Source organism: Ovis canadensis, chromosome 22, assembly GCF_042477335.2.
Source record: "Ovis canadensis isolate MfBH-ARS-UI-01 breed Bighorn chromosome 22, ARS-UI_OviCan_v2, whole genome shotgun sequence".
In the NCBI taxonomy this organism is placed as follows: Eukaryota; Metazoa; Chordata; class Mammalia; order Artiodactyla; family Bovidae; genus Ovis; species Ovis canadensis.
The window spans coordinates 31544809-31609908 of NC_091266.1; the positions used below are offsets into that span (position 1 = coordinate 31544809).

At 40.4% G+C, this 65100-nt stretch overlaps 1 protein-coding gene across 2 annotated transcripts; it reads left to right on the top strand.

The window, feature by feature from the left end:
• Positions 1-4805: 4805 nt before the first annotated feature.
• On the top strand, positions 4806-28221 carry LOC138427953 (cytochrome P450 2C42-like). Of its 2 annotated transcripts, none has more exons than XM_069568078.1 (6): positions 4806-7151; positions 14577-14617; positions 19534-19675; positions 23892-24079; positions 26581-26722; positions 27910-28221. In XM_069568078.1, the coding sequence occupies exons 3-6, from the start codon at positions 19615-19617 to the stop codon at positions 27987-27989; spliced, it is 471 nt and encodes a 156-aa protein (XP_069424179.1). In that variant the 5' UTR covers positions 4806-7151; positions 14577-14617; positions 19534-19614; the 3' UTR covers positions 27990-28221. The 2 variants fall into 2 exon arrangements, with proteins under 2 accessions (XP_069424179.1, XP_069424178.1); XM_069568077.1 differs by having other exon boundaries at positions 5030-7151; positions 27700-28221.
• Positions 28222-65100: the final 36879 nt, after the last annotated feature.

Sequence of the window (65100 nt, forward strand, 5' to 3'; positions counted from 1 at the left end):
CAGAGTAATATTTTAGGGGTTTCGTTTTGTTTTTCTGAAATTATTCTTGAGGCACTGTGGTATATATGAGAGAGCATCACAGTGGGCATCAGAAGATCTCAGTTTGAATCCTAGTCTTATTAATTATGAGCTATATGACATTGGACATTTCTGTTCACCCAGAATCTTCCTTTCTCTCATTTGAAAGATACAAAATTACAGTCTCTACCTTCCAATGTTTATTTTGGTTGGCTAGACATGGGATTTCAAGGTAAAAGTCATATACATTTAATTATATACTTATATCTTTGGTTATTCAAGATGTTTGAATTAGGTTAGTGTTAACCAAGAATTCCAAGAATGTAGATTTGGTTGAAATCAAGAGGTGTTTGTTTGGGGTTTGTTAGGACTGTTGCCAGGAGACAGAGATCCAAGAAGCACTTAAATTGTGTTGCTTCAGACTACAAAATGGGGAAATTTATAAAGGCAAAAAACCACAGGGATAGATAAATGTTTTGCTAGGAATAAGAACTGTAGATGACAAGATGTAAGAGTGCTTGTAAGCAAGAATTGGATGGGTTCAAAACAGTTACATTGTTGTGAAGGGGGTGGAAAACTTTGAAAATACAAAATTGCAGCAAGCACCTGCTAGCAGATATTGTTTTGAAATGGTTGATGGAGTCCTTGGTTTGCCACAGTTGGGAATTCAAGTTCTCAGTAATGCAAGAACATGTCTGAACACACCCGTGATGACTGTGCGGCTTCATTTTGGAGGCCTTGTTATAGCCACGTGTTCCGGGAAACAAACTCACTCAGAAGGACAATGCAGATAGTGGAGTGCAGTTTATTACACTGGTGGGCCCAAGGCAGAGTCTCCTCTTAGCCAAGGACCCTGACCAGCATTTGTGAAAATCTTTTATACCCCATGTGTATGCACCTGAACCCACCACCCCAATTTCCTTGAAATTTACATAAAACAAAGGAAGGGTAAATACAATCACAGTAACCCCATCATTCATGTGTTAGGTGTTCAAACAGTTAATAATCAATAAGCCTGCGGTTACATCCTGATAGATAGGGGAAGAATTTATGACCTGTCCGGAGGCAGGGGTGATTAGAGTATGTTTTCTCTTAGGTGATGAGTAACCTGGATGTGATCTTCAAAATTCCCCTGTCCAGAGGGGGCATTATCCTTCTATTGCAGTTTCCATAGGCACTAAGCACAGAGTTCAGAGTCCATTGGAGAGGTGGCCGAGCATAATCAGCATGAACAGGCCTAAGATGGGGTCCAGCTCTGTCTGTTTCCTCCTTGAGCCTGAACCATAGTTACTGTATTTTGATTTTTAAATGATCTTAAATATATCACCATTAAGTATTTTATACATAGGCAAAAGTAATATGAGTGTAGTACATTGAAATATTTTAAAATCTTTCATTTTCAAGGACAGAGTATCCTAGTGTTGGGTATAGTATTACAAGATAAGCATTCAAAAGCCAAAAAGGCATATTGGTTGTCCTCAGAGTCAAATATTCCCAACTGGTCACTGATTTGAATTCAGAGTTATGAGCCCTTTTTGGCATAAAATTATTTCTTCCCATAGTTCTCAATCCCAGCTGCACAGTGGGACTTCTCCCACTCACTAGACCCAATCCCAGCACAGGTAAACCAGCCTACCTGCAATTTCCAGAGTGATCATTGGACAGAGAGAAAACAAAGCTAAAGCACAGTTTATTTCTATCATTGGAGCAGTCTGCTCAGAATAGAGAGCAAAGTGAATATAAGTGCATGGTCTGTTTATATCAGAGAGGCACAGGTTGAATTAGCAGGGACTGTTATAAAAGCTTTAGGTTTCAGGCTCACAGTCATCTGAGTGAGAAGAGAAGGCGCCAGTGGATCTGGCTGTGGTCCTGGTGCTCTGCCTCTCCTGCCTGCTTCTCCTCTCACTCTGGAAACAGAGCTCTGGGAAAGGGAAGCTCCTGCCGGGCCCCACTCCTCTCCTGATTCTTGGAAACATCCTACAATTAGACGTTAAAAACATCAGCAAATCGTTAAACAGTGTAAGTAGGTTTTCTGCTTCTCCAGTGTCTTGCACACAGTAAATTAAGCCTGATTATAAAACTAATGGGGCCTCCCTGGCGGCTCAGTGAGAGCCACCCTCTCCTCCCTGGTGCCTGCCAAGTAGGAGATCCAGGTTTGATCCTGGGTTGGGAAGATCCCCTGGAGAAAGAAACAACAGCCCATTCCAATATTCTTGCTGGGAAATCCTACATTTCACTAGAGGCACACTGTCAAAATAGGTCAGTGTGAAGCAAATTACTTCCTGTGAATTTGACACTTTTCTTGCCTTTCAGCTATGTCATTATTGTAAGTAGAGGAAAACAATAATATGTTTTGTGTGTGTTTAGCTCTTTGTATGGTAGAATCAAAGTAATAAAGTATTAAAAATTGAGAATATTGCTCCCTTCTTTGTTACACAGTCATTTGCTGTGATTTGAGGCTTATTAAAAGTTGAGAATGTTGCTTCCCTTCTTTGTTACACAGACATTTGCTGCTATTTGGGGCTGAAGATAAAAAATGAAATGTTTTGTGATTTGAGATTTTCTTCCAGAAGTCATATTCTATATAAGCCAGGTGTTTTGTTCAGATGATCAGGAAAACAGAACTTTTCTGAAAAAGGCCATTGTGCCTGATATAAGGAGTTGACTTGGGATTAGGACGAGCATGAGTGATTGAAGGAAAGAAGTCATCAGTCAGGATTTTGCAGCCAGATGCCATCTATACCCTGTGAATGCTGCAAGATGAAAGCTGTTGTTCTTCCATGAGATGCTATATGGCCAGGCACTGCCTCTATGATGTTGTCTGTCTGTATTAGTAATACCAGTGGATCTCAAACTAGGCTGGAAATTATCTGAATTTATATTTTAAAATTACAGATTTCTAGTATTCATCACAGGGCTACAGAATCAGAATTCTAATGACTGCTGTCATTAGCTGATTCTGAAGCAGTCAGTTGGGTTTTGGTCCAAAGGTGGGCCTTAATTATTGCTATGTTTCTCATCAAGGATCAGAATGTGAATAAGAAGAGTTTCAGATTTGAATCCTGTGTATATAGTAGCCCTGGGACACTGGACGTGAAATAAAATTCCCTGACCTCAGTTTCCTTGTTTATAAGTGGGGCAAATAAACCTGTTGAAAGTGCTGATATGAGGATTAATCATAATCTGTGTACCAGTTACTTGAGCTGTGGCCCAGCATCTCCATCCATCAGTGGGAAGTGTAACAATCTCTATCATATGTGTGTATTAAATTCAGAAATATTTTAGGCTATATGGCAGAATAAAAACATAATAGTCAGATAATAATACATTCTACATCGGGCACAATGTATTATCAAATATTGAGTTCTTCGCTATTACATGCATTTCCATTCCCAGCTCTCAGAGGCCTACAGCCCTGTGTTCACTGTGTACTTTGGCATGAAGCCCATGGTGGTCTTACATGGATATGAAGCGGTGAAAGAAGCTCTGATTGATGTGGGAGAGGAATTTTCTGGAAGAGGCAGTTTCCGAGTGCTTGAAAGAACTACTAAAATTGATGGTAGGTGTGTATTTGCACATGGTCAGCATTGGTAATGGGTAGGGGAGGTCCAGCTGTGAGCCTCCCAAGTGTCGGCTCACTCCTCCTTCCCTAGAACTTCCCTCCTAGTTTCTGCTTTCCTTCCTGGTAGGAATCATTTTCAGCATTGGAAGGAGATAGAAGGAGACCCAGCGCCTCACCCTCACAACCCTGCAGAATTTCGGGATGGGGAAGAGGAGCACTGAGGACCATGTTCAAGAGGAAGCCCACTGCCTGGTGGAGGAGTTGAGAAGACCCAACGGTGGTGTTATGCTCCAAGCCCGTATCTCCAAACCGACCGAGAGAGCAAGTCCACCACAGTATTGCAAACGCAAGAAGGGAGTTTGTTTATTCCTAGCGTGCTAGGGCCCAAGTCTCATCCCACACAAGGGAATCTGACAAGAGCCGCGAACAAAGGAGTATGGCGGCTTATATACAGGCAGTTCTTTGTCTCAGTTACAGGAGTAGCTGGCGTTACATGATTGGCCAGGCAGGATGAGCGCATATCCTGTCTCTTTCTGGTAAACATGACTCAGGTCCTAGAGACCGTCGTTTGGTCCCTAACATTCCCCCCTGTCCTTAGATCATATAAAGGAATCTTCCTCTCGGTCCTGAGACACAGTTTGATATTGTTGTCGAAGCACAAACAGCTGTACGGTATTTATGCGTTCCTTTACAAAGGCTACAAGTCTATTGATAATGCATGGGCCAAAGGTAAGCATTAGTAAAAGTACTAACAGGGGTCCTAGCAAGGTGGAGATTAAGGTAATCAGCCAAGGGGATTGTTGAAACCAAGATTCAAACCATCCCTGTTGAGCCTCACGTTCTCGTTTATGTTGGGCTAGTCCTTCTCTCACTTTGGCCATAGATTCTCTAACTATTCCTGTATGATCCGCATAGAAACAGCACTCTTCTCCTAGGGCAGCACAGAGTCCCCCTTGTTGCAGAAAGAGCAGATCTAATCCCCTCCTGTTTTGCAGAACTACTTCAGATAGAGAAATTAGAGATGAGTTTAAATGACTAATAGATTGCTCTATACGGGTAATGTCTTCATCTATGGCCGCTCTCAGGGAGTTAAATCCTTGGCCTTGCAGGGACAGAGCTGTTATTCCGGTTCCAGCCCCGGCTATTCCAAGACCGAACATAGTTGCTATGGTTATGGCGGTAAGAGGTTCCCTCTTAACTTTATAAGTTCTTTTTGGAGGATTTAGAGTTAATTTTTGGGCCCAATAATCATATATTGCTTTCTCTGGTCGGTACAGAATCTTTGGCATGACAGCCACCATAACACAGAATTCTTCTTTGGGGTCAAAGATTGAGCTATGCAGGCGTGGAGTTAGCCCCGTGTGTGAACAGACCCACCATCCCCTCATTTGAGGTATTAACCATTTAGCTACAGGCAAATCATCAGGCTCGACGACATGCACACAAAGTGGAGACTTTGCTGGTAACACCGTGCCCATGCATAAGCCCTTTCCCCATACCTCTTTCATCGTAAGACCCACCTTTCAGTCCCCCCAATGACACTGAGGAGGATCGGTGCTGTTGGCCAAGTCATAAGAGGCATTGAGGCCTACTGCTTCGTAATAAGGGGGAATTAAGTTGTAACATAACCAACAAGATTTAGTTGCCTCAGGATGGGTCTGATTCAGGGTGGCATAAGCTGCCCTAATCAGCTTCCATAGGGGATCTACTTCAGCGAGTGCTTCTGCTTCGGGACTCACTGCCAAAGATGTTGGCATGGAAGTCGTTAGGCGGGGGGTTACAGCCAGCTTTTCTACTTTGTTGGGCCTGATACTGTGTACAAGAATTGGCTCTAAGACCTGGCTCACTACTATAATCCCTTTCCCATCAACCCCAAACCCTCCTGATTCCCTCGTCTGTAGCCCCCAAGATAGGCCAGAGATCCAGGTCCCCTCTTTTTTGCTTTTTTCTGGATTGAACCTTATTCTGACTTGTGCATAATTGCAACTTTCACAGCTAAAAGTTGGATCTCCAAGGACCCTAGGGAGGGGCTTAGTGAATGAAAAATTAAGTAAATCTCGATTTCTTACTTCCCAGCGCTGAGGTCCATCATTAGAAGTAACACAATCCCAAGTTTTACAATAAGAGTCTTGTGCCCCCCCCCACACACAGGTCTTCCAGTCATGCCTGGGTGCGCCTGGGCATGCCCAGAACCCTTGTTCTCTGAGATAACCCCTAGCCCAAGGCACATTTACCATCTGCTTAAGGTCAAAGTACAAGTCTGGCCACCATGTGTTTGGTGGATGTATTGTGGTAGTGGAGTTTAGCACCTCTGGTGTTAGTCCATTTTGCAGCTTCCAGGTGATTTTGACGGGTTGATGCGGGTTCACGCTGGCAACTCCGGAGCAGAGTAACTGGGTCATCCACAAGAGGGCCCAGCCGAGTTGTCCTGGTCCTGTTGGCGCCTTCGAAGCTTTAGCCTCAAGGGGTTGGACGGGTGCAGAGATGCTTCCCATTCTTTCTTAGCGTCTTCTTGCTCTGCTGAAGCAGCTGGGCGTACGTGGTTGCAATGCACCCAAGGCCCGATACCGTCAACCTTTAGGGCAGTTGGGGTGGTAAGAAGAACAACATAAGGACCCTTCCATTTGGGTTCTAGTGCCTTGGTTTGGTGCCTTTTGACCCATACCCAGTATCCTGGGCCAATGTCATGTGAGGGACTAGTTCCCTTATTTTGACCCACATGTATTTCCCGGAGCAGTTTCCAGACACGAGAGTGCACCTTGCTTAAGGCCATCAAGGCCTCTTGGAGTTGCCCCAACGTGGGAGGCGGTAGTTTCTTCCCTTCAAATATTGGACATACAGGGGGAGGTCTCCCATACAGAATCTCAAATGGGGTCAGATTAAGTTGATAAGGAGTATTACGCGCACGGAAGAGGGCGAAGGGAAGGAGGGTCACCCAGTCCCCGCCAGTCTCTATAGCCAGTTTAGTTAAAGTTTCTTTTAGAGTCCGATTCATTCTTTCTACTTGCCCTGAGCTCTGTGGACTGTATTCACAATGTAACTTCCATTTAGTCCCCAGGGCTAGGGCAAGGCTCTGAACTATTTGACTCACAAAGGCAGGTCCATTATCAGAGCTGATGGTCACTGGCAGGCCAAACCTGGGAACTATTTTTTCTAAAATCTTTTTTGCCACTATCATCGCGGTTTCTCCCTTTGTAGGAAAAGCTTCTACCCACCCTGAGAAGGTATCCACCAACACTAACAAGTACCGGTAACCATACTTGCCTGGCCCTACCTCGGTGAAATCTATTTCCCAGTGTTGCCCTGGTCCTTCTCCCCGATACCTCAGTCCTGCATGTTGCCCTTTCCCTGGCCTCATCTGTTGACATGCCTTACAAGCATGCACTATGTTCTTTACAGTTGTCTGGTGCTGGGGAAATCGCAGGCGTGCAGTTTGAAAGAGCATCAGAGTCTTCTTTTCTCCCAGATGAGTAGACAAGTGCAAATGCTCACATAGTTGCCGTCCCAACTGAGCAGGGAGTATCAAGTAGCCGTCTGAGTCTCGGTACCATCCATCTTTATCTTTTTGAAGGTTGGTGTGTTCTTGGATCCAAGCAAGGTCTGTGGATGAATACTCAGGGGTTGGGGGCAAAGTTTCCATACCTGGAGGTGGAAGTCTGATCGCCAACCTAGGGGTGATGAAATCTTTATCAGCTACTTTTCGAGCTGCCAGGTCTGCGGCACGATTCCCTTGTGCCATGGGGCTGTCACCCTTCTGATGTCCAGGTACGTGTACTATTGACACAGCCCGAGGCATCTGTACAGCCTCTAAAAGTCTACGGATTTCAGGCAAGTTTTTAATTTCTTTTCCTTCAGCTGTCAAAAACCCCCATTCCCAATATATCAGGCCCTGGATGTGTACTGTGCCAAAAGCATAGCGACTGTCAGTGAAAATAGTTATTCTTTTTCCTTTGGCTCTCTCTAATGCTTGAATCAGGGCAATTAACTCTGCCTTTTGTGCTGAGGTATCCGGGGGAAGGGCCTCTGCCCATATCGTCCGTCCAGAGTCATCTACTACTGCGGCTCCTGCCCGTCTCTGTCCATCTTTTACATAACTGCTGCCGTCTGTGAACCATCTTAGCTCACTGTTATCCAGTGGAGTATCGGTTAAGTCCTTTTGCATTGCTGTTACCCCGGCCAGTATCTCATCACAATCATGGAGGGGGCTATTTTCCCCTGGATTGGGCAAAAGAGTGGCCGGATTTAGAGTGCAGGGTGTTTGGAAATGAATCCGTGGGGTGTCAAGTAGCAAGGCCTGGTAGTGCGTCAAGCGGGCATTAGAAATCCATTTACCTGGGGGTTGCTTTAAAACTCTCTCTATGGCATGAGGAGTGTAGACCAAGAGTCTCTATCCATAAGTCAGTTTATCAGCATCGTGGACTAAGAGCACGGTGGCCACGATGATACAGAGGCAAGGTGGCCATCTGGCTGCCACTGGGTCCAGTCTCTTGGAAAGGTAAGCTACAGGTCGCTTCCATGGTCCCCATCTCTGTGTTAGTACCCCTTTTCTTATCCCCCGCTTTTCATCTACAAATAATTGGAAAGGCTTAGATGGATCAGGGAGGGCAAGGGCAGGAGCCTCTAGCAAGGCTCGCCTGAGCTCTTGGAAGGCCTCTTTCATTGGCTCAGTCCATTTCCAGTCCTTGTTTTCTTTGGTCCCCTCATATAGGGGCCTGGCCTTTTCTGCAAACCCCAAGATCCATAACCGGCAATATCCCACCGTTCCCAGAAATTCTCTCACTTGTCTAGGGTTAGCCAGCTCAGGGATCTGGAGGATGGTTTCTTTCATAGCCTGTGTTAGCCACCTCTGGCCCTGTTTTATCTTATAACCGAGGCATGTAACCTCTTGCTTGGCAATCTGGGCCTTTCTGGCACTAGCCCAGTAACCTTAAGTCCCCAAGGTTTGGAGAAGGTCACCTGTTGCCTCTTGGCACTGTTTTTCTGTAGCCGCCGCCAGCATAAGGTCATCAACATATTGTAATAAAACAATGGTAGGGTGTTCAACCTGATACTCACGGAGGTCTTCGTCCAGGGCCTCATTAAATAACTTGGGCGAGTTTTTGAAACCCTGTGGTAAGCGAGTCCATGTCAGCTGCACAGGGGTCTGACCACCTTCTTCCTGCCATTCGAAGGCAAAGATCTCTTGGCTTGTGGGGGCAAGAGGCAAACTAAAAAAGGCATCTTTTAAATCTAAAACAGTGTACCAAAAGTAGTTTGGAGGCAAGTTGCTTAGCAATGTATAAGGGTTAGGAACCATAGGATGAATATCATTCACCCGTTTGTTGACTTCTCGTAGATCTTGAACCTGTCTAAAATCAGTTCCCCCAGGCTTTTTCACAGGCAACAGGAGAGTGTTCCATGGGGACCGGCACCTTTTCAGGACCCCAGCGTCTATGAGGCATTGTATATGAGGAGTAATTCCTTGTCGAGCCTCCTGACTCATGGAATACTGTCGTACCCTCACCGGGGAAGCACTGGCTTTCAGTTCCACAATGATAGGGGGCCTCTGTTTGGCTAGTCCCATTCCTGCAGTTTCAGCCCAGGCCTGAGGGTATCTTTGAACCCATGGTTGCACTTTGGGGCTTATTGTCACTGGGGCCTCTGGCAAGTAGAGTCTGTATTCATCTTTTAATGCCAGAGACAAGACCTGAAGAGGATGCCCGGTCCCATCTAAAACCGACACTTGTCCGTGGTCGAAATGAATTTGGGCATTTACTTTAGACAATAAATCCCTTCCCAACAAGGGCGCTGGACACTCAGGTATCACCAGAAAAGAATGGGTCACCTGGTGGGCCCCCAAGTTCACATGCTGTTTTGTAGTCCATCCATATCATTTAGTCCCGGTTGCTCCCTGCACCCAGCTACTTTTCTTAGACATGGGTCCATCTTTTTGGTTTAAGACTGAGTATTGGGCTCCCGTGTCCACCATGAAGCCAACTGGTTTCCCCTCCACATTTATAGTTACCCAGGACTTGGGGAGGGGCTTCGAGCCCTGACCCCCCTAGTCGCTATCTTCACCCGCGTAGAGGATGTGACTGTCTGGAGAGGGAGTCTCGTTTTTGGGGTTCTTGGGCTCCTCTTTTAGATTTTTCTTGGGGCATTTATCTTTCCAATGTCCAAACTCTTTACAAAACGCACATTGTTTTTTCTCAAGCTTACACCTTGCCGTTTTTTCTTCAGTTTTTGAGTCCAATTTTTTCCCTTTCTGGAACCTATTTTTGTTTTCAACCCCAGCAAAAAATATCTGGGCCAGCTCTTTTTGATTTTTACGGTTTTCTTCAGCTCTAAATTCTCTTTCTTCTCTTCTAATGCAGTCCTCTCTCTCTTCTGGGGTCTCTCTATGATTAAAAACCCTCTCGGCTGCCCTCACTAGATCTTGCAAGGATTGTTCATTTAACCTCTCTATCTTTTGTAACTTTTTTCTAATATCAGGGGCTGCTTGATTTACAAATGCTAACATAACTGCTGCTCGTGACTCATCTGCCTGTGGGTCCATAGGGGTATACTGTCTAAAAGCTTCCATTATCCTTTCAAGGAAGGCTGCTGGACTCTCATTTGGTTCCTGCCTCACTGAATTTATTTTGGCCAAATTAGTTGGCTTTCTGGCGGCCGCTCTAAGGCCGGCCATAAGAGTCTGACGGTATACCCAGAGACACTCCCTACCTTCAGCGCATTCGAAGTCCCAGTTGGGTCGCACCAAGGGGAACCCCTCCTCAATGAGGTTAGGCTGTATTGTGGGCCTCCCATCCACCCCTGGCACATTCTTTCGAGCTTCCGACAGGATCCACTCTTGCTCTTCTGTAGTAAAAACACCTGTAACAGTTGCTGACAATCATCCCAAGTGGGATTATGAGTAAAAAGGATAGACTCTAACAGATCAATAAGACCCTGTGGTTTTTCAGAGAAGGAGGGAGTCTGGGTTTTCCAATTGTACAAATCACTAGTGGAAAAGGGCCAATACTGATATGTCCGCTCTCCACCCTCTCTGGCTGGTCCCCCCCGGACCGGAAATGCGTGAACAGTGGAGGAGGGGACTTCTGGGTCTTCTTCCGCTACATTGGCCATTTCTCTTGTTTTTCCCCCAAGTTCCCTGGGCGGGGCCCCCTTCTCTGGGATGAGCTGAAGGCTCGGTTCTCCTCCTGGCTTCTCCCGATGAAACCTGTGAAAGCAAGGGTGGATGTGGATCCGCATACGGGGGTGGGAACAATTCGGTCTCCAGATCTATCAGATTAGGATACAGAGAAGATTCCTGGAATACTGGCTTTGGTCGATTTTCGTCCTTTTTTTCTTCTTTTTCTTCAGAAGCCTTCATTACTAATACCTGTGGGCTTGGTGAGGTTGGAGTTGGGGAAGAGGGACGGGGAGGTTTAGGAGGAGCGAGAACAAAGGGTTTAAGCCATTCCGGCGGGTTCCTCACTAGATCCTGCCAGACCAGAATGTAGGGAGTCTGATATGGGTGCCTGGCAGGACTAGGAGTAAACACCCTCTCTTTAACTGCCTGGATAATTTGGGAATTGAAGGTTCCCTCTTGTGGCCATCCGACGTCAAAGGTGGGTCACTCGACAGAACAGAATGTCACCAGTTTGCTCTTCTTTACCAGTAATGAAAGATTCTGAGCTCTAGACTTGAAATCAGAGAAGTGGTTAATCATAAGAGATAAAGGAGTAGAAGCTGTTTGTCCCATGATCACAGAAAAGTACACTGGGAGCCAACAGAGCACACGAAGAGCAGCGCAGACACCACAAATAGACAAACAGATAACAAACACAAGGCGGCCACCGACAATGCACTCAATCTTACCTGCATGTTCACAGATCCAGCTGCCTACCCAGCACTAAACCAGGCCCAAGCCTTATGCCGACGTAATCCAGTATCAGAGCCAGCTGCCTCCCCAGCACGAAACTAGGCCCCGGCCTTACGCTGACTTGCCTCTGCACTTTACAGCCAGATGCCTCCCCAGTAAGATACTAGGCCCCGGACTTAATCTGGGTTTCTGCAACGTTAGCACCGGTGCTCAGAGCTCTTATCTCCTAATGAGGTTACTCCCTTCTACCAGGAGAGTTGTCCTCCCCGGCGGGACAGAGATCCTGGACGAGCCCCCAGATGTTATGCTCCGAGCCCGTATCTCCGAACCGACCGAGAGAGCAAGTCCACCACAGTATTGCAAACGCAAGAAGGGAGTTTGTTTATTCCTAGCACGCTAGGGCCCAAGTCTCATCCCACACAAGGGAATCTGACAAGAGCCGCGAACAAAGGAGTATGGCGGCTTATATACAGGCAGTTCTTTGTCTCAGTTACAGGAGTAGCTGGCGTTACATGATTGGCCAGGCAGGATGAGCGCATATCCTGTCTCTTTCTGGTAAACATGACTCAGGTCCTAGAGACCGTTGTTTGGTCCCTAACAGGTGGGTGATTCTGTGTTCTGTTAACTCTGACCTTAGCAGTCTTCTCTCTCTCCAGTGATGCCCTTGGCAACATTTCGGGGCAGCCACATCTTTCCTATGGGTGGTGGTTGTCAGTCTTCAGATGAAGAGGGGGGAGATGGTGTGAAGCACAGACAGCCAGGGGGGCTTATGTGTATCTGTGATTGTCATGTGTGTCATATGATTGTCCCATGATGGTACACACAGTGTGGGTATAAATGTGCTTTAATAATGCTCTATCCTGAGGTTTGTGTTCAATTCAGAAATCACAAAGGATAATTTTGAGTCATTTCCTAAAAGAGTTAGAGAACAATATCTTTTCTATAGCAACTGGACATGATGGGAATGATCCTTATGGGTCATGAAACAGTGATATTTGTTATCATTTAATTGGACAGTTTTTATATGTACAGCCTCAAAGACATGTCTGAGAGTCACTTCAGGGCCCAGGCCTATCATTCTGGCAAATAGTAATGACATCTAGGGGTCTATTTTTGGGGGCTCCAAAATCACTGCAGATGGTGACTGCAGCCATGAAATTAAAAGACGCTTACTCCTTGGAAGAAAAGTGATGACCAACCTAGATAGCATATTCAAAAACAGAGATATTACTTTGCCGACTAAGGTCCATCTAGTCAAGGCTATGGTTTTTCTTGTGGTCGTGTATGGATGTGAGAGTTGGACTGTGAAGAAGGCTGAGGGCCGAAGAATTGATGCTTTTGAGCTGTGGTGTTGGAGAAGACTCTTGAGAGTCCCTTGGACTGCAAGAAGATCTAACCAGTCCATTCTGAAGGAGATCAGCCCTGGGATTTCTTTGGAAGGAATGATGCTAAAGCTGAAACTCCAGTACTTTGGCCACCTCATGCGAAGAGTTGACTCATTGGAAAAGACTCTGATGCTGGGAGGGATTGGGGGCAGGAGGAGAAGAGGACGACAGAGGATGGGATGGCTGGGTGGCATCACTGACTCGATGGACGTGAGTCTGAGTGAACTCTGGGAGCTGGTGATGGACAGGGAGTCCTGGCGTGCTGTGATTCATGGAGTCGCAAAGAGTCGGACACGACTGAGTGACTGAACTAACTAACTAACTAACTAGGGGTTTTAATCGTTTACGTATATCTTATTGCAGTTCTCAATTATGGCTTCTCTGTAAATTCAGCACTTTAAAAAATAACTTTACTGTATGTTTGCCTTTGGCAGTGAGCTTTTTCCATTGTAATTTTCCTGTTTCTAGTTGTGGCCTTTCCCTTTTCCTTAGAAAAATCTCTGCTATTTCTTGTAAAGCTGGTTTGGTGGTGCTGAAATTGTATAGCCTTTGCTTATCTGTGAAATTTTTGAGTCTTTATAAGTCTGGTAGAGTATTTTTGGATGTGGGTTCTTTCTTTTCATCACGTTAAAAAAATTTGAGTGTATCATGCTGCTTTCTTCTAGCTTGAAGAATTTCTGTTGAAAAGTCAGCTGATAGTGTAATGAGATTGGTGTAAGGTACAAGTACTAATACCAATCTTTGGAGAAGACAGAATTGATGATTTTACAAAGAGATTATGGGATTTGTCTCAGTAATCACAAATTTGATACAAGAGTTAGTACTTCAAGTCCACTTTTTTTTTTTTTTTTAACCAAAGGACATGCTGAGAGAATACTTTTCTTTTGTAACATTGGACTCTAAGGTAGTCATTAATCAAACTGGTTTCTCCTCTTATTTCTAAGTATATGAGAAACAATGTACTAGAAATCAAAATGGAATGGCCCATCTCACACATCCACTATATTTGGAAATAACCATTATATTGTCATACATCTATTCCCAGTAGATGCATGACCCTTCCAGTGTAGAAACATAAATATTGGGCTTTGTTGTTCAATTGCTAAGACATGCCTGACTCTGCAATCCCATGGACTATAGCATGCCAAGCTCCTGTGTCTTCCACTGTCTTCCAATTTTCTTGAATTCGTGTCCATTAAGTTGGTGTTGCTATCTAACCATCTCATTCTCTGCCACCCATTCTCTTTTGCCTTCAGTCTTTTCCATCATCAGGGTCTTTTCCAATGAGAATATTGGGAGGCTGATTCTGTTACATGTTTTTATGAATTAGATTAGTGATTAGTTTTATCCAAGGCTGGAGCTACTGAACTAACTGGAGAGAATGGTCTAAGACAGGAGTTGGTAAACTTTTTCTGTATTATTCCAGAGTGTAAGTATTTCAGAATTTGAAGCCTTGAAGTGTCTGATGCTTTTTGTATGTTTTCGTACACTTCTGCTATTATAGCTTGGAAGCAGTCAAGGACATATTAAACAAACAAAAAGGGCTATATTACAAGTCTTGATGGAAGAAGAAACTTAGATTGCATAGAATTCCCATGTGTCAAAAAATATTATTCTTCCTTGATTACTTTCCATTTAAAATGCTTTGTCATTGTCTGTACAAAGGCTATATTTGTACATGGGTTGATATTTGTTAGTATGTAAGACTGTCTAAAAGAATGTTTTGCAATGCTGTGAGATTGATTTGTTAAATTTTTTTTCTTTTTAGTTTATATAAAGAACATTTTCCAGCACAGAGATTCTTCTGAGGTATGTAAGGAGACGTCAGAATGATTCTTCTTATTGTTCTTTAATAAGTAAGATGCTCTTTTCCTCTTTTTTTCAGAATTTTAAATTTATTTATTTATTTTGGTAATTTGAAAATATATGTCTAGGTGCAGGAGCTTTTTGATTATGTTTTGCTTTTTTGATATATATTTTGTTAATGTTCCTTAAATTTTCTTAATTGGTGGTTTAGTATGTAATATTAATTTGAGGGAAATTCTCAGTCATTATTGTTTCAAATATTTCTTCTGTTCCTTTATCTCTTTTTTCTCTATTGCCAATCACGAATATGTTACACATTTTGAACTTGTCTCATAGTCCTTGGATATGCTTTTTTTTTTCTCTTTTTTAAAGGTCTTTGGTCTCTTTGCATTGGTGGTTTTTGTTGAAATTTCCTCAAGATTCTTTCTTCAGCTATGTCCAGTTTACCGAGAAGCCCATCAAAGGCTTTCTTTATTTCTGTTACAGTGTATTGATCTCTAGCATTTCTCTTTGATTCATTCTTAGGATTTCTATCTCTTTCCTTACATTCCCCATCTGTTCTTGCATGGTTTCTACTTTATCCATTAAATCCATGAGCAGAAGAATATAATCTTATGTTCTAATCTGATAATTCCACATCCCTGTCATGTCTGGTTTTGATGCTTGCTCTCTCAAATTCTGGTTTTTGCCTTTTGGTATGCCTTGTAATTTCTCGTGGAATGGTGAACATGATGTGCTTGGTGAAAGGAACTGTTACAAATAGTCATTTAGTAAGGTGATGGTGACATGGGAGGAGGGGAAACATTCTATTGTCCTATGAATCGGTCTCATACATTAAATGAAATTTTGCCTCTGGACTGTGAGCTTTACATGTGTTTTTCTCCTTCCTTAGGTGGGAGACAATAGGTTTAGTAGACTAGAGTTGAATATTTTTCTTCCCTCACATGGAATGCTAGAGCTGACTGGATTGAGTATTTCCTTTTCCTTCAGTCAGTTAGGCTCTGATAATACCCCAGCAGGTGAGGCTATTGATTTAGCTAGTTTCTGTTGAGGGCAAGGTTTGTTAAGAATAGAGTGCTCTGATATATTTTAAAAACACTCCTTTTGCCCTTCCCCTGCTGGAAGCATAAAGGATTTTTTTCTCCAGTTATACTTTGAGAACTTGCTAAAACTCCTAGAGATAAATCTCAAAAAAATTTGATGGCCCCTGGAAGATGGGGTCACCCTGTCTCTCAAAGTTGTTCATGCTAACCCTTGAGTGATTTATCTATCACAATTCAGATTTTTCCTTCCCTGATACTTGTTCTCATGGTTCTTTTCACTCACTGAAGCTCCTTTTGGTAAGTCTGACTCCCTGTATTCCCCTGTCAACCTCTCCAATCTAGGGGGCATTGGTGTTCCCTTTGTGCTCAACACTCTTAAGAGTCTTTGAAAAATTTATTTTTCAGTCTGCTCAGCTTTTTAATTGTTTTTAGGAATGGAGTTGAAGCTTCCAAGGTCTTTACATGTAGAACTATCAGATTCATTTTTCTACATTTATAAATTTGTGAATTTTTAATTTTTCATTCTGCTATTGATGTTTAGGGGATTCTCAGGTGGCTCAAACCATAGAGTCTGCCTGCAATGCAGGAGACCCAGGTTCAATCCCTGGGTCAGGAAGATTCCCCTGGAGAAAGAAATGCAACCCACTCCATTATTCTTGCCTGGAGAATCCCATGGACAGAGGAATTTGGCGGGCCATGGGGTTGCAAAGAGTCAGACATGACTTCATTTTCTTTCTTTCCTCTATTAATGTTTAGCCTCATTTTACTGTGGTCAGAGAAGATAAGTTGTATCATTTTTTTAATCTTTTTGAGTTTGTTGAGAATTTTTTATGATCTAACATGTGGAGAATGTGGTATGTACACTGGAGAAGCATGTATATTCTGCTGTTGTTGACTGAAGTTTTCCTTCTATGTCTGTGAGTATAGTTGATTCTAGTGTTCAAGTTTTTATGTTTGCTCACCAATCTTTTGTCTAGTAGTACTATACATTATTGAAAGTTGGATATTGAAGTCTTGCATGATTACTGTAGAACTCTGCATTTATCTTATTGGGTCTTTCAATGTTTGCTTCATATATTTGGGGGGCTCTGTTGCTTGATGAATACATATTTATAATCATATAACTTCTTGATGAATTCACCTTTTTAGTCAGTATAAAGGATCCCATTCTTATTTTTTCTCTTTAAACTATTTTTGGTAATTTTTTTCTAATATCAATATAGCCAGTCTAGCTTTATTTGGCTACTCATAGCTTACAAAATCTCTTTCCTTCTTTCTCATTCAATATATTTGTATTTTAGCATCTCAAGTGAGTTTCTTGTACAACATACAGGGTTTTTTTGTTGAGAATAGTTGACCTGTTACATGTACAGTCATATAACAATTAGTTATAGCTGTACCATATAATGATTCCATATTATACAAAATGATTACTACAATATGTATAATTAACATTTATTACCACACATAGTTTTAGATTTTTTGCTTATAAATCTTAGGATTTTCTCTCAGCAATTCAAATAGGCAGTATGTTATTAACTACAGTCATCATGCTGTGTATTACATCACCAGGACTTATTTATTTTATAACTGGACATTTGTATCTTTGATTCCCTTCATTCATTTTGACCTCTTCTCCCTTCGCTGGTAGCTACCAATGTGTTCTCTCTGAGATCAAGTTTTTAGAATATTTCACGTATAAATTTGATCACATGGTATTTGTCTTTCTGTATCTAATTTATTTTACTTAGCATAATAAATACAAGGCCCATCCATCTTGTCACAGATTGCAGGATTTCCTTCTTTTATATATGTAGTGAAATATTTCTATACACAGTTTAAAATTTTATTCCTTCAATATCTGTCTTAAATTGTGAGTTTCAATCAAAGAGATCAGTAATACTAAGGATTTATTTCTGCCCTATAATTTTTTCCTCTAATGTATTTTTAAATTTTGCTTCTCAATTCCTTCAGTATAGCCTTATTTTTGTTTGATCAACTTTTTTCTAGTGTACCTTTTTAATTTCCATTCAAATTTTTTGTGTATTTTAAAATTAACGTTTCAGTACTTATAAAAGAGATTATTGTTGCCATTCTAAATTCATAACAATTCAGTGTGAACTGATTCCTCAGTAGCTTCAAATCACATACAGTAACTCTGCTCCAATTCAACTTCACCCCCTTATTTCATTGGTGTACAAAATTATATCTCTATATTTTGTACCTAGAATCATCTATTTATAATGATTTTGAAAATAAACTTTTACATAATTTAGAAAATGAAATGAGGCTTTTCTGCTAGAATACAATAGAAGCAGTGACAGATTTCTTCTTCTTGGTATCTAAAATCACTGGATGGTGACTGCAGCCATGAAAGCTATGACCAACCTAGATAGCATATTAAAAAGCCGAGCCATTACTTTGCCATGTAGTCAAGGCTATGGTTTTTCCAGTAGTCATGTATGGACATGACAGATGGACAATAAAGAAGGCAGAGTGCTGGAGAATTGATGCTTTCTAACTGTGGTGCTGGAGAAGGCTCTTGAGAGTTTTTTGGATAGCAAGGAGATCAAGCCAGTCAATCTTAAAGGAAATCAACTCTGAATATTTATTGGAAGGACTGATGGTGAACCCAAAGCTCCAGTACTTCGGCCACCTCATTGGAAAAGACCCTGATGCTGGGAAATAGTGACAGCAGAAGGAAAGAAGGGTCACAGAGGATAAGATGATTGGAGGATGAATCATCTCAGAGGATAAATGGTATCACTGATTTAGTACACACGAACTTGTGCAAATTCCAGGAGATGGTGAAAGAGAGGGAAGCCTGGCATACTGCAGTCCTTGGAGTCCCAAAGAGTCGGAAACGACTTGGTGACTGAACAACAACGATAGTGGTTTTTGCTTTTCTATTTGCCTACATGCTTATTTTTAACAAGGAACTTTATCAATCTGGCTTTGAATTATCATCTTCTATCTTTGGTTTTGTTAACCAGGAACACTTTAGCCTTTATTTTAGGGTGTCCTATATCTCCTATTTTATGGAGGGATAGTTTTGCCACATACAAAAGTCTTGGTGGACATAATTACCTTCAAGATTTTAAATATATCTTTCCACTGATTTTTGGCCTCTACAGTTTCTGTGGAAAAAATGAAATGTTATCATATTGATGATCCTTTGTATATGACAAGTTACTATTCTCTTGATGCTTTGAACATTCTCTCCTTTGCTTTGGCTTTTGACAGTTTTATTAAAATATGCCTTACTGTGAGTCTGTTTGGTTTTATCTTTCTTGGAGTTTGTGTAGCTTTTTGAATTTATAGATTCATGTACTTTGCAAAATTTTGGAAGTTTTCAGTCATTCTTATTTCAAATACTTATTCCTTCCCGATCTCTCTTCTGGGACTTTATAAAGTGGATGTTAGTACAATTGATTGAGTTCCATGGGTCCTTTAGGATCTATTAATTTTTCTTTATTATTTTTTCTTTCTGATAACCACACTGCAAATTTTTATTCTTTCTTCAGGCTTGCTGTTTCTTTCTTGAGTTTCCCATTGTCTACTATTCAAACTTTGGTAAATTTAAAAATTTTCAGGTGCTGAGTTTTTTTGCTCCAAAATTCTGTTTGGTTTATTTTTTATAGAAACTTCCTCATTATTCTGTACTTGTTCACATACTTTTCAAATTTTTTTTAGTTCCTGATGATTTTCATCAATTTTAAAGCATATTTAAAGCGTATATCTAAAAGTTTCTATTTAGTAAGTCCATGTCTGGACTTCTCAGGAATGATTTGTGTCAGCTTGGTTTTTTAGCTGTTAGTGGTCCATGCTTCTTCCTTTTTTGTATACTTTGTAACTTTTTAATTAAATTATTTCTAGGAAAAGCACAATCAAGAACTGGCATATACTGTTGAAAACTTGGCAAACACTATATTGGATTTGTTTATAGCTGGGACAGAGATGACAAGCACCACACTGAGATATGGGCTCCTCATCCTGCTGAAACACCCTGAGGTCACAGGTATGATAACATGGTGGGCAGGGTGATTTCAGAAGAGATGAGAGAAAGATGCTTGAATGTATTCCACCTTGTTTCTCTCAGGAGACTATTTAAGTCTCTGAGCAGCTTCATTGTTTTCAAATTTAATGAAGGGATAGTACTGTGACATCTTTACATAATATAAGAAGACGACTAAGAGAAGTGAAGACTCTGTGAATGGTAAGAACATCAACACAGCAGCATCTGAATTTCATAGGAGGTCATGTGTAGCAGGCATGGCCAGCATCAATTGACCTGGAGCTGCATATTGGTTTTATTATGGAAATGTAACTGTGATGTGCCTTCATTCTGAAAATGCGATGTTCCAAACACCAGTGTCTGAGGACTACTCAGTTCAATCCTAGTTTGGAGAGCCAAGATCCTACGTGCTGTGGAGGGTTGCTAAAAATAAAAACAAAACAAAACAAAAAAATAAAGCCAGTGTTGGGAAAATGGAAATGCTCCTTATTGAAGCATAACTAGAAATCATAGAACTTTAATGAAGCTGCCTGATATAATTTCCACAGTCTAAGAGGTTCTCTAAAGAGTTAGATTGACAATAAATTGGCTTAAGATATTTATATAAAGAAATTGTACTAGTCCATTTGTTCCTTTTCAGGAAAGTGGTTATTGCTAAAAAAAATGCGTTTTGAGGAGCCAAGAATTTTATCTTTCACAAGAACTTTTTGTTGGAAATTAATTTTTAAAGGCTTATGGCTATGCATCATGGTTTAGAAACATACATTACCTTGATTAGTGTCAGAATAGCCCTGAAATGATTATATCATAAAAGAATTAGCCTTTTAAAGTTGGAAAAGAGGAGGTAAAGAAGCAGCCAACAAATATTCAACAAATTTCTGAAACACAGAGGGCATACTGAGGGGTGACAATGAAGACAGTAGAGAGGATGGAGTAGTTGTTCAATCACCAACTTGTGTCCAGCTCTTTGCAACTCCATGGACTGCAGCATGTCAGGCTACCCTGTCCTTCAGTATCTCCCAGAGTTTGTTCAAATTCATATCCATCGAGTCCGTGATGCTATCTACCCATCCCATCTTCTGCTGCTCCTCTCTCTTTTTGGCCTCAATCTTTCCCAGCATCAGGGTCTTTTCCAATGAGTTGGCTCTTCGCATCAGGTAGCCAGAGTATTGAAGCTTCAGCTTCAGCATCAGTCCTTCCTTTTAATATTCAGGGTTGATTTCCTTTAGGGTTAACTGGTTATATCTCCTTGTAGAGTCCCTTGGACTCTCAAGAGTCTTCTCCAGTGCCACAATTCAAAACCGTCAATTCTTCAGTGTTCAGCCTTCTTTATGGTCCAACTCTCACCTCCATACGTGACTACTGGAAAGGACATACCTTTGACTATATAGAATTTTGTCGGCAATGTGATGTCATTTGGTTTGTCATAGTTTGTCATAGTTTTCTTTCCAAGAAGCAAGTGTCTTTTAATTTCGTGGGTGCAGTCACCATCTGCAGTGATTTTGGAGCCTAAGAAAATAAAATCTGTCACTACTTTCACTTTTCCCCCTTCTATTTGCCATGAAGTGATGGGACTGGATTCCATGATCTTAGTTTTTTGAAGGTTGAGTTTTAAGCTGACATTATCACTCTCCCCTTTCACCCTCATCAAGAAGTTCTTCAGCTCCTCCTCACTTTCAACCATGAGAGTGGTATCATCAAATGAGGAGAAGTTATTTATGTTCTTTTAGTCCTTAAGTTTCTGAATTTAGAAGTACCTAGTTTCAAAAAAGATGGAGGGAGACAAAGGCTGATAAAAGTAGCTCTCCCAGCCATGAGTCTTTGATAACTCTTTTTATCAGGTAACTTTGATTCTCCAATAGGATGAGAGAGGTTTACTATCTAGAGAAATGGAATCTAACAGGCCCTACACTCAGGACGCTTGGCAGAGACAGGGGAAAAGAGTGAGATCACAGCGTAGAGGAAAGATTAGGGAAGAATCCACATCTTGATTTCAAAGATTCTTAGTTCCTTTCTCCATTCTGCTTCTTGAAATTCAGCTGCCAGAGAAAAACTCCAGACAGTGAGCACTCTGGAGAAAAGACCTCCAAGTTTTACCACCTAGACAGAAAATTATTTTAACATGTCTCACAGAGTGAATGAAATGAAAACATCCTTCCCAAGACACAGGGTCATGAAATTTCAGAACACCGGGATGAAAGAGAAAATCACAAAAACTTTCTGAGAGATGTAGCAGATCACAGATATTAGAGTTCACAACAGCATCAGAATTCAAGAGTAACTATCAAACTGAGCATTAATTTTTAAAGGGTGTTTTCTGTCTTGTATGCTTGTCACAGTTTTTATCCACTCTTTTCCCTTTCTCATCCAGATGCCTGAGTCATGTCGAGGAAGTCATGGGCTCCAGGGATTTGAAAAGCTCATGAAGGAGAGTGAAAGTGTCAGGGCTATTGCTACATAGCAAGCCTGGAAAATATCCACATCTAAATGGATTAGGTGGATAAAGAAGGTGTGAGGGGAGACACCAAGAGCAAAAGAGAGGTGATGGAGTATCTGTGGTTTCTGCATAATAAGTAAATTATTATTAGGAGTTTGAAACATCTGCTTCCATGTTAGAAAATAATCCTAAATCAAGATACAGAATTGTTTGAATTGAACTAAAATAATATGGTTAGGTCCAAGAAAGTACCAAAAAGGAACATAATCATAATTGTCTTACCAGGAAGCAATGTTTATTTAGTCAGAATGCTGTTAGAGTGAATATTCTAACAGCCAAAAATTGTGATGTAAATATATTTGGGAAATGGACTAAGGGGATTTGTGTGTGTGTTTGTGTGTGTGAGTGTGTGAAATTGTATGAGTGTGGGATGGAGATGTAAATTCTCAACTCTCATGCCAGGACATCAGATTATTGTTTTACAATTTGCAAGTTAAAAATAGAAACAAAGAGTCATTATTTAGAAATAGGACGTGAATTTCAGAAGAAACTGCTAAAATGCTCAAGGTGGTGGCATTTGGCAATAGGAGGATAAAGTGATTACCATTGTAAACTATTCATGCAAAATACACAAATACAATAAAACACATATAAGTTAAATTTTAACCTGTATCATTTTGATATAAAATTAATATTTTATTCTTGTTTGTTTTTTGAAGGACAATATTTTTAAATTAATTTATTTTAAATGGAGGCTTATTACTTTACAATATTGTGGTGGTTTTTGCCATACAATGACATGAATCAGCCACAGTCTTACATGTGTCTCACATCACAACCACCTCCCCCCCCCCCCCCCCAACCTCCCTCCCCAATCCATCCCTCTGGGTTGTCCTGGCTTTGAGTGCCCTGTTTCATGCTTCAAACTTGGACTGGTGATCTATTTCACATATAGTAATATACATGTTTCAATGCTATTCTCTCAAATCTTCCCACCCTCACCTTCCCCCAGAGTCTTAAAGTTCTTTACATCTGTGTCTTTTTTGCTGTCTCGCATACAGGGTTATCATTACCATCTTTCTAAATTCCATATATATGCGTTAGTATACTGTATTGGTGTTTTTCTTTCTGACTTACTTCACTCTGAATAATAGGCTCCAGTTTCATCCACCTCATTAGAACTGATTCAAATGTGTTCTTTTTAATGGCTGAGTAATACTCCATTGTGTATATGCACAACAACTTTCTTATCCATTCGTCTGCCAATGTAATTTTTGACTTTATGTTCTGTTTATATTTGAAACATTCCACCATTTGTCTTTGTTTTATCATGTATGCTAATATAGAGATATGTATAGATGTATCTTAAGCCAGGCTTGTAAGAGACTTATATGTGTCTGTACCCTCTCTATGTTTAGGTTCGTTTGTGGTCTTGTAGTTTACATGTATAATGATGTTGAAAGTGAAAGAAAGTGTTAGTCATTCAATTGTGTCCCTTTGCGACCCCATGGGCTGTAGCCCACCATGCTCCTCTGTCCATAGGATTTTCCAGGAAGGAATGCTAGAATGAGTAGCCCATTTCCTGCTCCATGGCATCTTCCCAAACCAGGGATAGAACCCAGGTCTCCTACATTGCAGGCAGATTCTTTAACATCTGAACCACTAGGGAAGTCCATAATGCTGTTGGGACACCTTCATAATGCCTCATGTATCCCTGAATTGGTATGGAATATGGGTGTGCATTTTCCTCTTTCTCCATCCTTCTTACTTATCTCTTATCAGCTAAGGTCCAGGGAGAGATTGACCGAGTCATTGGCAGACACCGGAGCCCCTGCATGCAGGACAGGAGCCACATGCCCTACACGGATGCCGTGATCCATGAGATCCAGCGATACATTGATCTGATCCCCACCAGTCTTCCCTATGCAGTGACCCATGACATTAAATTCAGAAACTACCTCATCCCCAAGGTAAGACTGGTTTCTCTTATACTGACCTCATTGGTTTCATAGTTCCTATTTACAGAGTATGGGTGAAACCCTCGATGAACACAAGGTGAGAGAAAAAATAGTCTTGTGTGTGGTGGCTTGATGGGTTGTGTGTTGTTTCCAGCTTAACCTGTAAAACTTTGTGACAGATTTTGACAGGTAGCAGTGCAAGACTTCCTCATTTTTTGTTTCTTTTATATTGTTTGTCTAACCATAGCTGTCCACATTTCCAACTGAATGTTAGTATCAATTTGTCCATTTACCAAAATACTCTGCAGGGATTTTCTTTTAAAATGGTGACATTTTAGATCAATTTAGAAAGACTGAATATCATGATATGAACATGATATAGTCTCCCTGCTTTAAAGGGCTTTCTGTAGTGTTTTTCAATAATTTATTCCAGGCATTGGCTTGAATATTTTGGGGATAGTTTTCCCAAGGTGGTTATTATAGTTATAAATTTTTAAATGCCTTTTCCATTTTTATATCTAATATCAAAATATAACTTATTTTATCATTTTTATGACCTTATATATAGCAAACTTGCTAAATTTAAAATCATTTCTGAAAATTTCTCTCTAGTTAATTGCAATTTCTATATAAATTATCCTGCTATCTGGGTTAATATCTTTGTATCATCCTTTATTTATTTCTGATCTGAAGGAGAGTTGAGATTAACATATCACTATTGGGAATGATGTTTTATGGACCTTTTGTTGGTTTTTTTTTTTTTTTTAATCAAATTAGCAAAGTTTGCCTGGTGGCCTAGTGGTAAAATAATCCTCTTACCAGTACAGGAGATGCAGGAAAACCAGTTCAATCTCTGGGTCAGAAAGCTCCCGTGGAGAAGGAAATGGCAACCCACTCCAGTATTCTTGCCTGGAAAACTCTGCCACAGGAGCCTGGTGGGCTACAGTCCATGGGGACAAAAAGTGTTGGACGTGACTGAGCTGGAGCATGGACAGCATATATTTGGTAGACCATACCAGGTTGTTTTAGTTAATGCAGAATTCAGGTTAAATCATTGATAAGCCAGAATGATTTTACTATATTGCAGTATGTGAAAATTTCTTCCATTAATAACACTTATGTATCCATATCCAACCATCCATCAAAGCCTCCTTACTTCAGTATGCAGGCCTCAATAACAGTGATTATTGTATACAGAGGAATAATAGCATGTGTACACAGGTGTTATCACTGAAACAATGATATTATCTAATACACTGGCTAAGCTTAAAATATCCCAATTTTCTTAGAATAACTTTTCTATTTTTTTTCCTTCGTAAATGAGGTGAGGGTCCATACTATCACTTATTCCATTATTATTTGTTATGCAGTGCTGCTCACATGATAAAGTGGTATTTGCCAGATTGCTCCAGAGCAGAGGTCCTTTTTTTTACATTTAATACACCAAAATCTATTGCATGGTACATTAGGGCTTTGAGAGTATAGTGTTTCTTAATCATTTACCCAACAGTTTTAGCTTTGCTAGCAAAACTTGTTTAAACTAATATACTAACCTGATTGATATAAAATGATTTTTCTAGTTTTATCATTCTTCCTGTGTTTCAAATCTAGGATTAATCTGTGATGACATCTACTGTATTTTTGTTAAATAATTTTTATTTATTTATTTATTTATTTTTGGCTGTGTTGGGTCTTTGTTGCTACACATGGGCTTTACTCGAGTTGTGGCGAGTGGGGGTTCATCTTCATTGCAGTGCATGGGCTTCCCATTTTGCATGACTTCTATTGTGGAGCATGTGCTCTAGGGCCCAAGGGCTTCACCAGTTGTGGCGATTTGGCTCAATAGTTGTGGTTCCCAGGTTCTAGAGCACAGGTTCAGTAGTTTGGTGCCTTGGCTTATCTGCTCCACAGCATGTGGGATCTTCTTGGACAGGGTTGAACCTGTGTCTCCTGCATTGGCAAGTGGATTCTTTACCAATGAGCTACCAGAGAAGCCCTACCATAAATTTTTAAATAAGTACAGATTGTCTACATGGCAAGGGTAAACACTAATATTTGTTACCATACTTATTATCACAGAAAATCATATATCCATTTATAAAAACACTGTGAACAGGTAACTCCAGATCTCTCTAGCTCAATAGGGACTTCCATTTTAAACCATAATCCAAATATGAGATAAGTGAGAATTGAAATGATAAAGTATCTGGTGGGAACAGACACTAGTATCCAAATATGGTGATTAGCAGATTGGATTCATAAGGTCTGACACCCTAGGACCCAGATACCAAGGTTTTCAGATGCTGTTGAAGTTCACTTTAGCAGCATCACTGCCACTAGTCTTAAAGTTATCCTTGTTTTTACATGTTCTGTCTGCATCAAAATACCACTGCCTTTCTTTGGAGTTAGGATTCCTTATTATTAATCCTTAGAATGGACTAAATGATTTGCAGCATTTCTTCTAGCTTCCTGACTTCTCCATAGTTTAGTTTATCTTCATCCGTTCTTTCCAGGGCACAAATATATTAACATCACTGACTTCTGTGCTACATGATGGCAAAGAATTCCCCAACCCTGAGGTATTTGATCCTGGCCACTTCCTGGATGAGAGTGGCAACTTTAGAAAGAGTGACTATTTCATGGCTTTCTCTACAGGTAATAATTTTTTTCCCCTCAATCCTTTAGAAGACAAGATATCTTCTAAGGATCAGTTGGGAGTTACATAGTAATCCTATGAGGCTGGTAGAAATGCTTTCTCCATGATGAGGGACAGTAATCCCAATGCCCACACATTTTCCCTCCCCATGAGACATCGTCATTATTGGGCTAGATTACTGGAGCTTTGGTGAGGTGACCCAGTTATTTCAAACCTAGAAATAAAACTTGAGCTGGAACCTGAAAATGTAAGAGAACCATATCTTAGCCAAAAAGAACCGTGTGTTATAAAACCTCAAGGTGTGTTGGAGGCTGATGAAGAGTAGGTATACTTAGTGCAGAGAAGAGACGCTGTGAAGAATGGAGAGAAACATGTGGGACTACTAAATTAGGATCAGAAAATGTAGCCAGTATATGTGACTTTCTAGAAAAAGATGGATAGAAACTTGAAAATATGAAATTGTGGTTATAATATGTGAATAATTTAATAAAGTGTTTGGAATAGTCAGTAAATATTTGTTGAAAGAGTGATATATTATTTGCTATGGTAAGATGTCAGATGGATAGCATATGTGTCCACCTTTTGTCCATCAGTCTCCCTAGTCATCCTGCTTTCCATCCATCCATTCAAACATTCATCAAACGGCTAGTAAATAATCTCCCCACTCCAGTACTCTTGCCTGGAAAGTCCCATGGACGAAGGAGCCTGGTAGTCTGCAGTCCATGGGGTCGCGAAAAGTCGGACATGACTGAGCGACTTCACTTTGACTTTTCACTTTCATGCATTGGAGAAGGAAATGGCAACCCACTCCAATATTCTTGCCTAGAGAATCCCAGGGATGGGGTGGGCCTGGTGGGCTGCCATCTATGGGGTCGCACAGAGTCGGACATGACTGAAGCGACTTAGCAGCAGCAGCAGCAACAGCCAGAAAGACAGAGTTCAAGGAATATGTACTCTCTGTGTTTGTTATTTTCAGGAAAACGTATTTGTTTGGGAAAGGGCCTGGCCCGCATGGAGCTGTTTTTATTCCTGACCACAATTTTACAAAAATTTAACTTGAAATCTGTGGTTGACCCAAAGGACCTCGACATCACCCCAGTTGTCAATGGGTTAGTTTCTTTGCCACCGTTTTACCAGCTTTGTTTAATTCCTGTGTGAGGAATGTTATATCATCTGGCTTTTTCAGTGATGTTGTCTCCAACTCCCTCTCATCTGCGGCATCGTTCACCTGCTTCCCCTCATCTTCCTGGAGACTGCCTGCTCTGACCTCTCTTCATTCATTGTGCAATTTCACTGCAGAAATGTATTTGCTGTTCTTCATACTCTGTAACATCTGTATTGGGTTCCAGATAATGCACATAATTATCTGATGTTGAATAGTTCTACATGCATAGGACTATATACTCTAGCCAAATAAAACAAGATTACTCTCTGTACAATGCAGAGCTATTTCTGCTATGCCTGTTTCTAATAAAACACATATCTTGGTAAGCCATAATGAAGCTTTCCTTCTTTTGTGCATATTGCAGATAAGGGAGGAAAGAAAAAAGAGGCAAAGATGTCACATGGTCCTCATATGCACAGAGAAAGACAGAGGGAATGAGAGTAGAAAAGCTCCCTTGGCAGCATGTTACCATGAGTTACTTGAGGTTTGGACTTGAAAGTGAAAGAAATTGTTTTCAGGAGCATCTTCATCCTGTAGGGATTATGGAGATCACTGAGTGTTGTTTAGTTGCCCAGTAATGTCCAACTCTTTGCAACTCCATGGACTGTAGCCCAGGCGCCTTTGTTCATGGGATATCTCAGCCAGGAATACTGGAGTGAGTTGCCATTTCCTTCTCCAGGGGTTCTTCCCCACCCAGGGATTGAACCCTGATATCCTACTTTGGCAGGCAGATTCTTTACTGCCATGCCACAAGGGAAGCTCAGAGTCAAAGTAAGCCAGGAAAACTACAATTGAAAATCAGAATAGAAATCAATGAGATTGTATAAAGGGAATCACTAGGTAGAATCAAAGAAACCAATGCTAGTTCTTTGAAAATTTGAATATAATTGATATATCTGTAGCTAGATTACCCTCAAAAACATGATGGACATGAGTTTGAGTAGGTTCAGGCAGTTGGTGATGGACAGGGAAGCCTGGTGTGCTGCAGTCCGTGGGGTTGCAAAGAGTCAGACCTGAATGAGTGACTGAACTGAAATGAACTGAACTGAATCCTCAAAAAAGCTATAAGACAGAAATTACAGAAGTTATCATTGAAATGGGAAGTCATCTCTTTAATGCCATGAACATAAAAAAGATAAGGAAAGAGTATTCTGAATGGATCTATGTCCACCAATTTGATGACTTAATTGAAACGGGTCAATTTCTTAAGTACACAGTCTGACAAAATGTACACAAGGAATAACATCTGTAATGTGACGTTATAGGAAGTGCTAAACTACACTTTCCCCTGTGGCCATATTGATTCAAAGCAACATGAACAAATTCTTTTTGTAAAAAAAAAACAATCTGGAAACCAGTAGAAAGATTTATGTTCTCTTAGTGAGTGTGAATTCAGCTACATCAAAACCAGAAGGAAAGACAAGGACAGAGGCTCACAAGTTCAACAGCAAATTAGAAGGACTATACATCATAGCTATTCAGGATTTATCCCTGTCATGAAGGACTGCTTCAACATACAAAATTCAGTGTGATATACAACATTGCCACAACAAAGAATAAAAATCACATGATTTTTCTCAACAGATGTAGTAAAAGCACTTGACAGCCTTCAACAAGCTTTCATTACAAAAAACCTCAACAGACTAGGAATAATAAGTCCATATGAAGACCAGTACTTAGAATCATAGATTTCAAAAAGCTGAAAACTCTTTCTCTAAGCTCTGGAGCAAGGAAGGATGTCCACTCTCACCACTGATACATGACATCATATTAGAAATCATGGTTAGAGAAAGTAGAAAAAGAAGTAAAAGGCATTCAAATCAGAAGGAAGAGCTAATATTATATCTGTTCACAGATGACATGCTCTTATATGAAGAAAACCATAAAGATTCCATGATAAAATCCTGTTAAGAACTAATAAATGAAACACTTTATAACACCATACACAAAAATAAACTCAAAATGGATTAAAGATCTAAATGTAAGACCAGAAACTATAAAACTCCTAGAGGAGAACATAGGCAAAACACTCTCCAACATTCATCACAGCAGGATCCTCTATGACCCACCTCCCAGAATACTGGAAATAAAAGCAAAAATAAACAAATGGGACCTAATTAAAACTGAAAGCTTCTGCACAACAAAGGAAACTTTAAGCAAGGTGAAAAGACAGCCTTCAGAATGGGAGAAAATAATAGCAAATGAAGCAACTGACAAACAACTAATCTCAAAAATATACAAGTAATTCCTGCAGCTCAATTCCAGAAAAATAAATGACCCAATCAAAAAATGGGCCAAAGAACTAAATAGACATTTCTCCAGAGAAGACATATAGATGGCTAACAAACACATGAAAAGATGCTCAACATCACTCATTATCAGAGAAATGCAAATCAAGACCACAATGAGGTACCATTTCACACCACTCAGAATGGCTGCTATCCAAAAGTCTACAAGCAATAAATGCTGGAGAGGGTGTGGAGAAAAGGGAACCCTCTTACACTGTGGGTGGGAATGCAAACTAGTACAGCCACTATGGAGAACAGTGTGGAGATTCCTTCAAAAACTGGAAATAGAACTGCCTTATGACCTGACCCAGCTATCCCACTGCTGGGCATACACACCGAGGAAAACAGAATTGAAAGAGACACATATACCCCAATGTTCATCATAGCACTGTTTATAATAGCCAGGACATGGAAGCAACCTAGATGTCCATCAGCAGATGAATGGATAAGAAAGCTGTTGTACATATACACAATGGAGTATTATTCAGCTGTTAAAGAGAATACATTTGAATCAGTTCAAATGAGGTGGATGAAACTGGAGCCGATTATATAGAGTGAAGTAAGCCAGAATGAAAAACACCAATAAAGTATACTAATGCATATATATTGTATTTAGAAAAATGGTAACGATAACCCTGTATGCAAGACAGCAAAAGATACATAGATGTACAGAACAGTCTTTTGGACACTGTGGGAGAGGGGGAGGGTGTGATAATTTGGAAGAATGGCATTGAAACATGTATATTATCATATATGAAATGAGTCACCAGTCCAGGCTCAATGCATGATACTGGATGCTTGGGGCTGGTGCACTGAGACCACCCAGAGGGATGGTACGGGGAGGGAAGAGGGAGGGGAGTTCAGGATGGGGAACACGTGTGTACCTGTGGTGGATACATGTTGATGTATGGCAAAACCAATACAATATTGTAAAGTAGTTTCCCCAGTGGGGAAAAACAGGCTCTTCTACGAATAATGCTGGAAAAATAGGTACTCATGCAAAAGAATAAAATTGGACCCTTATTTTACACCAGAGAGAAAAGTCAACTAAAAATAAATTAAAGACTAAATATAAGACCTGAAACTATAAAACTTTAGAAGATAAGATAGGGTATGATCTCCATGACACTGATTCTGACAATGATTTCATGCTTATGACACAGGCAGCAAAAGCAATCTTAAACAAGTGGGACAATAAAAACAAAAATCTACACAGAAAGCAAAACAGTCAAAAGGTTAAAAGACAACATACAGAACAGGAGAAAAATATCTGCAAGTCATATCTGATAAGAGGTTAATCCCCAAAACATATAGAAACTCTTAAAACTCAATAGTAAAAGTTAGAAAACTTGTTACCCCAATTTAAATATGGGCAAAAGGCTAGAAGGGCCATACCTCTAAAGAAAAACAAGAATGGCAAGCAGGTGTATGAAAAAGTGCTCAACATCCATAATCTTCAGAGAATGCAAATCAAAACCACAATGAGATAGCTCCTTACATCTGTTAGGCTAAATATTATAAGAAAGAAAAAAAGTGTTGGCAAGGATTTGAAGAAAATGAAATCCTTGTATGCCGTTGGTGAAAAGACAAAATGGTGCAGCTTCTATGGAAAACAGAAGAGAGTAAATAAAAAAACTAAGAATGAAATTACCACATGACCTAGCAATCCCATTTTGGACTATTTAGTAAAAGAAGTAAAATCATGATGCTAAGGAGATATTACACACCCATGTTCAAGCTGGCATTATTCACTCTAGACAGATGTGGAAAATCCTCAATGTCCATCAGCGAAAGGATGGAAGAAAAGTGGTATTTAACAAATGAATGTGTATGCAAAGCTGAAACAGACTCACAGACATATTAAACAAACTAATGGTTTTCAAAGGGGACAGGGAAGTGGGCATGGATAATTTGTTGGTTGGGGTTAAGAGATATAAACTAGTACAAATAAAATATGTAAGCAACAAGAATATATTGTGTGGGCTTTCCGGTGGCTCAGTGGTAAAAAGCTGACTGCAATGCAGGAGAAATGGGTTGGATCCTCAGGTGGGGACTATCCACTGGAGAAGGAAATGGCAACCCACTCCAGTATTCTTGCCTGAAAAATAACATGAACAGAAGAGCCTGGTGACCTACAGTCTCAAGGCTGTAACCTTGGATGTGACTTAGCAACTAAACAGCAACCATAATAGAATGTATGACATAAGGGGTTAAACTTTAGTAAACCGTGGACTTTGGTTGATATTGATGTGTCAGAGTTGGTTTATTGAAACAAATGCACCACACCGGTGAGGGTTATTGATAGGAGGGGCTTTGTGGGTATAGGATGAGATATGTGGGAATTGAATACATGTTGCCCAGTTTTGTGTGAACCTAGAACTTCTTCAAAAATAACATTATTTTAAAGAAAAATATACAAAAATAGTTTTAGAATAGCTCCATTCTACAACTCTTGCCAAGACAAGGTGCATTCCTCTTTGGTTCTGGAGGCTTTAATGCTGATGCACTCCTAATCATTTGGACATCAATAGGAATTCCATTAGATGTGTGATATTGCTAAACTGAGAGTCAAAAATGCTGAATTCTCAGATAAGGTCTTGTACTGATGAATTGGTGATAATTAAACTCACTAAGCGGAGAAGGCAATGGCACCCCACTCCAGTACTCTTGCCTGGAAAATCCCATGGACGAAGGAGCCTGGTAGGCTGCAGTCCATGGGGTCGCTAAGAGTCAGACACGACTGAGCGACTTCACTTTCACTGTTCACTTTCATGCATTGGAGAAGGAAGTGGCAACCCACTCCAGTGTTCTTGCCTGGAGAATCCCAGGGCCAGGAGAGCCTGATGTCTATGGGGTCGCACAGAGTCGGATACGACTGAAGCGACTTAGCAGCAGCAGCAGCAGCAGCAGCAAACTCACTAAGACATACATTGTTCACTTGAAAAATTAAAGATCAGATAAGCTGATCTCAGATTTGCAATTATTTGTCATTCTTTCATTCCATATAAAGAAGAGCCTTTCAGAAACCTTAGCAGGAAGACGGAGGTACAGAGCAAGGCACTCCTTACTCAAGGAATGAAATAGTTGCTAAAGGAGCATGACTGAGCTTATTTTATTCAGAATAAACTGCTGTGGTTCTATTAGTGTGAGAGGCAAATGAGTTGTTCATTGTTGTTCAGTTGCTAAGTCTCATATAACTAGTTGCAACCCTATGGACTATAGCATGCCAGGCTTTGCTATCCTTCACTATCTCCTGGAGTTTGAACAAACTCATGTCCATTGAGTCAATGACATTCAAGCACCTCATCCTCTGTCACCCACTTCTCCTGACCTCAAGCTTTCCCAGTATCAGGGGTTTATTCCAATGAGTTGGCTCTTCCCCTCTGGTGGCCAAAGTGTTGGAGGATCAGTACTTCCCATGAATATTCAGGGTTGATTTCTTTGGAATTGACTGGTCTGATCTCCTTGCAGTCCAAGGGACTCTTCTCCAGCATCACAGTTTGAAAGAATCAATTCTTCGGTGCTCACACTTCTTTATGGTCCAACTCTCAAATCCATACATGACTACGGGAAAAGCCATAGCTTTGACTAGACAGACCTTTTTAGAGAAGTGATGTCTCTGCTTTTTTAATATGTTGTCTAGGTTTGTCATAGCTTTCCTTCCAAGGAGCAAGCATCTTTTAATTTTATGACTTGAGTCACCATCCACATTGACTTTGGAGCCCAAGAAAATATTATCTGCCACTGTTTCCACTTCCCCGCATCTATTTGCCATGAAATGATTGGATTGGATGCTATGATCTTAGTTTTTTGAATGTTGAATTTTAAGCCAGTCTCTTCACTCTCCTCTTTCACCATCATCTAGAGACTCTTTAGTTTTTCTTTACTGTCATTAGAGAAGTATCATCTGTGTATCTGAGGCTATTGATATTTCTACAGCAATCTTGATTCCAGCTTGTGATTTCATCCAGTTTGGTATTTCATATGATGTCCTCAGCAGAGACGTTAAATAAGCAGGGTGACAGTGTACAGCCTTGACACATTCCTTTCCCAATTTTCAAAATATAGCAGCAATGTACTTTGTGAGTATATTTTATGGAAAGTGAGATACAATGCTATTAGTAAGGGGAGAGAGACCTTAGATATACTTTGTTACAAGGTACTTGTGCTTCATATGAAATAGTACTGGATTATTTTAAAATGGACCTGAATTAATTGTATATTGAGAACTCTGGGGAAACCATCAAAAAGAAGTAATAAAACAAGTGTAAGTAATAAGAAAATTGAGAGGGTGAGAGGTGTCAGCTGCATGGTAACTTAAAATGGTCCTCCTTTCTCTTCCCTCTTTAACAACAACCAATTAGAGATCTTAGCCAGCAAAGGTCCATTTGTGCATGTATGTGTGCTAAGTCATTTCAGTCATGTCAAACTCTGTGAGACCCTGTGGACTCTAACTCACCAGGCTCCTGTGTCTATGGGATTCTCCAGGCAAGAATACTGGAGTAGATTGCCATGCCCTACTCCAGGGGATCTTCCTGACCCAGAGATCGAACCTGCATCTTTTATGTCTCCTGCACTGGCAGGTGGGTTCTTTACCACTAGCACCACCTGAGAAGCCCCAAGGTCCCTATAATCAAAAATATGGTTTTTCCAGTAGTCATGTATGGATGTGAGATTGGGCCATAAAGAAGGCTGAGCACTGAAAAATTGATGCTTTCAAACCGTGGTGCTAGAGAAGACTCTTGAGAATCCCTTGGACAGCAAAGAGGTCATACCAGTCAATTCTAAAGGAAATCAGCCCTGAATATTCAGGGGAAGGACTGATGCTGAAGCTGAAGCTCCAATACTTTGGCCACCTGATGGGAAGAACTGACTCATTGGAAAAGACCCTGATACTATGAAAGACTGAGTGCAAAATGAGAAGGTGGCAGCAGAAGAAGAGATGGTTAGATAGTATCACCGACTTGATGCCCATGAATTTTAGCAACTCCAGGAGATAGTGGACTGGCATGATGCAGTCCGTGGGTTCAAAAGAGTCAGACAACACTGAACAGCTGAACAATAACAATTAGAGATTTATCCATGAGTAAAATGCTTCAGTGGGAGCAGTGGGGCCACCTGTGCACCTGAAAATGGACAGACAGATCTCAGTAAGGGCTGAAGATGCAAAGGGGTTGGTGAAATTGCCCCATTACCCCTTCCTGCCATCAGGGTAGAAACATGGAGAGTGGTGACCTTGGCAGATATCCACACATGAGAGGGAATTTCTAGAAGTCTAGCATGTCTGATGGACAAATCCAGTGTAGCATCAGAGCAAGAAGGATATGAATTTAGATGTAGTGGAGAGAGAACACCACAGACCCCTCCCCTCACCCCACTACCAGGGACTGAGCTGTGTGCTGGCAGCATCCTCTCCTGTGGAGGAGATGGAAAGCAGTGAGTGAGTGCCTGGTCACCTTAGTTGAGTGGGTTGCAGCTGGAGAAACTCATTTCTTTCTAGCAGCAACCAGAGTGCTACAGCAGGACCCCCATGACTGGGCCAGAGAGGAGAAAGTGAATGCAGTAGATAAGAATTTCAGAGGACGTTAGGGGTGATGTAGTCCTGCTGACTCTCTTTATGACTCCAGCAGGGAGTCTGTTCACAAGCCTCTGCTATTTTCTGGAAGGCAGAAAAGAAGTTTCTAGCAGCAAGTTTGGTTAGTTTTAAGAAGAGAAAACTCAAAAGATTAAGAATTCTGCTATAAGAGAGAGCAAGGAAGAGTGTGTGTTTTTCAGTAGAAAACCTAAGAAACAGCATCACCAATAGCAGCACCAATGATCTATACCACCATCTGAAGACAACCAGTTTAGATTATGTGATATTGAGTGGTTTGCCTTGGAAATGAATGAAGATCATCCTGTTGTTTTTGAGATTGCACCCAAGTACGGCGTTTTGAACTGTTTCGTTGACTATGAGGGCTACTCTATTCCTTCTAAGGGATTCTTACCTACAGTACTAGATACAATGGTTCAGTTCAGTTCAGTTGCTCAGTCGTGTCTGACTCTTTGCAACCCTATGAATCGCAGCCCGCCAGGCCTCCCTGTCCATCACCAACTCCCGGAGTTCACTCAGACGCACGTCCATCCAGTCAGTGATGCCATCCAGCGATCTCATCCTCTGTTGTCTCCTTCTCCTCCTGCCCCCAATCCCTCCCAGCATCACAGTCTTTTCCAGTGAGTCAACTCTTCACATGAGGTGGCCAAAGTACTGGAGTTTCAGCTTTAGCATCATTTCTTCCAAAGAAATCCCTGGGCTTATCTCCCTCAGAATGGACTGGTTGGATCTCTTTGCAGTCCAAGGGACTCTCAAGAGTCTAGATATAATGGTAATCTGCATTAAATTCACCCATTCCTGCCCACTTTAGTTCATGATATCTAAAATGTTGATATTCACTCTTCCCATCTCCTGCTTTGCCACATCCAATTTACCTTGATTCGTGGACCTAACATTCCAGGTTTCTATGCAGTTTTATTTTTTATAACATCACACTTGACTTTCACCACCAGACACATCCACAACTGGGTGTCATTTCTGCTTTGGCCCAGCCTCTTCATTTCTTCTGGCACTGTTTATCCACCCTTCCCCGTTGGATATTGGATATCTACTGACCTAGGGGGGGCTCATTTTCTGGTCTTTCTTATGATGAGGGTGAAAGAGAGTAAAAAAGCTGGCTTAAAACTTAACATTCAAAAAACTAAGATCATGGCATCTGGTCCCATCACTTCACGGCAAATAGATGAGGAAAAATTGAAAACAGGGCAGATTTTATTTTCTTGAGTTCCAAAATCACTGTGGACAGTGACTGCAGCTACAAAATTAAAAGATGCTTGCTCCTTGGAAGGAAAGCTATGACAAATCTGGACAGCATATTCAAAAGCAGAAACATCACTTCTCTAAAAAGCTCTGTCTAGTCAAAGCTGTGGTTTTTCCACTAGTCATGTACAGATGTGAGCGTTAGACCATCAAGAAGGCTGAGTGCCAAAGAATTAATGCTTTCAAACTGTGATGCTGGAGAAGACTCTTGAGAGTCCCTTGGACAGCAAAGACATCAAACCAGTCAATCCTGAAGGAAATCAACCCTGAATATTCATTGGAAGAACTGATGCTGAAACTGAGGGACTGAACAACAACAACTATTATTGTAGAACTCTCTGTTTATCATTTTAGGTCTTTCATTATTTGCCTTATATATTTTGGGGCTCTGTTGCTAAGTATATATATCTGTATAATTGTATTGCTTCTTGAGGATTTACTTTTTTTTATCCGATATAGAGCATTTCCCTGGAGGAGGAAATGGCAACCCAGTCTAATATTCTTGCTTAGACAATCCCATGGGCATGAACTGGGTGGGCTACAATCCATAGGTCACAAAGAGTTGTACATGACTGAAGTGACTTAGCATGCAAAACATTTCATTCTTATTATTTCTTTTAAACTGTTAATTATTAAAAACCGTTTCTTCTTAACCTTAGTATGGTCATTCCTGCTTTATTTGGCTATTCATTAATGGCAAAATCTCTTTTTCTCTTTCTCATTCGACATATTTTTGTCTTTGTGTTTCAAAAAGTGAGTTTTGAATGGACAAAATGCAGTTATTTAATTTATTTTTTTTAGAACATTTTCTTTACTCTCAAGAGAAACTCCATACCTATTAGCAGTCATTCTCCATTTCCCCCCAACACCCAACCCTATGAAAAGGGCTGTTGTTTTCATTTTAGTTGCTGAGTCATGTTTTGTGACCCCACGGACTGTAGCCTGCCAGGCTCCCTCTGTCCTTGGAATTCTCCAGCCAAGAATACTAGAGTTATTTTAAATTGAGAGTGATTGACATGACTTTAATTTCAGGTGTACAACATAATGATTCAGTAAAAGGGGATATTGCGAAATGATTACCAAATAAGTATAGTTAATATCCATTGAAACACATAGTTTTAATTTTTTCTTGTCATGGAACTCTTAAGATTTACTTTCCTAGCAACTTTCAAATATATAACACAGTATTATTTACAGTCATCATGTAGTAAAGTATATCTGCAACACATTTTTTAAAATTTATTTATTTATTTGCTTTACAATACTGTATTGGTTTGCAATACATCAACATGAATCCACCACAGGTGTACAAGAGTTCCCACTCCTGAACACCCCTCCTACCTCCCTCCCCATACCATCCGTCTGGGTTATCCCAATGCACCAGCCCCAAGCATCCTGTATCCTGCATCGAACCTAGACTGGCGATTTGTTCCTTACATGATAATATACATGTTTCAATTCCATTCTCCTAAATCATCCTGCCCTCTCCCTCTCCCACAGAGTCAAAAATTCTGTTCTGTACATCTGCGTCTCTTTTGCTGTCTCACATACAGGGTTATCATTACCATTTTTCTAAATTCCATATATATGTGTTAGTATACTGTATTGGTGTTTTTCTTTCTGGCTTACGTCACTCTGTATAATCGGCTCCAGTTTCATCCACCTCATTTGAACATATTCAAATGTATTCCTTTTGATGGCTGAGTAATACTCCATTGTGTATATGTACCACAGCTTTCTTATCCATTCATCTGCTGATGGACATCTAGGTTGCTTCCATGTCCTGGCTATTATAAACAGTGCTATGATGAACATTGGGGTACACGTGTCTCTTTCAATTCTGGTTTCCTTAGTGTGTATGCCCAGCAGGGGGTTGCTGGGTCATAAGGCAGTTCTATTTCCAGTTTTTGAAGGAATCTCCACACTGTTCTCCATAGTGGCTGTACTAGTTTGCATTCCCACCCACAGTGTAAGAGGGTTCCCTTTTCTCCACACCCTCTCCATCATTTATTGCTTATAGACTTTTGGATAGCAGCCATTCTGAGTGGTGTGAAATGGTACCTCATTGTGGTCTTGATTTGCATTTCTCTGATAATGAGTGATGTTGAGCATCTTTTCATGTGTTTGTTAGCGATCCTTATGTCTTCTTTGGAGAAATGCCTATTTAGTTCTTTGGCCCATTTTTTGATTGGGTCATTTATTTTTCTGGAGTTGAGCTGCATAAGTTGTTTGTATATTTTTGAGATTAGTTGTTTGTCAGTTGCTTCATTGGCTATTATTTCCCCCCATTCTAAAGGCTGTCTTTTCACCTTGCTTATAGTTTCCTTTGTTGTGCAGAAGCTTTTAATTTTAATTAGGTCCCATTTGTTTATTTTTGCTTTTATTTCCAGAATTCTGGGAGGTGGATCATAGAGGATCCTGCTGTGATTTATGTCTGAGAGTGTTTTGCCTATGTTCTCCTCTAGGAGTTTTATAGCTTTTGGTCTTACGTTTAGATCTTTAATCCATTTTGAGTTTATTTTTGAGTATGGTTTAGAAAGTGTTCTAGTTTCATTCTTTTACAAGTGGTTGTCCAGTTTTCCCAGCACCACTTGTTAAAGAGACTGTCTTTAATCCATTGTATATTCTTGCCTCCTTTGTCAAAGATCAGGTGTCCATATGTGTGTGGATTTATCTCTGGGCTTTCTATTTTGTTCCATTGATCTATATTTCTGTCTTTGTGCCAGTACCATACTGTCTTGATGACTGTAGCTTTGTAGTAGAGCCTCAAGTCAGGCAGGTTGATTCCTCCTTCCATTCTTGTTTCTCACGATTGCTTGGCTCTTCGAGTTTTTTTTGTGTTTCCATACAAATCTTGAAATTATTTGTTTTAGCTCTGTGAAAAATACCGTTGGTAGCTTGATAGGGATTGCATTGAATCTGTAGATTGCTTTCGGTAGTATACTCATTTTCACTATATTGACTTTTCCGATCCATGAACATGGTATATTCTCCATCTATTAGTGTCCTCTTTGATTTCTTTCACCAGTGTTTTATAGTTTTCTATATATAGGTCTTTAGTTTCTTTAGGTAGATATATTCCTAAGTATTTTGTTCTTTCCATTGCAATGGTGAATGGAATTGTTTCCTTAAGTTCTCTATTTTCTCATTATTACTGTATAGGAATGCAAGGAATTTCTCTGTGTTGATTTTGTATCCTGCAACTTCACTATATTCATTGATGAGCTCTAGTAATTTTCTGGTGGAGTCTTTAGGGTTTTCTATGTAGAGGATCATGTCATCTGCAAACAGTGAGAGTTTTACTTCTTCTTTTCCAATTTGGATTCCTTTTATTTCTTTTTCTGCTCTGATTACTGTAGCCAAAACTTCCAGAACTATGTTGAATAGTAGCAGTGAGAGTGGGCACCCTTGTCTTGTTCCTGACTTTAGGGGAAATGCTTTCAAGTTTTCACCATTGAGGATAATGTTTGCTGTGGGTTTGTCATATATAGCTTTTATTATGTTGAGGTAAGTTCCTTCTATTCCCACTTTCTGGAGAATTTTTATCATAAATGGATGTTGAATTTTGTGAAAGGCTTTCTCTGCATCTATTGAGATAATCATACGGCTTTTATTTTCCAATTTGTTAATATGGTGAATTACATTGATTGATTTGTGAATATTGAAGAATTCTTGCATCCCTGGGATAAAGCCCACTTGGTCATGGTGTATGATCTTTTTAATGTGCTGTTGGTTTCTGATTGCTAGAATTTTGTTAAGGGTTTTTGCATCTATGTTCATCAGTGATATTGGCCTGTAGTTTTCTTTTTTTGTGGCATGATTGTCTGGTTTTGGTATTAGGGTGATGGTGGGCTCATAGAATGAGTTTGGAAGTTTACCTTCCCCTGCAATTTTCTGGAAGAGGTTGAGTAGGATAGGTATTAGCTCTTCTCGAAATTTTTGGTAGAATTCAGCTGTGAAGCTGCCAGGACCTGGGCTTTTGTTTGCTGGAAGGTTTCTGATTACAGTTTCAATTTCCGTGCTTGTGATGGTCTGTTAAGATTTTCTGTTTCTTCCTAGTTCAGCTTTGAAAAGTTGTACTTTTCTCAGAATTTGTCCATTTCTTCAAGTTGTCCATTTTATTGGCATATAATTGCTGATAGTAGTCTCCTATGATCCTTTCTATTTCTGTGTTGTCTATTGTGATCTCTCCATTTTCATTTCTAGTTTTATTGATTTGATTTTTCTTCCTTCGTTTATTGATGTTTCTGGCTAATGGTTTGTCAGTTTTATGTATCCTTTGAAAGAACCAACTTTTGGCTTTGTTGATTTTTGCTATGGTCTCTTTTGTTTCTTTTGCATTTATTTCTGCCCTACTTTTTAGATTTCTTTCCTTCTACTAACCTTGGGATTCTTCATTTCTTCCTTTTCTACTTGCTATAGGTGTAGTGTTAGGTTATTTATTTGACTTTTTTCTTCTTTCTTGAGGTATGCCTGTATTGCTATGAACCTTCTCCTTAGCACTGCTTTTACAGTGTCCCACAGGTTTGGGGTTGTTGTGTTTTCATTTTCATTTGTTTCCATGCATATTTTGATTTCTTTCTTAATTTCTTCTGTGATTTGTTGGTTATTCAGAGGCGTGTTGTTCAGCCTCCATATGTTGGAATTTTTAATAGTTTTTCTCCTGTAATTGAGATCTAATCTTACTGCACTGTGTTCAGAAAAGATGCTTGGAGTGATTTCATTTTTTTTTTTTTAATTTACCAAGGCTAGATTTATGTCCCAGGATGTGATCTGTCCTGGAGAAGGTTCCATGTGCACTTGAGAAAAAGATGAAATTCATTGTTTTGGGGTGAAATGTCCTATAGATAACAATTAGGTCTAGCTGGTCTATTGTGTCATTAAAGTTTGTGTTTCCTTGTTAATTTTCTGTTTAGTTGATCTATCCATAGGTGTGAGTGGAGTATTAAAGTCTCCCACTATTATTGTGTTATTGTTAGTTTCCCCTTTCATACTTGTTAGCATTTGTCTTACATATTGTGGGGCTCCTATATTTATAATTGTTATATCTTCTTCATGGATTGATCCTTTGATCATTATGCAGTGTCCTTCTTTGTCTCTTTTCACAGCCTTTGTTTTAAAGTCTATTTTATCTGATATGAGTATTGCTACTCCTGCTTTCTTTTGGTCTCTGTTTGCGAGAAATATCTTTTTCCAGCCCTTCACTTTCAGTCTGTATGTGTCCCTTGTTTTGAAGTGGGTCTCTTGTAGATAACATATATAGGGGTCTTGTTTTTGTATCCATTCAGCCAGTCTTTGTCTTTTGGTTGGGGCATTCAACCCATTTATGTTTAAGGTAATTGCTGATAAGTATGATCCCGTTGCCATTTACTTTATTGTTTTGGGTTCGAGTTTATACACCCTTTTTGTGTTTCCTGTCTAGAGAAGATCCTTTAGCATTTGTTGAGAGCTGGTTTGGTGGTGCTGAATTCTCTCAGCTTTTGCTTGTCTGTAAAGCTTTTGATTTCTCCTTCATATTTGAATGAGATCCTTGCTGGGTACAGTAATCTCGGCTGTAGCTTATTTTCTTTCATCACTTTAAGTATGTCCTGCCATTCCCTCCCGGCCTGAAGAGTTTCTACTGAAAGATCAGCTGTTATCCTTATGGGAATCCGCTTGTGTTACTTGTTGTTTTCCCCTTGCTGCTGTTAATATTTGTTCTTTGTGTTTGATCTTTGTTAATTTGATTAATATGTGTCTTGGGGTGTTTTGCCTTGTGTTTATCCTGTTTGGGACTCTCTGGGTTTCTTGGACTGAGGTGGTTATTTCCTTCCCCATTTTAGGGAAGTTTTCAACTATTATCTCCTCAAGTATTTTCTCATGGTTTTTCTTTTTGTCTTCTTCTTCTGAGACTCCTATGATTTGAATGTTGGGGCGTTTAACATTGTCCCAGAACTCTCTGAGATTGTCCTCATTTCTTTTCATTTGTTTTCTTTTTTCCTCTCTGATTCATTTATTTCTACCGTTCTATTTTCTACTTCACTAATCCTATCTTCTGCCTCCGTTATTCTACTATTTGTTCCCTCCAGAGTGTTTTTGATCTCATTTATTGCATTATTCATTATATATTGACTCTTTTTTATTTCTTCTAGGTCCTTGTTAAACTTTTCTTGCATCTTCTCAATCCTTGTATCCAGGCTATTTATCCATTTTGATTCCACAATTTTGGATCATTTTCACTATCATTATTTGGAATTCTTTATCAGGTAGATTCCCTATCTCTACCTCTTTTGTTTGATTTGGTGGACATTTATCCTGTTCCTTTACCTGCTGGGTATTCCTCTGTCTCTTCATCCTGTTTATATTGCTGCATTTGGGGTGGCCTCTCTGTATTGTGGCAGTTTGTGGAGTTCTATTTATTGTGGAGTTTCCTCGCTGTGCATGGGGTTGTACGGGTGGCTTGTCAAGGTTTCCTGGTTAGGGAAGCTTGTGTCAGCGTGCTGGTGGGTGGAGCTGGATTTCTTGTCTCTGGAGTGCAATGAAGTGTCCTGTAATGAGTTATGAGATGTCAATGGGTGTGGAGTGACTTTGGGCAGCCTATATATTGAATCTCAGGTCTGTGTTCTTGTGTTGCTGGAGAATTTGCATTCTATATCTTGCTCTGGAACTTGTTGGCCCTTGTGTGGTCCTTGGTTTCAGTGTAGGTATTGAGGTGTTTGATGAGGTCCTGTTGATTAATGTTCCCTGGATTCAGGAGTTGTCTGGTGTTCTCAGGATTTGGACTTAACCCTCTGCTTCTGGTTTTCAGTCTTATTTTCCCAGTAGCCTTAAGACGTCTCCATCTATACAGCACTGTTGATAGAACGCCTAGGTTAATAATGAAAAGTTTCTCCACAGTGAGGGACACCCAGAGAGGTTCACAGGGTTACATGGAGAAGAGAAGAGGGAGGAGGGAGTTAGAGGTGACCCGAATGAGATGAGGCAAAATCAAAAGAGGAGAGAGCAAGCTAGCCAGTAATCACTTCCTTATGTGCACTCCATAGTCTGGAATGGCCAGAGATGTTCACAGAGTTATACAGAGAAGAGAAGAGGGAGGAAAGAGACAGTGGTGGCCAGGAGGATAAAGGGGAGAATCAAAAGGAGAGAGACAGATCCAGCCAGTAATCAGTTCCCTAAGTGTTCTCCACAGCCCAGAACACACAAAGAGATTCACAGAGTTGGATAGAGAAGAGAAGGGGGAAGGAGGAGTTAGAGGCGACCTAATGGAGAAAAAGAAGAGACCAAAGGGAGAGAGAGCAGTCAAGCCAGTAATCTCGCTCCCAAGTGAAAATGGGTACTGATGATTGGGTTCTTAAAGTTACAAAACTGATAACAAATGCAAAAAAGCAAAGATTAAAAATCTAGAGTAGAGGTTGGATTTTCAAAAATACAATATTAAAGCAAAAGGAAAAAACCAAAGTCACAAAAATTGTTTAAAAAATATAGATATGAAGTTTGCTTTTAAAAATAGGGTCTCTCTCTCTCTCTCTTTTTTTTTTTTGCAAAGTAATGGTTATAAAAATAAAAATTAAAGGAGTAATAGAGGACTTAAAATTAAAAAATGTTTTAAAAAGAATGATCATTAAAAATAGTAAAAATATAGCTAGGACTTTCTCTGGTTTTGTTGTGGGCAGTGTGTGGCAGTTCATTTTTGCATAGTTCCTTGGTTCAGCTTGTTTCTGAAGATCTATAGGCCCCTTCCTATGTAGTCAGTACTAACGACAGGGTTTTACTCTATTGCACTTGTCACTTCCAAAGCAGTTCCTTCTGTTTATTTTAGCTTCTGTTTGCTGGTCTCTTCAGTGTCTAATTTCTGCCCTGACACAAGGGGGCGGTGGTGGACACTTTTTTAGGCTCACTTGTTCAGTCGTGCTGTGGGGAGGGAGGGACACTGCAAACAAATAACACTAGCGTGTGCTCGCAGTGCCTCAGCCACACTGGGCCTGTCCCTGCTCACGGCACGTGTGCCCTCCCTGCCCACACTGCTCAGGCTCTAGTTGCTCTGCCGGGAACTGTCTGAGGCCGGCCCTGGGCTGCATGCACCTCCCAGGTCTAAGCCGCTCACGTTCAGGCACTCGGGTAGTCCTCAGAGGTGCAGACTCGGTTGGGCCTGTGTTTTGTGCCCTTCCCAGGTCCAAGCAGCTCAGGTGATCAGGTGTTTGGCGAGCACAGTCGCTGCAACTTATTGCCTCCCCCATCCCTACCACTCAGTTTTCTGAGTGTACATCCAGTGCACCTTCTCAGGCAGATGTTGACTGTCCAGAATCCCAAGAAGTCTTAGTTAGCAAAGAAGCCTGCTTGCAGTTTGGTAGATAATGTTTCTCTGGGGCCGCGATTGCCCCCTTCCGGCTCTGACTGCTTTACACAGGAGGGGAATGATCTGCAGCTGGCTATCTCTGTTCAGTCCTTTGTTCTATGAGCGGGCCTGGTGATGTCTTATGTTAGGGCTTTTTGCGTAGCTCTAGTCAGTCCTTTGTTCTGTGAGCGGACCTGACTGTGTCTTAGATTAGGGCTTTTAGCATGGTAGCTATCCCACAGTTTGGTTTGCTAGCTCAAATTAATTCCCTCAGATTGCCCTTGGGGCATTCAGGCCCGGCCCTTACTCTAAGCAATGCAGCCCGTGCCTCCCTGCTCAGCCCCCGCTTGCTAGTGGTGGGTGCAGGCATCTGTGCTGCTTCTCTGCTGGAGGAGTTACCATTGGGCACGTAATCTGTGGGTTTTAATTATTTATTTATTTTCCTCCCAGTTATGTTGCCCTCTGTGGTTCCAAGGCTCACCACAGACTCGGCAGTGAGAGTGTTTCCTGGTGTTTGGAAACTTCTCTCTTTTTAAGACTCCCTTCCCAAGATGGAGCTCCATCTCTACCTCTTTTGTCTCTCTTTTTGTCTTTTATATTTTTTCCTACCTCCTTTCAAAGACAATGGGCTGCTTTTCTGGGTGCATGATGTCCTCTGCCAGTATTCCAAAGTTGTTTTTGCAGAATTTACTCAGCGTTTAAATGTTCTTTTGATGAATTTGTGGGGGAGAAAGTGGTCTCCCTGTCCTATTCCTCCACCATCTTAGGACCGCCACCTAAAATGGGAATTATTGTTAACCTCTCTTAAAAAAAAAAAAAAAATATATATATATATATAATTTATTTATTTATTTATTTAGGTTGCACTGGGTTTTCATTGCTTTGTGTGAACTTTCTCTACTTGTGGTGAGTGGGAACTACTCTTTGTTGTGATATGTGGTCTTCTCATTGTGACAGTTTCTCTTGCTGCCTAGCACAGGCTCTAGGTGTGTGGGATTCATTAGTTTCAGCATGCAGGGTCAGTAGTTGTGGCACACGAGCTTAGTTGCTCTGAGGCATGTGGAATCTCCCCTGACCAGGGATCAAACCCATGTTCCCTGCACTGGCAGCTGAATTTTTAACCACTAGACCACCAGGGGAGTCCTGTTAACTTCTTAAATTTAGAAAAACCCAGTATGAATTGTTTTTACTGTAGCTTCTAATTGTATATTTTAATTCTGATCCCATCCAGTTTCATTTCACTTTATTTCATTGGTATCACAGAATACATCTGTATATGATTTTTTTCTAGAATAATGTATCTCTAATGATTATTTTTATGTATTTTTCTTTTAAATAAGATAGAAAATTAAAAGAAGGTTTTATATTAGATTATGATACTATTAACTTTTATATATACCTACATGGTTATTTTTAACAAGGAACTTAGTTTGGGTTTGAATTATCATCTAGTGGCTTTTGCTTTTAACTGTGAAGATGATTACCATTAGCATTTCTTGTAGGATCGATCTATTAGTCAGGAACCCCCTTAGCTTTTATTTTGGGAATGTCTTATGTCTTCGATTTTCTGGAGGGACAGTTGTGCTAGGTATAGACTTCTTGGCTAATATTTTCACATCCAGGATTTAAACTAAATCTTTCCACTGATTTCTGGTCTCCATAGTTTGTATGGAAAATGAACTGTTATCCTATTATGATTCCTTTGTATATGATGAAGCATTTCTCTGTTGATGCTTTAAACTTTCTCCCCTTTGCCTTGGCTTTTGACAAAATGATTAAAATGTGCCTTGCTGTGAGTCTATTTGGGTTTATAATTCTTGAAGCTTATTTAACTTCTTGGATTCATAGATTCATTTATTTCACCAAATTTTGAAAGTTTTTAGCCATTCTTTTACTTTTTTTTAATAAAGATTTTTTTGATGTGGATAATTTTTAAAGGATATTTAATTTGTTACAACATTGCTTCTGTTTTGTGGGTTTTTTTGGTTTTGTTTTTTGGCTGGGAGGCATGTGGGATCTTAGCTACCTGACCAGGGATTGAACCCTCACTCTCTGCATCAGAAGGCGAAGTCTTAGCCACTAGACCAACAGGGAAGTTGCCATTCTTTTTTTAAATATTTATTTTCTATTCTTTTGCTCTCTATTTTCTCATATTCCCATTAAATGGATGTTGGTACACTTGATTGAATTCCATATGTCTCTTCAGTTCAGTTCAGTTCAGTTGCTCAGTCATGTCTGACTCTTTACGACCCCATGGACTGCAGCACGACAGGCCTCCCTGTCCATCTCCAATTCCCAGAGCCTAACCAACCTCATGTCCATTGAGTTGGTGATGCCATCCAACCATCTCATCCTCTGCCGTCCCCTTCTCTTCCTGCCCTCAATCTTTCCCAGCATCAGGGTCTTTTCAGATGAGTCAGCTCTTTGCATCAGGTGGCCAAAGTATTGGAGTTTCAGCTTCAACATCAGTCCTTCCAATGAATACCCAGAACTTATCTCCTTTAGGATGGACTGGTTGGATCTCCTTGCAGTCCAAGGGACTCTCAAGAGTCTTCTCCAACACCACAGCTCAAAGGCATCTATTCTTCAGCAATCAGCTTTCTTTATGGTCCAACTCTCACATCCATACACGACTACTGGAAAAACCTTAGCCTTGACTAGACAGATCTTTGTTGGCAAAGTAATGTCTCTGCTTTTTAACATGCTGTCTAGGTTGATCATAACTTTCCTTCCAAGGAGTAAGCGTCTTTTAATTTCATGTCTGCAATCACCACTGCTGAGTTTTCCAAATTTGCTGACATATTGAGTGCAGCACTTTCACAGTATCATCATTTACGATTTGAAATAGCTCAACTAGGATCCCATCACCTCCACTAGCTTTGTTAATAGTGATGCTTTCTAAGGCCCACTTGACTTCACATTCCAGGATGTCTGGCTCTAGGTGAGTGATAACACCATCATGATTATCTGGATCTTGAAGATCTTTTTGTATAGTTCTGTGTATTCTTGCCACCCCTTCTTATTATCTTCTGCTTTTGTCAGGTCCACACCATTTCTGTCCTATATTGAGCCCATCTTTGCATGAAATGTTCCCTTTGTATCTCTAATTTTCTTGAAGAGATCTCTAATATTTCCATCTTTTGTTTTCATCTATTTCTTTGCTTTGATCATTGAGGAAGGCTTTCTTATCTCTCCTTGCTATTCTTTGGAACTCTGCATTCAAACGGGAATATCTTTCCTTTTCTCCTTTGCTTTTCACTTCTCTTCTTTTCACAACTATTTGTAAGGCCTCCTCAGACAAACATTTTGCCTTTTTGCATTTCTTTTCCATGGGGATGGTCTTGATCTCTGTCTCCTGTACAATGTCACGAACCTCATTCCATAGTTCATCAGGCACTCTATCAGATCTAGTCCCTTAAATCTATTTCTCACTTCCACTGTATAATCATAAGGGATTTGATTTAGTTCCTACCTGAATGGTCTAATGGTTTTCCGTACTATCTTTAATTTAAGTCTGAATTTGGCAATAAGGAGTTCATGATCTGAGCCACAGAAAGCTCCCAGTCTTGTTTTTGCTGCCTGTATAGAGCTTCTCCATCTTTGGTTGCAAAGAATATAATCAATCTAATTTCGGTGTTGACCATCTGGTGATGTCCATGTGTAGAGTTTTCTCTTGTGTTGTTGGAAGAGGGTGTTTGCTATGACCAGTGCGTTCTCTTGGCAAAACTCTATTAGTCTTTGCCCTGCTTCATTTCATATTCCAAGGCCAAATTTGCCTGTTACTCCAGGTGTTTCTTGACTTCTTACTTTTGCATTCCAGTCCCCTATAATGAAAAGGACATCTTTTTTAGGTGTTAGTTCTAAAAGGTGTTGTAGGTCTTCATAGAACCGTTTAACTTCAGCTTCTTTAGTGTTACTGGTTGGGGCATAGACTTGGATTACTGTGATATTGAATGGTTTGCCTTGGAAACAAACAGAGATCATTCTGTCATTTTTGAGATTGCATCCAAGTACTGCATTTCGGACTCTTTTGTTGACCATGATGGCTACTCCATTTCTTCTAAGGGATTGCTGCCCGCAGTAGTAGATATAATGGTCATCTGAGTTAAATTCACCCATTCCAGTCCATTTTAGTGTGCTGATTCCTAGAATGTTGATGTTCACTCTTGCCATCTCTTGTTTGACCACTTCCAATTTGCCTTGATTCATGGACCTGACATTCCAGGTTCCTATGCAGTATTGCTCTTTACAGCATTGGACCTTGCTTCTATCACCAGTCACATCCACAGCTAGGAATTGTTTTTGCTTTTGCTCCATCCCTTCATTCTTCCTGGAGTTATTTCTCCACTGATCTCCAGTAGCATATTGGGCACCTACTGACCTGGGGGAGATTCTCTTTCAGTATCCTATCATTTTGCCTTTTCCTACTGTTCATGGGGTTCTTGAGGCAAGAATACTGAAGTGGTTTGCCATTCCCTTCTCCAGTGGATCACATTCTGTCATACCTCTCCACCACGACCCACCCATCTTGGGTGGCCCTACGGGCATAGCTTAGTTTCATTGAGTTATACAAGGCTGTGGTCCTAGTGTGAGGATATGTGTTAGCTCTTCTCTAACTTTTTGGTAGAATTCTTCTATGAAGCCATTTGGTCCTGGACTTTTGATTTCATGTTACAGTTTCAATTTCCCTGCTTGTGATGGGTCTGTTAAGATTTTCTATTTCTTCCTGGTTCACTTTTGGAAATTTATACTTTTCTAAGAATTTTTCATTTCTTCCAAGTTGTCCATTTTATTGGCATATAGTGCTGATAGTAGTCTCTTATGATACTTTGTATTTCTGTGTTTTCTATTGTGATTTGTCCATTTTCATTTCTAATTTTGTTGATTTGTTTCTTCTCCCTTTTTTTCTTGATGAGTCTGGCTAATGGTTTGTCTATTTTATTTATCTTCTCAAGGAACCAGCTTTTAGCTTTGTTGATTTTTGCTATGGTGTCTTTTGTTTCTTTTACATTTATTTCTGTCCTAATTTTAATGATTTCTTTTCTTTTACTAATCCTGGGGTTCTTCATCTCTTCTTTTTCTAGTTCCTTTTGGTGTAAGGCTAGGTTATTTATTTCATTATTCTTTTGTTTCTTGAGGTAAGCATGTATTGCTATGAACCTTCCCCTTAGCACTGCTTTTACTGAATCCCTTAGGTTTGGGGTTGCTGTATTTTCATTTTCATTTGTTTCTATGCATATTTTGATTTCTTTTTTGATTTCTTCTGTGTTGGTTATTCAGAAGCACGTTGTTCAGCCTCCATTTGTTTGTATTTGTAATAGTTTCTTTTCCTATAGTTGACATCTAATGTTACCGCATTGTGATCAGAAAAGATGCTTGGAATGATTTCAATTTTTTTGAATTTTCCAAGGCTAGATTTATGGCCAAGGATGTAATCTATCCTGGAGAAGGTTCCGTGTGCACTTGAGAAAAAAGGTGAAATTCATTGTTTTGGGGTGACATGTCCTATAGATATCAATTAGGTTTAACTGGTCCATTGTATCATTTAAAGTTTGTGTTTCCTTGCTAATTTTCTGTTTAGTTTATCTATCCATAGGGGTGAGTGGGATATTAAAGTCTCCCACTATTATTGTGTTACTGTTAATTTCCCCTTTCGTACCTGTTTCATTTGCCTTACATATTGCGGTGCTCCTATGTTGGGTGCAAATATATTTATAATTGTTGTATCTTCTTCTTGGATTGATCCTTTGATCATTATGTAGTGTCCTTCCTTGTCTCTTTTCACAGCCTTTGTTTTAAAGTCTATTTTATCTGATATGAGTATTGCTACTCCTGCTTTCTTTGGGTCTCCATTTGCGTGAAATATCTTTTTCCAGCCCTTCACTTTCAGTCTGTATGTGTCCCTTGTTTTGAAGTGGGTCTCTTGTAGACAGCATATATAGGGGCCTTGTTTTGTATCCATTCAGCCAGTCTTTGTCTTTTGGTTTGGGCATTCGACCTATTTATGTTTAAGGTAATTATTGATAAGTATGATCCCATTGCCACTCACTTTTTTTTTGGAGTTCGAGTTTATACACCTTTTCTCTGTTCCCTGTGTAGAGAAGATCCTTTAGCATTTGTTGAAGAGCTGGTTTGGTGGTGTTAAATTCTCTCAGCTTTTGCTTGTCTGTAAAGCTTTTGATTTCTCCTTCATATTTGAATGAGATCCTTGCTGGGTACAGTAATCTCGGCTGTAGGTTTTTCTCTTTCATCTCTTTAAGTATGTCCTGCCATTCCCTCCTGGCCTGAAGAGTTTCTACTGAAAGATCAGCTGTTATCCTTATGGGAATCCACTTGTGTTATTTGTTGTTTTTCCCTTGCTGCTTTTAATATTTGATCTTTATGTTTGATCTTTGTTAATTTGATTAATATGTGTCTTGGGGTGTTTTGCCTTGGATTTATCCTATTTGGGACTCTCTGTGTTTCTTGGACTTGGGTGGCTATTTCCTTCCCCATTTTAGGGAAGTTTTCAACTATTATCTTCTCAAGTATTTTCTCATGGTCCTTCTTTTTGTCTTCTTCTGGGACTCCTGATTTGAATTTCCCAATTTTAGGGAAGTTTTCAACTATTATCTCCTCAAGTATTTTCTCATGGTCTTTCTTTTTGTCTTCTTCTGGGACTCCTGATTTGAATGTTTGGGCATTTGACATTGTCTTAGAGGTCTCTAAGGATGTCTTCATTTCTTTTAATTCTTTTTTTCTCTCTGCTTCATTTATTTCCACCATTCTATCTTCTGCCTCACTTATCCTATCTTCTGCCTCAGTTATTCTACTGTTGGTTCCCTCCAGAGTGCTTTTGATCTCAGTTACTGCATTATTCATTATTGAGAGATTCTTTTTTAAAATTTCTTCTAGGTCCTTGTTAAACATTTCTGCATCTTCTCAATCCTTGTCTCCAGACTATTTATCTGTAACTCCATTTTATTTTCAAGATTTTGGATCATTTTTACTATCATTATTCTGAATTCTTTTCCAGGTAGACTCCCTATCTCCTCCTCTTTTGTTTGGCTTAGTGGGCATTTATCATGTTCCCCTACCTGCTGAATATTTCTCTTCCTTTTCATCTCGTTTATATTGCTGTGTTTGGAGTGGCCTTTCTGTATGCTGGAAGTTTGTGGTTCCTCTTTATTGTGGAGATTGCTCCCTGTGGATGAGGTTGGACGAGTGGCTTGTCAAGGTTTCCTGGTTAGGGAAGCTTGCATCAGTGTTCTGGTGGGTAGAGCTGTATCGCTTCTCTCTGGAGTGCAACGACGTGTCCAGTAGTGGGTTCTGAGGTGTCTGGGTTTTATGTGACTTTTGGCCACCTGTATTTTAAATGTCAGGGTTATGTTCCTGCATTGCTGGGGAATTAGTTTGGTATGTCTTGCTCTAAAACTTGTTGGCTGTTGGGTGGAGCTTGATTTCAGTGTAGGTATGGAGCCTTTTGGAAATGCTCCTATTGATTAAGATTCACCAGAGTCAGGAGTTTTCAGAATTGAAACATGTACCCCAATGTTCATCGCAGCACTGTTTATAATAGCCAGGACATGGAAACAACCTAGATGTCCATCAGCAGATGAATGGATAAGAAAGCTGTGGTACATATACACAATGGAGTATTATTCAGCTGTTAAAAAGAATACATTTGAATCAGTTCTGATGAGATGGATGAAACTGGAGCCGATTATACAGAGTGAAGTAAGCCAGAAAGAAAAACACCAATACATATACTGACACATATATATGGAATTTAGAAAGATGGCAATGATGACCCTGTATACAAGACAGCAAAAAAGACACAGATGTGTATAATGGACTTTTGGACTCAGAGGGAGAGGGAGAGGGTGGGATGATTTGGGCGAATGGCATTGTAACATGTATACTATCATGTAAGAATCGAATTGCCAGTCTATGTCTGACGCAGGATACAGCATGCTTGGGGCTGGTGCATGGGGATGACCCAGAGAGATGTTATGGGGAGGGAGGTGGGAGGGGGGTTCATGTTTGGGAACGCATGTACACCTGTCGTGGAGTCATGTCAATGTATGACAAAACCAATACAGTATTGTAAAGTAAAATAAAGTAAAAATAAAAATTAAAAAAAAATGAAAATTGAAGGAACAATAAAGAACCTAAAAATAAAAAAATTTCAAAATGATAATAACAAAACATATCTAGGAATTTCTCTGGAGCTGTTGAAGGCAGTGTGGGGTCAGTTCAGTTTCAGATAGCTCCTTGTTCCAGCTTATACTTCTTCTCAAGGTCTATAGGCCCCTTCCAATGCTTGCTGCTGCTGCTAAGTTGCTTCAGTCGTGTCCAACTCTGTGTAACCCCATAGACAGCAGCCCACCAGGATCCCCCATCCCTGGGATTCTCCAGGCAAGAACACTGGAGTGGGTTGCCATTTCCTTCTCCAGTGCATGAAAGTGAAAAGTGAAAGTGAAGTCTCTCAGTCGTGTCCGACTCTTAGAGACCCCATGGACTGCGGCCTACCAGGCTCCTCCATCCATGGGATTTTCCAGGCAAGAGTACTGGAGTGGGGTGCCATTGCCCTCTCTGCTTCCAATGCTTAGTCAGTGCTAACTACAGTGCTTTAATCTGTTGCACCTGTCACCTCCAGAGCAGTTCCCTCTTTGTGTATTTTGGCTTCCTCTGTTTGCAAGTCTCTACAGTGTATATTTTCTGCTCTGACACAAGGGGGCGCAGAGGTCACTTATTTAGCCTCACTTGTTCCGTTGTAATGTGGAGAGGGAGGAACACTGCAAACAAACATCACTGGCACTTGCGGGCAGTGTTTGCAGTGTATGAACCACACTGAGTTTGCCCAGCTCTCGGGGTGTGTGCTTTCTTGGTCTACACTGCTCAGGCTCCAGGTTGCTCTGCAGGAGAACTGTCCAAAGCGGGCCCTGGGATTCATGCACTTCCCAGGTCTAAGCTGCTCAAGTCCAGGTTCTCGGGTACTCCACAAAGGCACAGACTCGGTTGGGCCTGCGTTTTGTGCCCTTCCCATGTCCAAGCCATTCAGGTGACCAGGTGCTTGGCAAACACACTGTCCCAGGTGGTCTGTGCATCTTAATCACCTCCCTAGTCCCGGCCACTTGGTATCCTGGGTGCACCACAAAGGCACCATCTCAGATATGCTGTGTGATCTCAGGCTGCGACCCTCCTGGCAGATGTCAACCATCCAGGATCCCAGGAAGACTTGGTTAGCGACTGGGAGCCCGTTCACAGTTTGGTGGCTCACAGTTTGGCCATCTCTGGGGCCGAGATTGCCCCTCGCCTTCAGGCTCTGGTGGTTGCTGGTGGGGGTGGGGGAGGGGCGCGGTGGTGGGCTGGTCTGCAGCCAGCTAGCTGTCTCCTTTGGTATTCGCTCAATCCTTTGTTCTGTGAGCAGGCCAGGCTGTGCCTTAGGTTAGAGCTTTTTGCGGTAAGTTTCCCCCCCCCCCCCATTTTTTCCCCTCTATCTGGTTATCTTACAGTTTGGGTGGCTATCTCATGTTAGCTCCCTCAGATTGTCCCCAGGGCATTCAGGCCCAGTCCTTACCCTAAGCATGCAACCCTCGCCTCTCTGTTCAGCCCCGCTTGCTGGTGGTGGATGCAAGTGTCTGGGGCTACTTCTCTGCTGGGAGTTGTGGTTAGGCATGTATTCTGTGGGTTTTTTTTTTTTCTTTTTTTTCCCCTTCCAGCTATGTTGCCCTCTGAGATTCCAAAACTCCCCACAGACCCGCAGGTGAGAGGGTTTCCTGGTGTTTGGATACTTCTCCTCCTTCACAACTCCCTCCCCAGGATGTCCCTAACTCTTGTCTATCTTTTTGTCTTTTATATTTTGTCCTATCTTCTTTCAAAGAGAATGGGCTGCCTTTCTGGGTGCCTGGTGTCCTCTGCCAGTGTTCAGAAGTTGTTTTGTGGAATTTGCTCAGCATTCAGATGATCTTTTGATGAATTTGTGGGGGAGAAAGTGGTCTCTCTGTCCTATTCCTCCGCCATCTTAGGACTTCCCCAACCTCCCCCATTTTAGGAGTTTTATGGTCATATTTATATCTTTAATCCATTTTGAGTTTATTTTTGTATGTTTTCTCATGATATATTGGAAGATAACATAACAACTTCTTTTTTGTTATTTTTAATCGATTTAATAGAATAGTCTATTTGAAAATATAGCAGCAATGTATTTTGTGAATATATCTTAGGAAAAGTGAGATAATGAAAAAAAATGATACAAGTAAGGGGAGAGAAGTCATAGACATATTCTGTTACAAGGTACTTGTACTCCCTATAAAACAGTATTGAGTTATTTTAAAGTGGACTTGGATTAATTGTAAATGTATATTGAAAATTCTAGCATGCATGCACATGGGCTGTCGGTTCAGTCATGTCTGACTGTTTGTGACCACATGGACTGTAGCCTGCCTGGCTCCTCTGTCCATGAGATTCTCTGGGCAAGACTATTGGAGTGGGTTGCCCTCCTCCAGGGAACCTTCCTGATCCAGGGATCAAACCCATATCCCTTAAGTCTCCTGCATTGGCAGGTGGTTTCTTTACCACTGGACCACTAGGGGAGCCCTAGGGAAACCATCAACAAAGAAGTAATAAAGCAGGTATAAGTAATCAGAAAAGACAGAGGATGAAAGATGTCAGCATCATGGTGACTTAAAATGTTCCTCCTTTCTCTCCCCACTTTAACAACAACCATTTAAAGATCTATCCATGAATAAAATGCATCAGTAGGAACTGTGGGGCCACCTGTGCCCCTGAAAATAGACAGACCTCTGTAAGGGCTGGCAATGCAAAGGAGTCAGTGAAACTGCCCCATTGCCCCTTGCTGCCATCAGGGTAAAAACATGGAGAGTGCTGACTTTGGCAGATATCCACAGATGAGATGGAATTTCTAGAAGTCTAGCGTGTCTGAGGGACAATTCCAACCTTGCATCAGAGCAAGAAGGATATGAGTTTAGATGCAGTGAAGAGAGAAGAACTCCATCAAACACCCCTCCCTTTGCCCCATTGCCAGAGATTGAGCTGTGTGGTGGCAGCGTCCTCTCCTGGGGAGAAGGTGGAAAGCAGTGAGTGAGTGTCTGGCCACCTTAGTTATGTGGGATGCAGCTAAAGAAACTCATTTCTTTCCAGCAGCAACCAGAGTACTACAGCAGGACTCCCATGACCAGGGGAAGAAAAGCAGATAATTTCAGAGGATATTACGGGGGACACAGTCCTGCTGACTGTTCATGACTTCAGCAGGGAGTGTGCCCACAAGCTTCTGGTAATGCCTCACATTGAGGGTCTCCCCACAAGGTCTGCAGGCACTACCACTGGCTGGAGTGCTAAATCCAGTACTTGCACACTATAGTTGCATACTAATGTCTGTTGTCTATTGTAGTGGTGTGGGCAGAACTAGCAATCAGAGTACTCTCAGAAAATCAGACCAGAGTGTGTTGGACAAGTGAGAAACTATAAAATGAAGCTTTAGTCCTATCTTCTGGAAAACATAAAAGAGGTTTCCACCAGCAAGTCTGGTTAGTTTTAAGAACAAGAGAAAACATAGAAGATTAAGAATTCTGCCATAAGAGAGAGCAAAGAAAGAATGTGAGTTTTCAGTACAAAACCTAGGACACCTCAGATAGAGAAACACCAATAAATAATACCACCATCTGTAGGCAACCAGTTAAGATTAAAGAAGGTGTCTGCTACTTCAAATATGAAAGCAACAAAAGAAAACTACAAGAACATGATAAATGAAGGCAACAGACCATTGCCAAAAGAAATCAGTGATTCTCTAACAACTACGGAGAAGGCACTGGCGACCCACTCCGATACTCTTGCCTGGAAAATCCCATGGATGGAGGAGCCTGGTAGGCTGCAGTCCATGGGGTCGCTAAGAGTCAGACACGACTGAGTGACTTCACTTTCACTTTTCACTTTCGTTCATTGGAGAAGGAAATGGCAACCACTCCAGTGTTCTTGCCTGGAGAATCCCAGGGACGGGAGAGTCTGTTGTGCTGCCATCCATGGGGTCGGACTTGACTGATGCGACTTAGCAGCAGCAGCAGCTAACAACTAAGCACAAATTCATGGACGCCTATGACCAAGTGGGATTTACTTTATGTATGTAAGATTGACCCATCATTTGGATCAATTAAGGTTCAATAGCAACAGGTTAAAGAAGAGAAATCAACATGATCATAATCATAGATGTAGAAGACAATTTGGCAAAATCAAAGTCATTCAGGATAAAAATTCTCTGGAAAGCAGGAATAAGGAGGGAACTTCCTTGACTTGATAAACAGAAGGACACTTACATGCAAACAAACAAACAAAAAAAAGGTCTACACACAAATGTTATATGCTTTACAAAAATTAACTCAACAATGGATCATAGAACTCAATGTAGAATGCAAAACTTTTAAAAGACAACATGAGGAGAAAATCTGATTACTTTGAGTTTGGTGATTACCTTTTAAATACATCATTAAAATCGTCATCCATTAAAGAATTGATAACTTGGATTTCATTAAAGTTAAAAACTTCTGCTTTGTGAAATACACAGCCACGGGAATAATAAGATAAGCAACAGACTGGGATAGAATGTTTGCCTAATGCATATGTGATTTGTGGTTGTTCTGGGACATGCCAGGCTTTCCTGTCCTTCACTATCTCCCAGAGTTTGCTCAAACTCGTCCACTGAGTCAATGATGTGATCCAACCATCGCATTCTCTGTTTCACTCTTCTCCTGTCCTGAGTCTTTCCAAGCATCATGGTCTTTTGCAGTGAGTTGGCTCTTCACATCAGGTGGCCAAAGTATTGAAGCTTCAGCTTCAGCATCAGTCCTTCCAATGAGCATTCAGGGTTGATTTCCTTTAGGATTGACTGGTTTCATCTCCTTGCAGTCCAAGGGACTCTCAAGAGTTTTCTACAGCACCACAGTTCGAAAGCATCAATTCTTTGGCCCTCAGCTTTCTTTATGATTCACCTCTCACATCCCTACATGACTACTGGAAAAACCATAGCTTTGACTAGATGGACCTTTGTCAGCAAAGTGATGTCTTTGCTTTTTAATATGCTATCTAGGTTTGTAACAGCTTTTCTTCCAAGGAGCAAGCATCTTGGTGGCTTGCTTGGTGGCTGCAGTCACCATCTGCAGTGATTTTGGAGACCAAGAAAATAAAGTCTGTCGGTTTTCTTTTGGCATGGCATCCGCTGATGCCATGATCTTCATTTCTTGAATGTTGAGTTTTAAGCCAACCTTTTCACTGTCCTCTTTCACCTTCATCAAGAGGCCATTTAGTTCTTCTTCGCTTTCTGCCATTAGGGTGGGGACATCTGCATATCTGAGGTTATTGATTTTTCTTCAGGCAATCTTGATTCCAGCTTGTGATTAATCCAGCCCAGCATTTCCCATGATGTATTCTGCATATAAGTTAAATAAGCAGGGTGACAATCTACAGCCTTGTCATACTTCTTTCCCAACTTTGAACCAATCAGTTGTTTCAAGTCTAGCTTTAACTGTTGCTTCTTGACTCGCATACAGGTTCCTTTGGAGATAGGTAAGCTGTTCTGGTATTCACATTTCTTTAAGAATTTTCCAATTTGTTGTGATCCACACAGTCAAAGGCTTTACAGAAATAGATGTTTTTCTGGAATTCCCTTGCTTACTTGCACATGAACATTTACAGTTGCTTTATTCATAAAAGTGTGTGTATGAGCAAAATGATATTTATGTTTATTCATTAGCAAAGTGGTTATAGTTACCTTATTCATAAGTTTATGTCAAAACTTGGAAATACCCAAGAAATACTTCAATTGGTGAATGTATAAACAAACTGTGATACATCAGTGCAATGGAATACTGTTCACTCATAGAAAGAAACGTGGTATCAAGCCAGGAAAAGACATGCTGAATGTTACTAACTGAAAGAAACCTATTGTCCAATTCTATAATGTTCTAGAAAAGGGAAAACTTTGGAGAAAACTAAAAATCAGTGGTTATCAGGGTCTTGGGTAGATGGATGGATGAAGAGATGAAGTACAGACAGTTTCTAAAGCAGTGAAACTGTTCTGTATGATTTTAGTGGTGAATACATGTCATTACACAGTGGTCAAAATCCATAGAAGTCTCAAAATTAAGAGTGAACCTTAATGTTATTTATGGATTTTTGGTTTATAATGTATCGATGTTGTTTCACCAATAGTGACAAATATACAACCCTGGTGAGGGTTGTTGGTGGTAGCAGAGACTGTATTGGGTGGGGGAGGTGTGGCGTGAGAACTATGTACATTCTGGTTAGTTTTGTTGTGAACCTAAACTGTTCCAAAAAAGAAATTATATTAATAAAAAATCCTTAATCCACAACTCTAGTCAAATTAGTCTAACTGGTTTTCATTAGTCTGTGACAGTGGAGGGCTTGATGTTGATGACCTCCTGGTCATTTGAAAAGCAATGAGTATGCTATTTGATGTGAAGTGCCAATGAACTGAAAGTTGGGAAACGGGTTTGTAAGACAAGGTCTTGTACTAACACAGTGATGACCCTTTATCTCACTGTCACCAATTGCTCTTTAGGAAAAATAAAGATTAGACTAATCTCAGAGATTCCTTATATTTCTAAGTTACATTTGACTCTTTCATTCCATAAAAAGAAATGAGCTTCAACAGAGGGGAAGAGGGACAGAACAAGGACAATATTTCCCCAAAGAATAAAATGATTGCTCTAGAGAAAGTGACCAAATTTGTTTGATCCAAAATAAACTTGTGTACATCTTTTACAGTATAGAGCTGTGTGAATTAGGCAGCAAGTTACTGATTCTCTTTGTCCTAAGTAAATATTACACAGAGTCTCAGAGTCAGTAAAGTTTAAAGAAGTTCATATACACAGCTAAATTTTTCTGACCCTCATTTTATTCAACTGATGCTGCAATTATTAACCAAATTGATATATTTGGAAAGTCATTACTGGAATGAATAACAAAATACTGAGTCATAGTACATAATCAGTAAATGCAGTGCACCTGGAGGACTGAATGTTTGCTTAGAGAGAAGCATGAGTGTCTCAGGAAGAGGTAATTGAAAGAATCCAAAGAATTATCACGGATATGCCAATTCTCAGTTACATGAGGAATAAAACATGAATCCATGTAAACATTAGGAACAAACCATTTTATTATTAGGTCTTGACAGAAACTTATTTTTTTCTTTACTAAAAATACTTAGAAATAAATACACTTATCACCGTAAACTAATATGAAGATATCTTTGTAGAACATATGTTTGTAAAGTACCAGCATTAGTGATCTAGTGATGTTTACCATCCCAGTGATATTTAGATCTTCATGACCACTAACTATCCTCTCCTGTTCATGTCTGGTAGTTCTGTGCTGAGCATCTGTTTAATGAAATCCTTACCTCCCATCCTCTACTGAATCCACACCTGTTGTTCTATGTAAAATCTCCCTCCCTTGCTCTTGATGACAAATTGATATTATAAAGGAATAATTACAGTTCAGACATACAAAAATGGAGTCAGTGGGCTTTTGGGGATGTGGTCTTGGGTGTGTCTTTGTATCACTGAGAACTTGGCATTTCTTTGACCTGATCCAAACCCAAGGACAGGACAAGCCCTATTCAGAACAATGCATACCAGCTGCATCTTTGTATTCTCAAGGTCTCCCTTTTAAATTCTGCAACCATTTGAGACACCAACCAATACTTACTCAGGACACTTCTTTCCACTGTCAATTATACTTCTTGATAAACAACTCAAGTGACTAACTGTAACCTTGCAATCTTCACACTTATAGGCTTCCCCTATTTTGTCCAGGGTCAAGTATTTCTTGTGTCTTTGTCTCCTAGGGTACAGTACTAACAAACCTCCAATAAACATTTTTTTTTAAATTTCAATCAGGTCTTCATTTTCTAGAATTTTGGTTAACACTGTGCCTACTTCATTCTATTATCTCTGACAAAGAGAGACTTCAAAAGAACAGAAGCAATTGTGTGTCTGAAGGCAGCTAGGAGGGTTGAGCCATAGTTTTTCAAAGTTTCCGCACTAAAATCTTGAGATTGGCTCTTTCCTTAGTACCTGAGCAAGTTTCACCTCTGCAGTGATGGAGAGGGGGAGAATTCCTATCTTTTATTTACTCTCTTGAGAATCTATGACCCTTTAATCCTTGGAGTCAAGAGGCATCTATTTAATATGCAGTCTAGTTTTTTGTGAACAGTCAGTGGGGTGTACATTCAGAGTAACATGTTTGGAGATGATTGAAGAAATTATCATGAATTGAGATACAGGGAAGTCATTCTGCTTACACATGATTTAACCTGAATTTTATGATAACTTGAAGAGCCTGTCTTATGGCTTTAGGTTATCATATGTTGTACATCTACTTTAACCATTAATGAAAAGAAGATAAAATTCAGAAGTAAAGAATGTTCACTTTGAAAATAGGGGTAAAATGCCTCCCTTCCTATGGTACTCATACTAGTAGTCCATTGAAGACAAGGTTTCCTTCTCAGATGCCGAGGTCACACTACCTCATTGTGTACATGCTAATCTGTCTCTTTTCAAACCTTGAAGGTATGTACCCCTGTCATGTTTGATGTATGACCTTTCCTCTGTTGAGATATAAAACTGTGATGAAACCATCCTTGTCTGGAGCAGTTTCTCAAGGCTACTGAGAGACTGTCTCCTGGGCTATAGTTCTCAGTTTGACTCAGATAATACTCTTTTCTATTCTGTATTATGGGCTTCCCTTGTGGCTCAGCTGTTAAAGAATCTGCCTGCAATGTGGGAGACCTGGGTTCGATCTCTGGGTTGGGAAGAGCCCCTGGAGAAGGGAAAGGCTACCCACTCTAGTATTCTGGCCTAGAGAATTCCAAGGACTGTATAGTCCATGGGGTCACAAAGAGTTGGACATGATTGAATGACTTTCACTTTCACTTTCATTCTTTATCATAGACTGCTTATTTATTATTATGAACTGCCCAGGTTGGCAGGTGCCCAAAATGCTACTGAGAATTGTGGAGAAATAACTCCTGAAAGAATGAAGGGATGAAGCCAAAGCAAAAACAATTCCCAGTTGTGGATGTGACTTGTGATGAAAGTGAAGTTTGATGCTGTAAGGAACAATAATTTATGCATAGGAACTGGGATTGTTAGAACCATGAATCAAGGTAAATTGGAAGTGGTCAAACAGGAGATGGCAAGAGTGAACATCGATATTTTAGAAATTAGTGAACTGAAATGGACTGGAATAGGTGAATTTATTTATTTTTTTAATTAATTAATTTAGTTTTTTATTTTATTATTATTATTTTTTAAATCTTTAATTCTTACATGCGTTCCCAAACATGACCCCCCCCTCCCACCTCCCTCCCCACAACAACTCTCTGGGTCATCCCCATGCACCAGCCCCAAGCATGCTGCACCCTATGTCAGACATGGACTGGCGATTCAATTCTTACATGATAGTTTACATGTTAGAATTCCCATTCTCCCAAATCATCCCACCCTCTCCCTCTCCCTCTGAGTCCAAAAGTCCGTTATACACATCTGAGTCTTTTTTCCTGTCTTGCATACAGGGTCGTCATTGCCATCTTCCTAAATTCCATATATATGTGTTAGTATACTGTATTGGTGTTTTTCTTTCTGGCTTACTTCACTCTGTATAATTGGTGAATTTAATTCAGATTTACATTATATCTACTCCTGTCAGCAAGAATCCCTCAGACAAAATGGAGTAGACCTCATAGACAACAAAAGAGTCCGAAAAGCAGTTCAGTTCAGTTCTTGCTCAGTCGTGTTCGATTCTTAGCGACCCCATGAACCGCAACATGCCAGGCCTCCCAGTCCATCACCAAATCATGGAGTTTACCCAACCTCATGTCCATTGAATTGGTGATGCCATCCAACCAACTCATCCTCTGTCGACCCTTCTCCTCCTGCCCTCGATCTTTCCCAGCATCAGCATCTTTTCAAATGAGTGAGCTCTTCTCATCAGGTGGCCAAAGTATTGGAGTTTGCTTCAACATCAGTCCTTACAGTGAACACCTGGGACTGATCTTTAGGATGGACTGGTTGGTTCTCCTTGTAGTCCAAGGGACTCTCAAGAGCCTTCTCCAACACCACAGTTCAAAAGCATCAATTCTTCTGCGCTCAGTTTTCTTTATAGTCCAACTCTAACATACATACATGACCACTGGAAAAACTAAAGCCTTGACTAGACAGAACTTTAGGAATGTCTTTGCTTTTTAATATGCTCTCTAGATTGGTCATAACTTTCCTTCCAAGGAGTATGTGTCTTTTAATTTCAGGACTGCATCAACATCTACAGTGATTTTGGAGCCCAAGAAAATAAAGTCTGCCACTGTTTCCATTGTTTCCCCATCTATTTGCAATGAAGTGATGGGACCAGATGCCATGATCTTAGTTTTCTGAATGTCGAGTTTTAAGGCCAACATTTTTACTCTCCTCTTTCACTTTCATCAAGAGGCTCTTTAGATCTTCTTCACTTTCTGCCATAAGGGTGGTGTCATCTGCATATCTGAAGTTATTGGTAGTCCTCTGGCAATCTTGATTCCAGCTTGTGCTTCTTCTAGCCCAGCGTTTCTCATGATGTACTCTGCATAGAAGTTAAATAAGCAGAGTGACAATATACAGCCTTGACGTACTCCTTTTCCTATTTGGAACCAGTCTTTTGTTCCATGTCCAGTTCTAACTGTTGCTTCCTGATCTGCATATAGGTTTCTCAAGAGGCAGGTCAGGTGGTCTGGTATTCCCATCTCTTTAAGAATTTTCCACAGTTGATTGTGATCCACACAGTCAAAGGCTTTGGCATAGTCAATAAAGCAGAAGTAGATGTTTTTCTGGAACTCTCTTGCTTTTTCAATGATCCAGCAGATGTTGGCAATTTGATCTCTGGTTCCTTTGCCTTTTCTAAAACCAACTTGAACATCTGGAAGTTCACAGTTCACGTGTTGCTGAAGCCTGGCTTGGAGAATTTTGAGCATTACTTTACTAGTGTGTGAGATGAGTGTAATTGTGCAGTAGTTTGAAAATTCTTTGGCACTGCCTTTCTCTGGGATTGGAACTAAAACTGACCCTTTCTAGTCCTGTGACCACTGCTGAGTTTTCCAAATTTGCTGACATATTGAGTGCAGTACTTTCACAGCATCATCTTTTAGGATTTGAAATAGCTCAACTGGAATTCCATCACCTCCACTAGCTTTGTTCATAGTGATGCTTTCTAAAGTCCACTTGACTTCACATTCCAGGATGTCTGGCTCCAGGTGAGTGATCACATCATTGTGATTATCTGGGTGCAATCTCAGAAAAGAGAGAATGATATCTGTTCATTTCCAAGGCAACCCATTCAATATTACTGTAATCCAGTCTATGCCCCACCACTAATTCTGAAAAAGCTGAAGTTGAATGATTTTATGATGACCTAAAAGACCTTCTAGAACTAACACCAAAAAATGATGTCTTTTCACCATAGGGGACTGGAATGCAAAAGTAGAAAGTCAAGAGATATCTAAAGTAACAGGCAAGTTTGGCAAGGTAGCACAAAATGAAGCAGGGCAAAGGCTAATAGAGTTTTGCCAAGAGGATGCACTGGTCATACCAAACCCTCTTCTAATAATACAAGAGACGACTCTTCACATGGATATCACCAGATGGTCAATACTGAAATTAGATTGATTATATTCTTTGCAGCCGAAAACAAGAAACTCTATACAGTCAGCAAAA

Bases quoted from the DNA above. Each gene is read 5' to 3' on its own strand.
- LOC138427953 (XM_069568077.1), top strand. From the start codon at position 19,615: ATGACAAGCACCACACTGAGATATGGGCTCCTCATCCTGCTGAAACAC. The intron at 24,080-26,580 runs GTAAGACTGGTT...CGTTCTTTCCAG, and splicing joins GAAACTACCTCATCCCCAAG to GGCACAAATATATTAACATC. The intron at 26,723-27,699 runs GTAATAATTTTT...TGTTATTTTCAG, and splicing joins TTTCATGGCTTTCTCTACAG to GAAAACGTATTTGTTTGGGA.